This window comes from Macaca fascicularis, chromosome 16, assembly GCF_037993035.2.
Source record: "Macaca fascicularis isolate 582-1 chromosome 16, T2T-MFA8v1.1".
Taxonomy (NCBI): domain Eukaryota; kingdom Metazoa; phylum Chordata; class Mammalia; order Primates; family Cercopithecidae; genus Macaca; species Macaca fascicularis.
In genome coordinates this window covers 80,629,515-80,690,462 of record NC_088390.1, presented here as the reverse complement: position 1 = coordinate 80,690,462, position 60,948 = coordinate 80,629,515, and the positions used below count along the sequence as shown (strand labels likewise).

At 50.5% G+C, this 60,948-nt stretch overlaps 1 protein-coding gene across 5 annotated transcripts; it reads right to left on the bottom strand.

The window, feature by feature from the left end:
- Positions 1-7,546: 7,546 nt before the first annotated feature.
- Positions 7,547-51,088, bottom strand: DNAI2 (dynein axonemal intermediate chain 2). Of its 5 annotated transcripts, none has more exons than XR_012426092.1 (14): positions 51,009-51,088; positions 43,407-43,600; positions 39,905-40,066; positions 37,333-37,454; positions 34,074-34,216; positions 32,679-32,792; positions 24,115-24,254; positions 22,482-22,604; positions 18,512-18,735; positions 13,380-13,515; positions 12,603-12,749; positions 10,527-10,754; positions 8,153-8,303; positions 7,547-7,837 (listed from the first exon to the last, which is right to left on the bottom strand). XR_012426092.1 is itself a non-coding variant. In XM_074020309.1 (13 exons), exons 2-13 carry the CDS (start codon positions 43,587-43,589, stop codon positions 8,208-8,210), a joined length of 1,818 nt encoding a protein of 605 aa, XP_073876410.1. In that variant the 5' UTR covers positions 43,590-43,600; positions 51,009-51,088; the 3' UTR covers positions 7,547-8,207. The 5 variants fall into 5 exon arrangements, 1 of the variants encoding a protein (XP_073876410.1); XR_012426093.1 differs by having other exon boundaries at positions 43,407-43,597; XR_012426094.1 differs by lacking the exon at positions 51,009-51,088 and adding an exon at positions 44,790-45,003 and having other exon boundaries at positions 43,407-43,597.
- Positions 51,089-60,948: the final 9,860 nt, after the last annotated feature.

Below are 60,948 nucleotides of genomic sequence, written 5' to 3'. Positions count from 1 at the left end.
CTTTTGAAAGGGGAAGAGATCTGACAGGCAGAGACCTTTGAAAGGGGAGAGATCTGACAGGCAGAGACCTTCTATGTTCTCTAACACAGAAGTAAAGGCAGACACCTTACTCTCCACAACCTTCTTTTCAGCCTCCTGCCCGGCTTCATTTAAACTCGTTCTGCTCTGTGGGCTTGGCCTTCCACTCACCTTCACTTCTTGTTTATTCCCAAATGTATACTAGAACCAGGCCCTACACCGGGGCCTTTGCTCATGCCAGTCCTCCAACCTGGTATACTCTTTCCAGCTTATTTCTGTCAAATTTCTCTTCATCCTCTGTATCAGACCCCTCCTCTCCTGGTCCATGGAACTCTCGTTATGCCCTTACAGAGCCGGAATCAAAGTAAGCCTTGCACGGGCAGAGACCCAGGCACTTGGTGTATGCTCAGTCCGTGTGCTCTGCATCCTGGTCCTGCCCTGGAACCCGTTCCTGTCCCTCCTCTCCACTCCCATCACTGCTGCCTGCAGCCTGGGACTTCACAGTTTCTCAACTGGGTGACCACGTACACTGCCTGGTCCCTTGCCCTGATTTCTTTGCCTCCAGTTTGGCTCCATTCCCTCACTGCTCTAGGACTGATGGGTGTCATGACCTTACCTGAAATCCTGCCATGGTGCCCCATTGCTTTTTGTTTGGGGTTGGCCTTTTAGCCTGTAGTTGCAGCCTTCCCTGCTTCCTCTTGGCTCATCCCCTCCTACCACCCTTGCTCTGGCCATGCTCAACCACGTGTAGTCCTCTGCATGAGCAGCTCTTCTCTCCTCCCTGGGCTTTGTTCCTGCCACTCTGTCCTGGAAGTCTGTTTCCACTTATCTATCTGGCTAACTCCTTCTTCCAAGCTCATCTTACGTGTCACCTCCCCTTTCCTTGGGGGAACTGCCTCTTCTCTAGTCCTTGTCATTCTGGTGGAGCCCATCACAGCATCCTGTTCCACTCCCAGCCATGGCAGAAGGCATGAGAACCAGGCTTGGCCGTAGTCATGATGATTGGTTCAAGGGGATGGGCTATGACCCACATTAGGCCAATCAGAGCCTTTCCCTGGAATTTTGTTATACTGGGAGGGAGGAGCTCTCTCCTGCCTTTGGGATTACTGGCTGAGATGACTAAAATCGGTGGGGGGGGGGGTCATATCTAATTCCTCCCCTTATCCAGTGAAAGCAGCTTCACTAAAGCAGAAGTGCATAAAACTGAGGCAAAGAAAGAAGCTGTGCAGAGAGATACCAAATGACAACATCTGAGCTGCTGGATCCAGCCACACCTGAAGCTGTTAGCCCTGGTCTTCCAAGTTTCCTGAGCCAATAAATATTCTTTCTTGGCTTTAGCTAGCGTGGGTCTCTGAAACATGTGACCAGGAGTCCTGACAAATACAGGGGTGACAGCCTGAATCCCACTGGATTAGGTCTCTCTCTCTCTGTCTCTCTCCCTCTCTCTCCCTCTCTGTCTCCTCTGTCTTGCTTTGTCACTCAGGCTGGAGTGCAGTGGTGTGATCTCAGCTCACTGCAACCTCTGCCTCCTGGGTTCAAGCAATTCTTACGCCTCTGCCACCTGAGGAGCTGGGATTACAGGAAGGCACCACCATGCTGGCTAATTGTTGTATTTTTAGTAGAGATGGGGTTTTGTCATGTTGGCCAGGCTGGTCTCAAACTCCTGGCCTCAAGAGATCCACCCACCTCAGCCTCCCAAAGTGTTGGGATTACAGGCATGAGCCACGGCACTCGGCCCAGGTCCTTTTTCCTATGTACTTCTCTGTAACAGCACTCACCACTGGAGATCAGAACCATCCGTCCATTTGTCTCAGCTGAGGGGCTGGCTCTGTCTCCCAGGCTGGTATGCAGTGGCACTGTCCTGGCTCACTACCACCTCTGCCTCCTGGGTTCAAGTGATTCTCATGTCCCAGCTAATTACAGGCATGCGCCACCATGCCCAGCTAATTTTTTCTATTGTTAGTGGGACAGGGTTTCACTGTGTTGGCCAGGCTGGTCTCAAACTCCTGGACTCAAGTGATCTGCCTACCTCGGCCTCCCAACGTGCTGGGATTACAGACATGAGCCACCCGCCTCCGGCCAAGCTGGCTCTTAACTTGGTATTTCCAGTACAGTGTCTAGTGAGAGTTTAGTCAATGAATGACTGAGAAAATCTACTCAAGCGAACCTGCCCACACACAGCAACAGCATTTGATTTAGACCCACATGCAGACATTTAAGATCCTTGCAGACACCTGACATCTCGTCAAAAAAGGGATTTAAGTCAGATGTGATGGCTCATGCTTATAATCCCAACACTTTGGGAGGCCGAGGCAGAAAGATCTCTTGAGCTCAGAGTTTGAGACTAGCCTGGGCAGCATGGGGAGACCGCCCCTGTTCCCACCACCAAGCTGTCTCTAAAAATAAATAAATAAATAAATAAATAAATAAATAAATAAATAAATAAGCCAGGCATGATGGTGTACACCTCTAGTACCAGCTACTCAGGAGGCTGAGGTGGGAGGATCACTTGAGCTTAGGAGGTTGAGGCTGCAAATCAATTATGATTGTGCTGCTGCACTCCAGCCTGGGCAACAGAGTGAGACTGTGGAAAAAAAAAAAAAAGAAAAAAGATAGAAAGGAAGGAAGGAAGAAAAGGAAGGAAGGAAGGGAAAGAAAGAAGGAAAGAAAGAGAGAGAGAGAAAGGAAGGAAGGAAGGAAGGAAGGAAGGAAGGAAGGAAGGAAGGAAGGAAGGAAGGAAGGAAGGAAGGGAGGAAGGAAGGAAGGAAGACTTACAGCCTCAGCTTCACCTCAGCCCAGGAAACTAAGGTTTAGCATGCACCTGCAATCTGCCGGTCTCACTCCAATGGGCAAAACCTCTCTTGCTTAATAAGAAGGCTGTTGCTGCCAAAGCAAGTGTAGATGGCATTGGTGACCATCTCCAAGTAGCAACAATATTTTCTTTTCTTTTTTTTTTCTTTTTTGAGACGGAGTCTTGCTCTGTCACCCAGGCTGGAGTGCAATGGTGCAATCTCAGCTTACTGCAACCTCCGCCTCCCGGGTTCAAGCGATTCTCCTGCCTCAGCCTCCTGAGTATCTGGGATTAAAGGCATGTGCCATCACGGCCAGCTAATTTTTGTATTTTCAGTATAGACAGGGTTTCACCATATTGGCCAGGTTGGTCTCAAACTCCTGACCTCAGGTGATCCACCCACCTCAGCTTCCCAAAGTGTTAGGATTATAGTTGTGAGCCACTGCGCCCGGCCTGATATTTTCAATCAGAGATATATGACATTCTCCATCTCCCCCCGAACCCACCTGCCGTTGGAAGCCACTGGTTTTGATAAGCCCTGAGCACTTTCTAAAGCCCGTTGGCCCTCTAGAGCTCTGGGGCAGCCTGGGCAAAGTCCCACCTCCTCCTGTTCTGGGCATGGCGACTCACAGGCTTGGCTCCTGGAGCTACGACGCGGGAGGTGAAATGGAAGAGAGTTATTGGGAAAACGAAGCATGGATTGAGGACTTTTCTCTGAAGCCCCAGCATCTTCTTCCAAAGTTGGGGTGCAGATGCTCAAAGGACCCCAATAAACAAATTCACAAGTCATTCTAGTAGCTCCTCGTACTAACCTAGAACTTGCCACCGGCCATGAGGGCTGTCCCAGGTGGTCGTCAGATGCTTCTAAGTGAGGGAGGTGATCGACGTTTATTGAGCACTTCGTTTGAATCCAGTGGCTCATGTGTTATTTCATTTACTCGCCCAAATATTCCTGAAGGTAGATAGCAGAGGTGTAGAGAGGTAAGTAATTCCGTGGCCATCACCCCACTCCAAGCTGCCATCTCTTTTGCCTGACACCACAGTGTGCTCCCAACCAGCCCCCAGGTTCCTCCCTCCAGGCCTTCCTCCACCAGCAAATGCTTCATCAAACCACACCCGTGCTTCTCAGTGATCTTTGGAGCAAGGTTAAAATCCTTGACATCAAGCCCTGCCCCAGCGGACTCTTGCTGTCCCTGGCTGGTTCCAGGCTCTAGCCCTTACTCACTCCAGCCACACTGATGTCTCCCTGTTGGTCAAACAGAGCAGCACCGGCTTCTTTCCTCCTTCCGGAATTGTGTATGCAGCTGCCCTGCCTGGGGTGCCCCTCCACACAGATGTGCACGTCATCACACATGCACACAGATGTGCTTGCATGTGTACACACATCTCTGCCTCATGCTTGTTCTTAAGGTCTCAGCTGCATTGTCGCTTTCTCAGGGAGGCCTCCTGGCCAGCTCCTTCTTCTCTAGAGTCTAGGTTAGTTCTTCCTGTTATCCCTCTCACTGCACCCTGTACTCATTCTTAACATGTACTTTGCACAACTGTCGTTCTGTAGGTATCTGCCTATCTATCAGCTTTCACTGCCTCCCACTGGTATACAGGCTCTGGGAGGCGGGGCCTGAGTCTGGTTTATTCTCCACTCGTGGCCGGTGCCTGGCACAGGGCTGAGTGTAGGCAACGTTACCCGGACGGCAAGCTCCTGAGCTGGGTTCGGACTTCCAGCCTGGAAACGCCATGAAAACACTGCCTCTATCTACACTTCCCATCAGTGCTGCAGGCTCCCCCAGGACCTCAGCACACAGAGAGGCTGCCCGGGGGTCTCTGGATGCTGACCCTGGTAGGCCATCTGTAGTCGCTAGCTACTCGGGAGGCTGAGGCAGGAGAATGGCGGGAACCCGGGAGGCGGAGCTTGCAGTGAGCTGAGATCCGGCCACAGCACTCCAGCCTGGGCGACAGAGCGAGACTCCGTCTCAAAAAAAAAAAACAATTTTAATAGGTGGAGTACGGCGGCTCACGCCTGTAATCCCAGCACTTTGGGAGGCCGAGGCGGGTGGATCACTTGAGGTTAGAAGTTTGAGACCAGCCTGGCCAACATGGTGAAACCCCGTCTCTACTAATAATACAAAATTAGCCAGGCGTGGTGGCGGGCACCTGCAGTCCCAGCTACTTGAGAGGCTGAGGCAGGAGAATTGCTTGAACCTGGGAGGAGGAGGTTGCAGTGAGCTGAGATCGCGCCATTGCACTCCAGCCTGAGCAACAAGAGGGAAACTGTCGCAAAATATATATATATGTATAAAATAATTTTTATATAATAATATATATGTATAATATGTATAATAATAATATACATATATATCATAAAGATGAGGTCTCCTTAGTTTGCCCAGGCTGGTCTTGAACTCCTGGGCTAAAGTGATCCTCCTTCCTTGGACTCCCAAAGTACTGAGATTACATGTGTGAGCCACTGCGTCAGGCCAGCAGTCACCTTTGCCTCCTACAGATTCCCGGTGAGGCCAGCATGGGAGGTCAGTGAAGGTGATCGTGCGGGTTGGCAGCGTTGACACCGCACCCACTGAGCTCGTGCTGCCCTTTGCCGGGTGCCATCTGCGGGGCTCTCCTCTCCACTTCCACAGCCGCTCCTCAAATGCCTCTTCAAATGCTGTGCTTGCCCGGTGGCATTCTCTGCACCCACGAGGGACCTGCCGACTCCAGTAGGCGGCCTCCTTTTGCAGGCATGAGCCAAAGGCCAAAATTCCAGTTCAGCGAAAGAAGGTCCTCCTGCGTTCGAGCTCACGGTGCCAGTCTCTTACCAGGGCCTTCAGTGTGCTCAGGTTAGCGTGTGCAGAGCCCGTACTTTCTCTTGGGACACTCCACTTGGGTAGATTTTTCTCTAAATTGGTCCTCTCCACCGTGACTGCGCTGTCCAAAATGCAGGATGCTGAGCAGGGTCCCTGTCTCTACCCACTCAATGCCAGGAGCACTCCCCTCACCGGTTGTCCCCAGACACTGACAGATGTCCTGCTGGGGGCAAAATCTTCCCCAGTAGAGAATCGCTGCTCTAAGTAGGGCACTCCCGAGGACAGCACTGGGTCTCTGTGTGTACCCGCACAATGAGGGGCCTGCTGGCCTCTCACGGCCCCCTCTGTCTGATGCTGGAATGACAGGGAGCGGAAATGGCCCAGCCCACTACTCTTACCAGGGTCCCGGGAGTGCAGTGTGCATGGTGTAAGCTGTAGGGCTGGGACTCTGGGCTGAAGTCTCAGCTCTGCCACCCACTCCCATTAGACTCAGCAAGTTACCCCCTCTCTCTGTCTTACCTGCCACATCCATAATGTGCGGATTGAAGATAGTGAGATCACTCCTGGGGTGCTTGTGAAGAACAAGCACTCAGTATAACCTGAGATTGTTTTTATCAAGGTTAACCACAGTCGACAACTCAATTTTTCTCGTTGGGTATGAGAGGCAGCTGGCCCTGGGTCCCCCGTCAAGGAGATTATTTTATTTTATTTATTTATTTTTGAGATGGAGTTTCGTTCTTATCGCCCAGGCTGGAGTGCAATGGCATGACCTCAGCTCACTGCAGCCTCTGCCTCCCAGGTTCAAGCGATCCTCTGCCTCAGCCTCCCGAGTAGCTGGGACTACAGGCATGCGCCATTAAGCCCAGCTAATTTTTTTGTATTTTTAGTAGAGATGGGGTTTCATCATTTTGGCCAGGCTAGTCTTGAACTTCTGACCTCAGGATCCACTCGTCTCAGCCTCCCAAAGTCCTGGGATTACAGGCGTGAGCCACCACGCCCGGCCATTTTATTTTATTTTCAAGACAGGGCCTTGCTCTGTTGCCCAGGCTGGAGAGCAGTGGTGCAATCGTGGCTCACTGTAGTCTCGAGCTCCTGGGCTCAAGTGATATTCCCACCTCAGCCTCCTGAGTAGCTGAAATTACAGGGGTGCACCACCACACCAGGCTAATGTTTGTATTTTTTATAGAGAGGAGGTTTCCCCATGTTGCCCACGCTGGTTTCGAACTCCTGGGCTTAAGTGATCCTCCCACTCTGGCCTCCCAAAGTACTGGGATTACATGTGTGAGCCACTGCACCCAGCCAAGGAGATTCTTAACGTGGGCATTTTTCTTTCTTTTTCTAAATTAGAGATGGGGGTCTCACTATGCTGTCCAAGCTGGTCTCAAGTGATCCTCCTTGACTCCTGGGCTCAAGTGATCCTCCTGTCTTGGCCTCCCAAAGTGCTCAGGTTACAGGCGTGAGCCACGACACCCAACCAACACAGGCATTTTTCAAGGGCACTTTGGGTCCCTGCCAAGGTCACCTGCCATCCACAGGATGATGATGGTCAGGGCATTGTTCCTCATGCAAGGCTGGCACTGAGGTGCCCTCTTGACCTCCTGATGTCTCTGGTAATGGTCACTGACTGCTCTGTTGAGCTGTGGTTTCAGGGCACCCCCAGGGCAGCCCACTTCCCACCCTGGAGTCCCCGAGAGGCCTGCGCAGCCTCTGGCCCACAGTTGATGACTGTGGGCAGGGTCAGGAATGAGCTGCCTGGGCTCCCGTTCCCGCTGTGCCCAGTCACAAGTTCTGAGACTTGGGCATGTCCCTGTACCTCTCCTGGAACCTCCTGTGTAGTGTAAAAATGATAGGAGCACACAGTTCCAGGGATGTCGTGAATGAATTACACGAGTTAATGTCAAAGGCTCTGGGTGCGGGATGCATCACACATACTAACTCATGGCATTGTTATGATTCATTTAATTTTACAAGAATTCGGATAACAGAAAGCATTCAGTTGCAGCAGAACAGCCAAGCTCGTCCCGCCCGTCCCCTCCCACACACTTGGAGGCTCCTGTCGTGGCAATGTGTCCAGATGGTCAGGGAACTGCCTGGAAAGGCATTTTCAAAGTGGACAGACTTCCCTGATTTGTAGGTGGACGAGGAGGGTCGATCATGGAGGAGAAACCCTTCCCCGCTCCCGAAGGTCTTCCTGAGGCCCTGCCATGGCCATGCAAGTCTGGTTGAGGGTCTGTAAGATTACAAACAAAAATGATTGCTGGGGAGCCTGTGAGAAGCTGAATCCCAGGCAACATCCAGGGCCAGGACTAAGGTGGCCTCGGCCTTGGGGTGGGCTCAGGACGGCTGAGACAAGGGGGCAGCCAGCTCCGGGACAAGCCCTGCCCCTTCCCTCCCTCCAAGGGGTGGCTCAGGACTCAGTGCCCAGTGAGTCAGTGGGGGCTAGTGATTTGTAGGGGTGGGAGTCAGGGCCCGATGCTCCCCACCCACCACCCAGTACTGCTTTAAGGGGGAGCCCAGCCCCCCACTTGTGAGAGCAGGGCAATACCAAGAGGTGGGAAAGGAAGGCACACAGGGACAGCGCCGCAGTCGAAGGCTGACTTCTAGGCTAAATCTTCTTCCACTTCTTCACTCTTTCCTTCCCCCGCTGCTTCCTCTCCCTCCTCCACTGCCTGGTCTTCCTCTGGACTTGGTTGCTGCTGCAGGGGAAAGACAGCACAGAAGTGTTGGTGTTGGTGGGGGGCAGGCCTTCCCCACTCCCCTGGGATGTGAACCCCACGAGGCCCAAAGCAGCCAAATGGCTGAAGCCTGGGTCGTTGAGCACTCTGGAACCTGTGGTGCCAGCTCTGTGGCTGGCGAGGGTCCAGCCAGTACAGAAGATGGGCAGAACTGGGGGAATCTGGCAGACTTGTGTACATGCCTGGCTTCTGCCATGTGCAGACTGGGAGGTCTCGGGCTAGCTCCTCCGAGTCTCCTTGGCTCCCTCACCCATAGAGAGGACGCGACACCTTGCAGGACTGTGGCCAGGATTAGAAATAGTGGGCATAAGGACCCAGCCTATGTAAAATGGCTTCAGGCCGGGCACGGTGGCTCAAGCCTGTAATCCCAGCACTTTGGGGGCCGAGACAGGCGGATCACGAGGTCAGGAGATCGAGACTATCCTGGCTAACACGGTGAAACCCCGTCTCTACTAAAAAATACAAAAAAATTAGCCAGGCGCGGTGGTGGGCGCCTGTAGTCCCAGCTACTCGGGAGGCTGAGGCAGGAGAATGGCGTAAACCCGGGAGGCAGAGCTTGCAGTGAGCTAAGATCCGGCCACTGCACTCCAGTCTGGGCGACAGAGCAAGACTCTGTCTCAAAAAAACCAAAAAAAACAAAAACAACAACAAAAAAACGGCTTCAGTACCACACGGTACTTTATGACCACCAGTGTTTTGGGCCAACTGCAGACTAAGAGAGAGACAGGAAGTGTGTGGCAGGCAGGAAGAGGAAGGGGCCAAGTTCTGTGAACCTGAACCCCTTCCAAGGCTCAACTTCTTCATGTAGAATGTTCAAGCCATGGTGAGAAGCACCTTTTGGGACTTATGTCACAAAGCATGGTGCCTGCCAGCCACCATTGCATTGTAAAAGGTGGCCAGTGTCATCTTTGCTTTCCACAGGGCTGGATAGGCCAGGAGTGGTGAGTGGGAGGAGCCCTGGACAAGGCATCAGAATCCAGGATTCTAGTTTTGCCTCCACCAGAAGTGGAGGGAGCTCTCTGCCCCACCTGTATTACCCAGTGTGAGAAGAAAACATCTCATAACCAAGTACCCTCAAATGCAAAATGCACCTGTGGAAATCACAACTTTAGACCAAGGGGGAGGGAGGCAGAAGAGGAAAGAAGTCACAAGGTGGAACCAATTATCTTCTCTGTGTGCTCATGTGCCATCCTTCGCTCTGTCCACTCTATCAGGGGCCAAGAACTTGCCATACAGCTCTTCTTGCAAGCAGGCGTCATGGGTGGGTGCTCTGTGCAAATACACTGGACCCTATCTCAGTAGGGCCCACACTTGGTTTAATGCTCTAGTGTCACCATTTTAAAATTCTTAGTACTTTTTAAATGAGGGCCCTCACATTTTCATTTTGCAGTGCCCCCAATCCCCAAGTCTGCAGCCAGTCTTGCCTATAAGGGTAAATCCTGGCATATACCCACTGTTTCTTTTCCTTTCCATGCTGCTCTTTGGTTCTTTCATACCTTGGCATCTTATCTGTGGTGCCTAAAGGAGGTGACCCAGACAGACAATGTCTTTTCTTCCTCTCTCTGCTGGTACAAAAGAGGGCCTGGAAGGTGACTAGACACCATCTTTATAGCAACATCTCCTCATTTTGCAGATGGAAATGAAGGAAGCAAGAAGTGAAGTGACCAGCTCACGTGATACAGCTAGAAAGTGCTTTAGAGCTGGGGCCATGGGCAGATGAGCTGACCACAGGTCACACTCCTGACACCAAATCTGGGTAAGCCAGCATGATGTGCACACCGCTAATGTCACAGCCCTTCCCTCCAGGGGTCTCAAGGTCCATTCCTCTCTGACAGCTCACTTACCTCTAGGACCCTTGTTCAGTCACTCAACACACATGTTCCCTCGTTCAGTCACTCAACACGCATGTTCAAGATGTGCCCTCTCTGGGAGGAAGGGAGGGAGGATACCAGGAGGCATGGAGTATGGTTCCTGCCTGTTGGGAGCCTGAAGTCTGTTTGGAGACTTAAGATTCTTTGGAAGGAAAGGAATGATTCTTCCCATTCGCCAGGTGAATAAATTAAGGTCCAGCAGGTAAGGCTACTTGCTCGAGGTCACCCAGGAAGTCAGCAAGCAGAAGCAGAACCCAAGTGCCATGTCTCCCACCCAGTCCCCAACCCACCCAACCCCTGTCCAGGCCCCTACAGGCATTGGCGTCAGCTTTATGGCGTCTGCCTCCTTCTTCTTCAGCTCTGCGAAGATGATGTCGAAGAACTCCTCTTCAGCCCTGCTGACCAGCACCTCCAGGTCTATGTCCAGATCCTCGTCCGTCTGCTCCTCGTCCCTGCCCTCCGCCTTGCCCTTCTCCTTCAGCCGCATCTCCCGGTGCCTGGCCTCCAGGATCTTCTCTCGCCGGGTCTCACGCTCAAACATCTGCATACATAGGGACAGAGAGAGCCGGGTCGGGAGAGGGCGGGACGGCAAGCGACTCCAGTGCAGGGGCCAGGTGGGGCTTCTGCTGAGCCTCCTCGCTCTCCATACAGTCCCTGTACTGTAGAGGTCTGTACCCAGGGCTGGTGTCAAGGAAGGAGGGCTGAATATTGGGGTTGGAAGGCTGCAGCAGGGACGCTGAGTTACTCAATGCCAAGGAGCGTGGAGTTGCAGGACCACAGACGGAAGAGCACCCTTTGGGGCTATGAAATATGGCAGACTTGGCCCAACAAGGACCAGCTCAATAGTGAGATCCCAGTCTCAGGCACAGCCAGGCACAGGGGTTTTCCTTTTTTGTTTTGTTTTGCTTTGTTTTTGGGAGGGAGTTTCACTCTTGTTGCCCATGCTGGAGTGCAATGGCGTGATCTCGGCTCACTGCAACCTCCGCCTCCTGGGTTCAAGCAATTCTTCTGCATCAGCCTCCAGAGTAGCTGGGATTACAGGCATGCGCCACCACACCCAGCTAATTTTGTATTTTCAGTAGAGACGAGGTTTCTCCATGTTGGTCAGGCTGGTCTCGAACTCCCGACCTCAGGTGATCCGCCCACCTCGGCCTCCCAAAGTGCCGGGATTACAGGCATGAGCCACTGTACCTGGCCCCAGCACTAGGGGTTTTCAATTCCACAGTGTTCCCCATGGTTCTGGGGAGTTGCCTACAGGGCTGCTCACTGGGGAAAGGATGTAGGAATGGATCTCAGTCCCCTTCTTCAAGCCCCCTTCCATCTGGCTTCTCTATTGGCATTCTACTAAGCCTTCAGGCCAGGCGCAGTGGCTCACACCTGTAATCCCAGCAGTTTGGGAGGCTGAGGTGGGAAAATTGCTTGAGCCCTGGAGTTTGAGAATAGCCCGGGCAACATAGGGAGACCCTGTCTCTACAAAAATTAAAAAATGAGCCAGGCATGGTGTACATGCCTGTGGTCCCAGCTACTAGGTAGGCTGAGGCGGGAGGACCAATTCAGCCTGGGGGGTGGAGGCTTGAGTGGGCCATGATTGTGCCACTGCACTCCAGCCTGGGCAACAAAGCAAGACCCTGTCTCAAAATAAAATAAAATAAATAGATACAATAAAAGTAAAATAAAATAAAATAATTAGGTCAGCCACGGTGGCTAATGCCTGTAATCCCAGCAAAATTTTGGAGGCCAAGGTGGTCAGATCATCTTGAGGCCAGGAGTTCAAGAACAGCCTGGCCAACATGGTGAGACCCTGTCTCTACTAAAAACACAAAAATTAGCTGGGAGTGGTGGTGTGCACCTGTGATCCCAGCTACTCAGGAGGCAGAGGCAGAGGAATCCCTTGAACCTGAGAAGCAGAGATTGCAGTGAGCCGAGATCTCACCATTGCACTACAGCCTGGGCAACAGAGCATGACTTCGTCTCAAAAATAAATAAATAAAAATAATTAAATTAAATTAAAATACAATATAATACAATAAAATACTAAGCCTTCATTTGAAAGGTTCTGTCAAAAAAAAAAAAAAAAGGGTTATTTGAAACTAGACAAACTGACCAAGTCAAACCTCTTTGATTTACAGGTAAAAAAAACTGAATCCTGGAGAGTGAAGTGACTAACTGAAGCCCACTTAGCTGCCCAGCAGTTGAGCAAGGGCAAATGGACATGCCAACACCTATTTATGGAGCCCATGTCAGCATATTGCACTGCCTCCCCAGAAATGTGCACCCATGTCCTAGGGGGTGGGAGGGAGGGGCCATCTATTTTTCTGACCAGCCTGCTTTGTGGTGGGGCCAGGTCAGGACGTGCTGGAGGGGTTCTCCCCAGGCATGCGGTGCTTACAGAAGAGGCTATGTTCTTCTCATTCCTCTGGAGGGTAGAGAGCCCAGGCGAGACCTCCAGCAGGGTGGTTGTCCCCAGCTGGGATCCACAGGCGATGAAACACCCATTGTCCTGCACCCGGAGGCAGAAGAGGGCCTCGTCACACACCTGTTGAAGGGGCCGGGCAGACCCAGGTAGAGGAGAGAGAAGCAAAGTTACATGTGTCTGATTAATTGGCCCCTGGGGAGGCTCAGCCACTTGGCTCTGTTCAAACACCCTCAGGGACGCTTCTGCCCCACAGGATGAAGTTCAAACTCGGAGACTGGCTGTCAAGGTCCCTGGCTTCCCTGCCTCATCTCCCGCCCCACCCCTTCACTTCTGCCTTACGGTCACCCTGTGGTTCCCTAACGCCCCCACCCTTTCATGGCCCCAGCCAGCAGGGCTCCGCTCTGGCCGCCCTGACATGAAGGGGAAGGTCCAGCAGCCAACCACCAGGGGCTCTGAAGGAATCAGCCTGTGGGCAGGAGATGCCAGGTACCTGCTTTTGTTTCTTTTTAAATTTCCCCCAGGTGGTTTTGTTGTGCCACCGGGGTGCCAAGTCCCCCAGGCCCCTTAACCTTTGTAGGAGCACGCACTCCAAAGCAATCTCTGCAGTCAGCCTGCACACGGCTCCTCCACAGAGGCCCAGACGCACCTGGCCACACACTGCACACGTGCTCACAGTACCCCACACTCACACCCACGCCGGAGCCTGGCTCCCTGAGGACCGGGATGCACGGGGAGGGATATGCGCGTGACCTTCAGGCTGAGGGCGGGGTCGCACTGCTTGAACACAAAGTCCCAGATGTCCAGGGTTCCGTCCATCTTGGTGGTAAAGAAAACGGCCGGCCTTATGGGGCTCCAGGCGGCATCAGTGAGGTAAGCCATGTGGTACCTGTGGGAGGTAGCCAACATCACGGTTGGAGGGACAGAGGCTTCTGAGCCACAGCTCGGCTCATTTGGTCCCTTCTGGGCTCCAGGGTATCAGAGTCTTGCTAGGCGGGAAGTTCTTCCTTGTGTCTGACTTCTAGCTGTGCTGACCTCACTCACCCACAGCTCACAGGTTGCCTTTTTTTTTTTTTTTGAGACAGAGTCTTGCTCTGTTGCTCAGGCTGGAGGGCAGTGGTGCGATCTCGGCTCACTGCAACCTCCGCCTCCTGGGTTCAAGCCATTCTCCCGTCTCAGCCTCCTGAGTAACTGGGATTACAGGTGCCCGTCACCACACCCAGCTAATTTTTTTATTTTTACGAGAGATGGGGGTTTCACCATGTTGGCCACGCTGGTCTCAAACTCCTGACCTCAGGTGTCTGACAGGCTGCTCTTTAAAGCGTTCTGGGCTGGTCATGTGCAGTGGCTCATGCCTGTAATCCCAGCACTTTGGGAGGCCAAGGCAGGAAGATCGCTTGAAGACAGGATTTTGAGACCAGCCTGGGCAACATGGTAAGACCCTGTCTCTACAAAAAATAAAAAAATTAGCCGGGTGTGGTGGCAAGCACCTGTGGTCCCAGCTCCTCGGGAGGCTGAAATGGGAGAATCGCTTGAGCCCAGGAAGTCGCGGCTGCAGTGAGCCATGTTTCTGCTGCTGTACTCCAGCCTGGGCAACAAAGTGAGACCCCATCTCAAATAAAATAAATAAAGGGCTCTGAGCACAGTCCTTCCTGTGGGCTGGCCACTGGCATTTCTCTGCTGCTAACTCCAGGCTGCAGGCACGTGTCGCTGTACCTGGTCCCAGCCCTGGGACTCATGGATAGGAGTCAGAGGAAGGACATACCCAGAAAAGCTGTTACTACTGAGATGAGGAGAGTGGCATTTCCTACTTTGTTTCATGTGGATTTTCAAGAATTTCTTCAGTGAAAATTGAACATTTTTTTAAAAAGAGACACACACACGTGCACACACAGTGGAGCCTTCAGATTTTCACCCAGACCTCTTCTCCCTTCCTGCATTGCAATATAGTTGTAGCTGGGCCCCTGGTGGGCAAGGCAGAGACTACATTTCCCAGTCACCTTTGCAGCTGAGTGTGTTGACCGGTAGGCCACAGTGGGAGAAATGATCAAGACGAAAGAAAGGATCTGGGCTGGGCGTGGTGGCTCATGCCTGTAATCCCAGCACTTTGGAAGGTTGAGGACAGTGGATCACCTGAGGTCAGGAGTTCGAGATCAGCCTGGCCAACATGGTGGAACCCCACTTCTACTGAAAATACAAAAATTATCCAGGGGTGGTGGTGGGGGCCTGTGATCCCAGACACTCAGGAGGCTGAGGCAGGAGAATTGCTTGAACCCAGGAGGTGAAGGCTGCAGTGAGCCAAGATCGTGCCACTGCTCTCCAGCCTGGGCAACAAAGATACTTCACTTAAAAAAAACAACAAAAAAAAACACTGGAGATTTTTGGACAAACAATGAATAAGTTTTAGTATAAGTATATACCAAATATTGCATGGGACATACTTATACTAAAAAAAAAAAAATTAGTTTTTTTTTTTTTAATTCAGATTTAACTGACAACTATTCTGTTTTTTTTTGTTTTTTTTTTTTGAGATGGAGTCTCACTCTGTCACCCAAGCTGGAGTGCAGTGGTGTGATCTCGGCTGGTCTTGAACTCTTGACCTCAGGTGATCCACCCGCCTCGGCCTCCCAAAGTGCTGGGATTACAGGCATGAGCCATCCTTCCCAGCCCTCTTTTTTTTTTTTTTTTTTTTTTTTTTTAAAGACTGAGTCTCACTCTGTCCCCCAGGCTGGAGTGCAGTGGCATGATCTCAGTTCACTGCAACCTCCAATTCCTAGGTTCAAGCGATTCTCCTGCCTCAGCCTCCTAAGTATCTGGGATTACAGGCATGCACCACCAAGCCCGGCTAAATTTTTGTATTTTTATTAGAAACGGGGTTTCGCCATATTGGCCAGGCTCATCTTGAACTCCTGACCTCAAGTGATCCTCCTGCTTCAGCCTCCCAAAGTGCTGGGATTACAGGCATGAACCCACCGCACCCGGCCCAATGCCAAATATTCTTATTTGTCTAACCCTATGCAGGAGGAGGACAAGGGAGACCCAGGTTCTAGGACACAGGTCCATCAAGTCCCTCTAGGAACCAGCCCTGTGAAAGGCCTAAGGGTGCTGTGTTTGACACCCTGCCCTCCCTGTTCCTTTCACACAGCCCTGGCAGCCTGCAGGACCTGATGACATTGGCAAGGCTCCTATAGCCTGTGAAGGGCTTCATGTCTACTGGGAACCCCCTACTTGCTATGAGGCCTGGAACTGTGGGGAAAAGAAAGAGAGATCAGACTGTTACTGTGTCTATGTAGAAAGAAGTAGACATAAGAGACTCCATTCTGTTCTGTATTTGAGATGCTGTTAATCTCTGACCCTACCCCCAACTTTGTCCTTGCAAGAGACATGTGCTGTGGTGACTCAAGGTTTAAAGGATTTTGGGCTGTGCAGGGTGTGCTTTGTTAAACAAGTGCCTGAAGGCAGTATGCTTGTGAAAAGTCATCACCGTTCTCTTAATCTCAAGTACTCAGGGACACATACACTGCCAAAGGTCGCAGGGACCTCTGCCTAGGAAAGCTAGGTGTTGTCCAAGGTTTCTCCCCATGTGATAGTCTGAAATATGGCCTCATGGGAAGGGAAAGACCTAATCGTCCCCCAGCCTGACACCCATGAAGGATCTGTGCTGAGGAGGACTAGTATAAGAAGAAAGAAGGCCTCTTGGCAGTTGAGATAGAGAAAAGCATCTGTCTCCTGCCCATCCCTGGGCAATGGAACATCTCCGCGTAAAACCCGATTTTATGTTCTATTTACTGAGATGGGAGAAAACCGCCTTAGGGCGAAAGGTGGGACTTGCTAGCAATGCTGCTCTTTATGCACTAAAAAGGTTTATGGAGATGTTTGCATATGCATATCAAGGCACAGCACTTTTCCTTAAACTTATGTCACAGAAATCTTTATTCATATGTCTTACTGCTGACCTTCTCCCTACGATGATCCTATCATCCTGCCACTTCCCTTTTTCTAAGACGGTAAAGATAACGACCAATAAATACTGAGGGAACTCAGAGACCGGTGCCGGAGTGGGTCCTCTGTATGCTGAGCGCTGGTCCCCTAGGCCCACTTTTTCTTTCTCTATACTTTGTCTCTGTGTCTCATTTCTTTTCTCAAGTCTCTCGTTCCACCTGACGAGAAACGCCCACAGGTGTGGAGGGGCAGGCCACCCCTTCAGGAACAATGGGCTGCCCTTCTCAGCCAGAGTTCCTACCCCTGTAGAATGACATCGAACCAGGTTTCTGCTCCCAAAGCAAGGACTGGCTGAGTCACAAGCCCCAGGGAGCTCCTTAACAAGCCCATTCCTAGGCTAAGCCTAAGATTCTGTTAGTACCCCCAGGGTTGGGGCTGGGAATCTGGATTTTAAAAAAATCACTCCTCAGCCAGGCACGGTGGCTCATGCCTGTAATCCCAGCACTTTGGGAGGCCGAGGCAGGTGGATCACCTGAGGTCAGGAGTTTGAGACCAGCCTGGCCAACATGGTGAAACTCTGTCTCTACTAAAAATACAAAAATTAGCTGGGCGTGCTGGCGTGCACCTGTAGTCCCAGCTACAGGGGAAGATGAGGCAGGAGAATGGCTTGAACTCGGGAGGCGGAGGTTGCAGTGAGCCATGATCGTGCCATTGCACTCCAGCCTGGGGGACACAGCAAGACTCCGTCTCAAAAACAAACAAACAAACAAAAACTCCTCCCAGGAGATTCTGATGCAAACAGATGTGGGAAGCAGAGGAATCAAAGATGCTCATTAGGGTTGATGGTGGCACTGACATTACAGGAGTCTGTGGCTCTGTGGGCAGGAAAGGAGCCCCAGGATTTTTTTTTTTTTTAGCAAGAGAAAAAAGGAATTTATTTATACATCAATGCACAATACCCACGGGAGCGCCCAGCAGTGAGTGACTCAAGGGGGTGGTTAGAATTCGGGCTTATTACCTAACTTAGGAGATGAAGAGGAGGAGGAGAAAGGGCACTTTTAGGCAAGGTACATGGGCCCTAAGAAAAACGGAGGGGGATGTGATAGTCCAAGCTTCTCTGATCTAACCGTTGTGCTCACAGCTATCACAGGCTCCTTGTCTGTTGCTCCCCTCAGAGGAGTGGGCACTGAGCAAGACAGGCTATGCCGCATTGCTGAATCGTACCAAGGCACCCACATTTCCCAGCCAAGCTTCCTGGGTTCACACCCCAGCTTGGCTCCTCACTAGCTGGGAGAGCAGGAGCGAGTGGCTTGGCCTTTCTGTAGCCCATTTCCCTGACATGAAAAATGAGATGAGGAGAAGAGCAATGTTGCCTCCTCCTAGGCGTATTTTGAGGATTATGAAAATTAAGCCAGCCAGGCGCAGTGGCTTACGCCTGTAATCACAACATTTTGGGAGGCCAAGGTGGGCAGATCACCTGAGGTCAGGAGTTCAAGACCTGCCTGGCCAATGTGGTAAAACCCCATCTCGACTAAAAATACAAAAATTAGCTGGGCATGGTGGCAGGTGCTTGTAGTCTCAGCTACTCGGGAAGCTGAGGCAGGAGGGTCACTTGAACCTGGGAGGTGGAGGTTGCAGTGAGCCGAGATCACGCCACTGCATTCAATCTGGGGAATTAAGTAAGACTATGTCTAAAAAAAAAAAAAAAAAAAAGGAAAGAAAATTAAGCCATGGCCATTATTTTGAGCAGCTGGGTGGTTTGAAGCCTGTCGCTTTGTGGAGTGGCTGGAGCAAGTCACTTGCTAACACGAGTTCGGGTGTTTGTGGAAGGCTTTTTTCTCCATTTTACGTATGGAGGCTCAGGACTCTCCTGGGCCCAGCTGGGCTCCCTCTATCCCCTCCTGTCCTCTGCATCCCCTCCCGTCCCCAGCATTGCCTCTTACTTGGTCCACATGATGGACGATTCCCGGCTGTCTTCAGACCAGATGCGGGCTGTCCAGTCACCAACTGTCAGGAAGTTCTTCGGGTAGAAGGGGTTCCTCTGGAGGGCGTAGACGGGGCCATGATGGCCCGGGAAGGTGCACACAATCTTCTCAGCTGACGTCTTGGCCTTGCGGTTGCAGGAGATGATGATGCCCTGCTCAGTCCCCACCATGAACTTGGTGGGCTGTGGAAGGAGTGACACGGGAGGGGAAGGCTCCATGAACCGTCAACTCGGATTAGCGGGCATGGACAGGAGCCTGCTTGGGGGGTCTGCAGGCCCTAGAAAGGCCCTCAGATCAAGCCTCGGCAAGGGCTGTGGCCCCTCCTGGAGAGCTGTCCCCACTCTTCCCGGGCTCCTCAGACCCCACCTTTCTGGAAGTTGCTCAAGGAGCCTGTGCTGAATGAAGTCCTCCCTGGCTCCTCCAGTCCTGGAGGGTCACCACTAGCCCCTTCTGCAGAGCATCACTGTGTCCTCGAAGCATTTGGCCATCAAGATCCTGAATGTTTGTTTACAGAGGGAGTAAAGCAGACCCAGGGAGGGGAGCCAGGGTGGTCCACCCAGATCACTCACAGGATAGGCAGAGCCTTCCCTGGCAGGACAGTGACATTTGTCATAGCATTGTCCAGGCTGGTGTCCCTGAGAACTCAGAGCGGGTGACCAACCAGCACTCAGGAAGCCACCTGGCAGTCAGTGATGTAATTCGTCCCCCTACTGCTGGTGGGTGAGCTCTTTGAGGGGCGCAAGCTTGTCTGACATGGGTCCATTGCCCACGAACTGAGCTTTAGTAGTTACTCACTTTACTGCGGACTGAATGCACAAAGGCCAGTCTCCTGACTCCTGACCCAGTGCTCCCTCTGCGTCTCTGAGCATGACCCCCTCCGTCATGCAATGCCCTGCCTTGTTGACTGTTCCATGTCTTCACTTCTGGGCTAGACTGGACAACCTCCACCAGCAGGGCCTGAGCCTACAATGGCGCTGTGTCCTCAGCATTCCAAATGGAAAGAACAGCTGAGTTAGGCAGGGGAGGGGCATGCTGAGGGGAGGGACTTTGTCAACGGGCTCAGATGTCCTCTGCCGGTGGTGAACCTGCCCCTGTAGAGCTCCCAGGTTTTAGGAGGAGGTTGCAGTGAGCCAAGATCATGCCACTGCACTCCAGCCTGACCTACAGAGCAAGACTCCACCTCAAAAAAAAAAAAAAAAGAAGAAGAAAGAAAGAAAAAAGAAAAAAATGAAAAAGAACTCCTAGTTTATTTATTTATTAAGACAGGATCTGGCTCCATTGCCCAGGCTGGAGTGCAGTGGTACGATCTCGGCTCACTGCATCCTTGACCTTCTGGGCTCAAGCAATCCTCCCACCTCAGCCTCCCACGTAGCTGGGACCACAAGCACACACCACCAGGGTCAGCTAATTTTTGTATTTTTTGTAGAGACAGAGTCTCCCTATGTTGTCCAGACTGGTCTCAAACTCCTAAGCTCAAGCGATCTGCACACCCTGGCTTCCCAAAGTGCTGGGATTACAGAGCTGAGCCACTGCACCTGGCGTCCCCCCCAGGTTTTTTATTTTTATTTTTTTAAAAATGTATTGTTTTAGTGTGCATTTTCTTCTACCAGAAAATTACTAAAATGATAAACATAAAATCTCTAGAAAATACCCAGAATATGGCCAGGTGTGGTGGCTGAGGCATGAAAATCACTTGAACCCGGGAGGCAGAGGTTGCAGTGAGCCAAGATCATGTCACTGCACTCCAGCCTGGGCAACAGAGTGAGACTCTGTCTCAAAAAAAAAAAAAAGAAGAAAAAAAAAAATTAGACTGGCGTGGTGGCATGCACCTGTGGTCCCAGCTACTCAAGAGGCTGAGGCTTGAGCCCAGAAGGTAGATGTTGCAGTAAGCTGAGATCACACAACTGCACTCCAGCATGGGCAACAGAACGAAACCATGTCTCAAAAAAACAAAACAAAAATCTGGGCTTCAAGTTGGGTGTCAAGGGCAAGTGAAAAGACCAAGCTTGAGAGGTCCAGAGAAGAAAGTATTCAAGCCGACTACGCGCTGCCCATCAGTGAGCCGAGGAGAAAGGCCACCCAGATCCGAGTGGCCCATCGTGCCTCTGGCCTCAGACTTTGTGGCGGGCTGCGGGTGGACACCCTGGGCCTTAGAGTTGGAACCCTGGGTTTGAGTCTCGGCTTTACCAGGTACTAGGACTCACAACGTAATCTCACGAAGACTCATCGTGTGTATCTGGCAAGTATGGATAAAAACTTTACCCCACGAAATGGTTATAGGCGATTGCACGAGCTTATGAAATCAGGCAGCCACAAGTGTTCAGCACACCGTGTGCACCCTGCAAAGGCCAGACATGGAGGAGATGGCCCTAGTTGTGATGTGGTTGTATGTCTAGCACTTGGCCTAGAAAGCCTTGCCTCTGGGACAGAATGTTCTCCTGAGTCCTTGCCACCCCAACCTCCATGCCCAGTGCCTTGTCCTCTGGGGAGGGGTCAGTGGACTTGTCTCCTCATCCCACCAACACTCATCTCTCAGCCTTGAGCTAGGGTTGCCCAGGCAGGTTCGAGGCCAGAGCCTCCCAAAGCCCTAGGAATGATGGCACATGACCCCGAAGCAAACAAGTGACACCTCCAAGGGGGAACCAGGCCTGGGCTGCACTGAGACATAAACCAAGACTCAGCCCAAGCCAAAAACTAACAACAAGGGAAAGGTATCTTCTTACTCTAGTGAGGAAGTCTTCCTTTACTGCTTCTAGAAGCTTCCCTCCTCTAACACATTTGCATTATGCTCAAACTTTGATATTTCCTGTTTTTCTTTTATTTTCTTTGTTTTTTCTGAGATGGAGTTTCACTCTTGTCGCCCAGGCTGGAGTGCAATGACACGATCTTGGCTCACCGCAACCTCCGCCTCCCAGGTTCAAGCGATTCTCCTGCCTCAGCCTCCTGAGTAGCTGGGATTACAGGCATGCACCTCCATGCCCAGCTAATTTTGTATTTTGAGTAGAGATGGGGTTTTTCCATATTGGTCAGACTGGTCTTGAACTCCCAACCTCAGTTGATCCGCCCACCTTGGCCTCTCAAAGTGCCAGGATTACAGGTGTGAGCCACTGTGCCCAGTCCTTTTTTTCTTTTCTTATTTAGGGATAGGGTCTTGCTATGTTGCCCAGGCTGGTCTTGAACTTCTGGGCTCAAGTGATCCTCCCACCTCCCAAAGTGCTGGGATTACAGGTGTGAGCCACTGTGCCTGGCCTCACATTGATACTTTCCTTCCTTTCTTTTTCTTTCTTTCCTTCCTTCCTTCCTTCCTTTTTCTTTCCTTTTTTTCCTCTCTCTCCCTCTCTTTCTTGCTTTCTTTTTTGGTAAAGATTTGGGGGGGTCTTACTGGCCTCCCAAAGTGCTGGGATTACAGACGTGAGCCACCCTGCCCAGCCTGAACTTTGATATTTCTTTGTCATTCTTTCTCAGTTACTGAACACCGAGACCATGCATGTGCTCTGGTTTTCCAAGGAGCCTGGTCTGACCTCATTTCCCCAGAGGAAGGCAGGTGACCAGCCTAGGGCCCCAATGCCAGGCAGAGCCAGGACCTGGGTTGGAGTCTAGGCCTCCCTATGTTGGTCCTGGGCGTGACCTTCCCCAGGAAACAGGGCTTTTCTGGAATTGTCCTGTCAAAAGATTGCCCTCTGTGTTCAGCTGGGCCACGGGCCAAAAGATGGTGCCACGACAACGGTGTCCTTCTTCGAGAAGCTCTGCTGCCCCCTGCTGGAAAGTTGTTGTAAAGGCCACACACGTCTAGGATGGGGGCAGTGAGGTTGGCCTCCCTGGGCTGGTGCTGGGTTCCACAAGCACCTGATATCCTAGCAATGGCCTGTCTTTAGCCCTGGCTGCCCTGGCAATGCAAGTCAGGGAAGGGACAGCAAGGGACACTCACCAAAGTAGATTCGAACTCCAGGGAGATGGCCCCCAAGGCATTTTCCAACTGCTCCTTTTTGGTGATGTCCATGATCACAACCTCAGTGGGCTCACTCATCTTTCGGATGTCCCACCACATGACCTGGCAGGAGGTGGGACAACAGTGAGACTTTGAGGCCCTGTATTTCCCCTGGCTTTTGTCTTTTCCACCCTCACCCCACCTTCCTGGGGTCAGCCCCTGGGCCACAAAAGATGGAGCTCCCAGCAATTCGTGGGAGCAAATACACTTTGAGGATTGCTGCTCTGTCCACAGTTCCCACACCTGGCTGATCATCAGAGTCACCGACAAGCTTCATACAACCCAGATGCTGAGGCCTTGCCCTCGACCTACTGAATCAAAACCTCCAGATGCAAGGCCAAGAATCCGTGTATGCCAACACTCCCCTCAATAAGGCGATATCCAGCAATGTTAAAAATGCATGTGTGCAGCCAGGCGTGGTGGCTCACGCCTGTAATCCCAGCACTTTGGGAGGCCGAAATGGGCGGATCACGAGGTCAGGAGATCAAGACCATCCTGTCTAACATGGTGAAACCCTGTCTCTACTAAAAAAAATAATAATAATACAAAAATTAGCTGGGCGTGGTGGTGGGCGCCTGTAGTCCCAGATACTCGGGAGGCTGAGGCAGGAGAATGGCATGAACCCAGGAGGCGGAGCTTGCAGTGAGCCAAGATGGCGCCACTGTACTTCAGCCTGGGTGACAGAGCAGGACTCCATCTCAAAAAAAAAAAAAAAAAAAAGCATGTATGCTCTGACCTAGAAGTCCCACTGCCAGCAATGTCTGCTGTAGATGTATCCCTGCATGTGTGCAATAATCTGTGTATAAAGATGCTCTTTGCTACATTTTTTTGGGGGTAACAACAAAATATTAGAATCCATATATAAATTATGGTACACCCACAGGATGCAATTATTAACAGGCAGGGGGCGGTAGTGTATGAAACATGAAACTATCTCCAAGGTATACACAATGAAAAACATCAAGTACAGACTAGTATGTAAAGTGTGCAAAAATAAAGAGTGAAGAAGAGAGAGATGTGTTTCCTTGCATGTGCAGAGACTAGCTCCGAAGGCAGACATAGGAGAGGGAGGGAGAGGAGGAAGTGCAGGCAGAGGTGAGAGGAAGGCATTTTCTTTTTTGCACTCTTCAGATTCTATTCCGAGGGCATGTATTATCACTACTCAATTTAAAAATAAAGTGCATGGCCGGGCGCGGTGGCTCATGCCTGTAATCCCAGCACTTTGGGAGGCCGAGGTGGGTGGATCACCTGAGGTCAGAGTTCAAGACCAGCCTGGTCAACATAGTGAGGCACCATTTCTGCTAAAAATAAAAAATTAGCCAGGCATGGTGGCAGGCGTCTGTAGTCCCAGCTACTCGGGAGGCTGAGGCAGGAGAATTGCTTGAACCCAGGAGGCGGAGGTTGCAGTGAACCGAGATCGTGCCATTGCACTCCAGCCTGGGCAACAAGAGTGAAACTCTGTCTCAAAATAAAATGTGTTAAAGGAAATGTCCCCAGGGATTCTGATGGGGAACCAGGGAACAGTTACTGCCTCTCCCTTCCCTCCCCTCCCCAGTGTCTGGCTGGTGGGTACCTGCCCATCCGTGGATGCTGAGAAGCACTCGGTGCCCGTCTTCGACTGCAGCCAGATGGTGCCATACACAGGGTCTCGGTGGCTGAACTCAATGGTGGATAGCTCCGCCACCAGGCTGCCCTTTCGGGTGTCCCAGCAGGCTGGTGAGGAAGGAGATGAAGGAGTGGAGGGGGGCACAGGCTTCCTTCCCTGGGGCAGGGAGCAGGGGAGACAGGGGGACTGCTGTTTCTGGTTTGGCAGATACGTGGTGTTTTAGAATCATGGCTTGGTTCCAATCAGCCTGAGTTTCCTACCACCCCCACAGACTCTCTGGAGAGACTCCCGGAGTGCAAGCTTCATTCAGTTCCTTCAGCCCCTCCCTACCCAACACTCGGCCCTGGGAAAGCCTCTGGGGATGGCATAGGCGTAGTGGCAGGGGAACACATGAGGGTGGTCAGGGAAGGCCTCCTGGAGGAAGTGACAGGTAGCTGAGATGGAAGATAAGCCTCAAGGTGGAGGGAGCCAGGCGGGAGGAAAGCCGAGTCCCTACCGCAGGGAAGAGCACGTGGAAGGGCCCCATGTAGGTGACTCTCTCTGCTGCATTAGCTCTTTCCCTTTTATCCTTTATACCTCTGCTGCCTGTGCTGGAAAGAAACTCACAGAGGAGCTTCAGCCTTTACTGTGATCTGTTATTAGTGCTTCGCCAAGAAAGACGGGAAGGTTATCCGTCCTCTGTCCTGTTAGATTTCATTTCCATTTTCCCATGAATGCACAATGAGGGCTCACCCTGTCACTCAGAGCTGTTTCTAGGAAAGGCCGTTTTGTAAAATAACAAAAGTACTTAGTTCATAAGCTTTGACTTAGTATTTCTCCAAGTCCAAGGCATTTGCCCCTGAACTAAGCTGGCCCAGAAACATGTTTCCTTAGATAAGCCTGCTCAGCCAAGTACAGTGGCTCATGCCTGTAATCCTAGCACATTAGGAGGCTGAGGCAAAAGGATTGCTTGAGCCCAGGAATCCAATACCAGCTTGGGCAACATAGTGAGATCCCGTCTCTACAAAAAATTTAAAAACTAGCTGGGCATGGTGGCACTCGCCTGTAGTTCCCGCTACTCGGGAGGCTGAGGTGGGAGAATTGCTTGAGCCTGGGAGGTTGAGGCTGCAGTGAGCCATGATCGTGCCACTGCACTCCAGCCTGGGTGACAGAGCAAGACCCTGTCTCAAAAAATAAAAATAAGCCAGGTGTGGTGGCTCACACCTGTAATCCCAGCACTTTGGGAGGTTGAGGCAGGTGGATCACTTGACGTCAGGAGTTCAAGACCAGCCTGGCCAACATAGTGAAACCCCATCTCTACTAAAAATACAAAAAAATTAGCTGGGCATGGTGGTGGGCACTTGTAATCCCAGCTTCTCAGGAGGCTGAGGCATGAGAATCGCTCGCGCCTGGGAGGCGGAGGTTGCAGTGAGCTGAGATCACATCACTGCACTCCAGTCTGTGCAACAAAGCAAGACTGTCTCAAAAACAAAACAAAACATAAAAATAAATAAAAATAAAAGATAAGCCTGCTCTGCTTTGGCAAAGCAGTGCTCAAGGGTAGGTCCCACTGGGTCCTACATGGTCCCTAGAGGGGCCCTTGGAGCAGTGGAGCGCCAGAGTCTGGGCTGGTATGAGCCGGCATGAAAAACCACGGAAAGAGGTTATGAATAATGAGTGAGGCAAGGCTCCTGAATTAATCATGGCAAAGTGGCTCCACTTCGGTCTGTTAGAGCTCTGGCACCCAGATAATTTGGCAGGGACGTTTATGGGAGCCCAGGTCTATTCCATAATCTGAAAGCTCCCTTGAGCAGGAGGCAGCAGGTCTGAGAGGGAGATCCGGGCCTCAGGAAGCAGCTGACAACAGAGTTTCGGAGGAGGAGTTTCTCAGCATCCTGGCTCCCACTCCCAAAGAAGAAGCAAAAGTATAAGAACATACAGAGGGCCAGGCGCGGTGGCTCACGTCTGTAATCCCAGCACTTTGGGAGGCCGAGGCGGGCAGATCACGAGGTCAGGAGATGGAGACCACCCTGGCTAACACGGTGAAACCCCATCTCTACTAAAAATACAAAAAATTAGCCGGGCGCAGTGGCGGGCACCTGTAGTCCCAGCTACTGGGGAGGCTGAGGCAGGAGAATGGCGTTAACCCAGGAGGCGGAGCTTGCAGTGAGCCGAGATAGCGCCACTGCACTCTAGCCTGGGTGACAGAGCAAGATTCTGTCTCAAAAAAAAAAAAAAAAAAAAAAAAGAACATACAGAGGGGGAGGGGTGGGGAATGTTTTTCATGCCCAGGGTCAAGACTGGCCTGGGTGTAGTCATGGGTTGGATGTCTGATGACTCCAGGGTCAAGGGAACAGAGCAAGTAGGGACATTCAGAGCCAATCCAGTTAGGTGACTTCTGATCTCACTAGAGATTAAAAAAAGCAGTTTGGGCCAGGTTCAGTGGCTCACGCCTGTAATCCCAGCACTTTGGGAGGTCAAGGTGGGTGGGTCACTTGAGGCCAGGAGTTTGAGACCAGCCTGGCTAACATAGCAAAACTCCATTTCTATTAAAAATACAAAAATTGACCAGGCGTGTCGGCATGCACCAGCCACTGGGGAGGCTGAGGCAGGAGGATCTCTTGAACCCAGGAGGCGGAGGTTGCAGTGAGCTGAGATCGCATCACCGTAGTCTAGCCTGGGTGACAGAGCGAGATTCTGTCTCAAAAAAAAAAAAAAAAAAAAAAAAAGGCTAGGCGCAGCAGTGGCTCATGCCTGTAATCCCAGCACTTTGGGAGGCAGAGGCAGGCAGATCACGAGGTCAGGGGTTTAGACCATACTGGCTAACACAGTGAAACCCCATCTCTACTAAAAAAAAATACCAAAAATTAGCTGGGCGTGGTGGCGGGCACCTGTAGTCCCAGCTATTTGGGAGGCTGAAGTAGGAGAATTGCATGAACTCAGGAGGTGGAGCTTGCGGTGAGCCAAGATCGGGCCACTGCACTCCAGCCTGGGTGACACAGCAAGACTCCATCTCAAGGAAAAAAAAAAAAATCAGTTTTCCAGGTGTGCCATCAGCAAAATCCATGAAGTAAGGACCTCCAAAAATTCTCTCCTCCATAATAGCAGTGAGAAAACTGGCAAAAATGGTCACAATCAACTTTTTCAGAACTCTGGAAATTAGCCAGAGGCTTAGGGCAGTCGGGAGAATGTTTATTCAAGAAAAACAGTAGAATCTTGGTAAAAACAGTGGCATTTTCACTTGCCCTAGTTAAGAATGCACACTCTGCAGTTCCGTGGTAGCCTTGAAAATTCACATCCTGCACTCCAGATGAAAAACAGTAGCCTGGCGCCACAAGAGGGAGCAGAATGGGCTGGAGCTCCTTTCAAGTCTCATGCCCAAAGAACTGTCATTATCTCAGTGTCTGGTGGTTCCCTGATAAGGCTCCTCTTGCAAGGTTGGCTGTAATTGACTTGGTTCAGCCTTTGCCTGGTGTGAAAAGTCTTTTCATCAGGGTGTAATTGCAGGCAACTGACTAGCTTTGCAGCTTCCTGAGGCAGTGGATAACAGTGGGGCAAGGAATAAACCGATGAAAAAGCTTAAAAGGAAAAGCTGGGCCGGGTACAGTGGCTCACGCCTGTACTTTGGAAGGCTGAGGCAGGACTGCTTGAGGCCAGGAGTTCACAACCTACCTGTTCAACATAGCAAGACCCTGTCCCTATTTCTCTCTCTCTCTCTCTCTCTCTCTCTCTCTCTTTCTCTTTCGAGGCAAGATCTCACTAAGCTGCCCAGGCTAGTTTCAAACTCCTGAACTCAGGCGATCCTCTTGCCTCAGCCTCCCAAAGTGTTAGGATTACAGACGTGAGCCACTGTGCTCAGCCTCTATTAAATTTAAACAACAACAGTAGATAAATACAAGGAAAAGCTGAAGCATGATGTGTCCACGGGGCTTTGAAAAGATCTGACGTATTCCTGGGAGTCTAGAAAGTCACAAGCATGGATAGTGCTGGGTGCACGCCCAGAGCTGTGTCATGCTCAGGAAAGCTGATAAAGCCCTAAACTCTCGTCTCTGGGTGACCTCATCTCTGCACAGACACTAAGGCAGAGTTGACAACTGACTGGCTGAGTGTGAAGGCATGCTCACACACGCACACAGAGCCCCTTGGCAGAGAAGGGGAGATTTTTTGGTGACAAATGCTTAAGGAAATCTTTGTCCAATCATTAACTAATCACTAAGCTAAGCAGAGACTATAAGTGGTCACACGTGACAGAGAATACAGACTTTCCAGAACTAGCTAAGAAAATTCATTAATGAAACAAAGAACAACTACAACAAACAGCAACAGCACAAGCTCTGGGAGGTGTGTCAATCTGATTTGTAAAGTTGCCACATTAAATCATACAAAAAGTATAGTTTTTAATAAAAAAAAAGTTATAAGACATGCCAAGAAATACAAATGTGTGGCCCAAACCCAGGAATAAAAAAGCAATAAATAGAGACTGTCCCCAAGGAGCCCAGATGTTGGACTAACTAGACAAAGGCCTCACATCAGCCGTGCTAAACATGTTCAAAGAAGTAAAGGAAGTCACATTGAAAGAACTAAAGAAAAGCCTGAGATGATATGTCACCAAATAAAAATTACAAATAGACAAAAGTTATTATCATTATTATTTTTGAAGACAGAGTTTCGCTTTGTTGCCCAGCCTGGAGTGCAGGGGCACGATCTCAGCTTACTGCAACCTCCGCCTCCTGGGTTCAAGTAATTCTCTTGCCTCAGCCTCCCAAGTAGCTGAGATTGCAGCCACACTCCACCACACCTGGCTCTTTTTTTTTTTTTTTTTTGTATTTTAGTAGAGACAGGGTTTGACCATATTGCCCACGCTGGTCTTGAACTCCTGAGTTCAGGTAATCCTCCCACCTCAGCCTCCCGAAGTGCTAGGATTACAGGCACGAGCCACCACATCCGAACAAGACAGATATTATTTTTGAAAGAAAGAACAAAATAGAAATTCTGGAGTCATTAACCAAAATAAAAATATAGTAGAGAAGCTACAGGATGGCATATTTGAGCAGGCAGAAGAATCACTGAATGTGAAGATGGGCCAATTGAGATTATGTAGTCTGAGGAAGCGAAGCAAAAGAGAACAAAGAAAAACAGAGTCTAAAGACCTATGGGACACCATCAAGCATGCCAACATACACATAATGGAAGTCACAGAAGGAGAGGAGAGACAGAAAGGGTAGGAAAGAATATTTGAATAAATAATGGTTGTAAATATTCCATATTTGATTTTTTTTTTTTTTTTTTTTTTTGAGACAGAGTCTTGCTCTGTCGCCCAGGCTGGAGTGCAGTGGCATGATCTAGGCTCACTGCAAGCTCCACCTCCCGGGTTCATGCCATTCTCCTGCCTCAGCCTCCCAAGTAGCTGGGACTACAGGCGCCCACCACCACACCTAGCTAATTTCTTGTATTTTTAGTAGAGATGGGGTTTCACCATGTTAGCCAGGATGGTCTTGATCTCCTGACCTCATGATCTGCCTGCCTCAGCCTCCCAAAGTGCCGGGATTACAGGCATGAGCCACCGTGCCCGGCCCATATTTGATTTGTTTAAAAAAAAATCTACACATCCAAGAAACTCAATGAATTCCAAGTGGCATAAACTCAAAGATATCCATACCTAGAAACATCATAATCAAAGCTGAAGCCAGAGACTCTTGAAAGCAGCAAGAGAAAAATGACTCATAATATACACGGGATCACCAATAAGATCAACAGCTGAAGTTGGGTGCAGTGGCTCATGCCTGAAATCCCAGCACCTTGGGAGGCCAAGGTGGGAGAATTGCTTGAAGCCAGGAGTTCGAGACCAGCCTGGGCAACATAGCAAGACCCCATCTCTACAAAAATTAAAAAATAAAAAAGTAGTTGGGTGTGGTGACATGCACCTGTCGTCCCAGCTACTCAGGAGGCTGAGGTGGGAGGATTGCTTGAGCCCAGGGGTTTGAGGCTGCAGTGAGCTATGATCATGGCACTGCACCCCAGCTTGGGTGACAGAGTGAGACCTTGTCTCTAAAAAAAAAAAAAAGAAAGAAAAGAAAAAAAAAGAAATGATAAGGGAATTAAAATGGTACACTAGAAAATATGTAACACAAAAGAAGGCAGTTATGGAGAAAGAACAAAAAGATTTAAGACATATAGAAAAAAAGCAAAATGGCGGATGTAAACTGTATCAGTAATTAAATTAATATAAATAGATTAAACTCTCCACTTAAAACCAGAGATTGACAGAATAGATTAAAAGGAAAAAAACCATGATCCGGGCTGGGCACGGTGGTGCACGCCTGTCATCCCAGCACTTTGGGAGGCCGAGGTGGGCACATCGCTTGAGGCCAGGAGTTTGAGATCAACCTGGCCAACGTGGTAAAACCTTATCTCAAAAATACAAAAATTAGCTGGGTGTGGTGGCCGGCACCTGTAATCCCAGCTACTTGGGAGGCTGAGGCAGGAGAATCACTTGAACCCAGGAGGCAGAGGTTGCAGTGAGCTGAGATCACACCACTGCACTCCAGCCTGGGTGACAGAGTGAGATTCTGTCTCAAAAAACAAACAAACAAACAAAAAATCTATGATTCATCTGTATGCCAGCTACATGTAATCTACAAGATATATACTTTATTTATTTATTTACTTTTTATTTTTTTGGGATGGAGTCTTGCTCTGTCGCCCAGGCTGGAGTTCAGTGGCAGGATCTCGACTCACTGCAATCTCAGCCTCCCAGGTTCAAGCAATTCTCATGCCTTAGCCTCCCAAGTAGCTGGGATTACAGGTGCATGTCACCACACCTGGCTACAAGAGACATACTTTAGATTCGAGGAGGCAAACAGGTTAAAAGTAAAAGGATGGGGAAAGATATACCATGCAAACGGTAACCAAACAGAGCTGGAGTGCCTGTCTCAAAGACAGACAGACTTTGAGATGAAAAATGCTACTAGAGACAAATAAAGACATTACATACTGATAAAAGGGTTAATTCACTAGGAAAACTTAAGAATTATAAACATGTGCATGTACCTAATAACACAGCCTTAACATACAGGAAGCAAAACCTGACAAAATTGAAGGAGAAATAGACAAGTCAACAATAACAATGGCAGATGTCAGTATCCTCCCTTCAATAATAGACATAGCTACTAGGTGAAAGATCAACAAGGAAATAGAAGTCCTGACCAGCACTATAGACAAGACCTCCTGGACATCTATAGAAAACTCCACCGGACAATAAGCAGAATATAGTCTTCTCGAGTGCTCATGGAACATTCTCCAGGATAGACAATATGCTAGGCCATAGAACAAGTCTCAATAAATTTTAAAAGATTGAAATCAGGCCAGGCATGGTGGTTCATCCCAGCACTTTGGGAGGCCAGCCAAGGCAGGTGGATTGCTTGAGCCCAGGAGTTTAAGACCAGCGTGGGCAGCATGATGAAACCTTGTGACTACAAAAACTACAAAAATTAGCCGAGCGTGGTGGCACACGCCTGTAGTCCCAGCTACTCGGGAGGCTGAGGTGGAGGGATGGCTTGGGCCCAGGAGGTCGAGGCTGCAATAAGCCGTGATTGCACCACTGCACTCCATCCTGGGCAACAGAGTAAAACTCCATCTCAAAAAAAAAAAAAAAAAAAGAAAAAAGAAAAAGAAAAGAAAATGATTATAAGGGAATACTGTGAACAATTATATGTCAACAAACTAGACAACTTGATGAAATGGAAAAGTTCCTAGAAAGCCAGAAACTACCAAAACCAATAAAAGAAGAAACAGAAAATGTGAAGAGGATCTATAACAAGTAAAGGGACGGAATTGTAACCTTTAAGCTTCCAATAAAGAAAAGCCAGGGACCAGATGGCTTCACTGATGAGTTCTACCAAACATTTCGAGAATTAATACCAGCCAGGCATGGTGGCGCATGCTGGTAATCCCAGCACTTTGGAAGGCCAAGGAGGGAGGATCACTTGAGGTCAGGAATTCGAGACCAGTCCGGCCAACATGGTGAAACGCTAACTCTACTGAAAAAAGACAAAAATTAGCCAGGCGTGGTGACATGAGACTAATCCCAGCTACTTGGGAGGCTGAGGCAGGGGAATCACTTGAATCCGAGAGGTGGAGGCTGCAGTAAGCCGAGATCGCGCCCCTGCACTCCAGTCTGGGTGAGGCAGCAGGATTGGCTCTGACTAAGAGCCTGGGTCCCGACCAGGCGCAGTGGCTCACACCTGTAATCCCAGCGCTATGGGAGGCCCAGGTGGGTGAATCAACTGAGGTCAGGAGTGCGAGACCAGCCTGGCCAACATGGTGAAACCCCGTCTCTACTAAAAATAACAAAAAAATTAGTCAGGCGTGGTGGTGGGCACCTGTAATCTCAGTGACTCAGGAGGTTGAGGCAGGAGAATCGCTTGAACCCAGGAGGCGGAGGTTGCAGTGAGCCGAAATTGCACCACTGCACTCCAGCCTGGGCAACAGGAGTGAAATTCCATCTTAAAAACAAAAAACAAAAGACAAAAAAAGCCTGGGTCCCTCCTTACCTATCTGTCCATTGTAGCAGCCACCCAGGAGCACGTGGGAATCTTTGGGGTTGAACTCCAAGGTAACAAGTGGAGATGATGGCTTCAGAGCAAGTTCAGGCTTATTGGGGTTTTCTATAAAGCAGAAAAAAAAATATCCCATCAGGCCTGGAAAGAAAAGGACAGGATCAACAAGTTTCACCCCTTCTGCAGGTGGGTAGTGGGGACATGGTGGCAGGGGGGGAAGCCTGGGAGCCCCTCCAGTCTTTCTCCAGGCTGCACCCCCTGGTCCACCTTGGCCGGAATCTGGCATTCTTGACCTAGGGGCTTTGCTGATGGTTTTTATTTTCAGTGAACGGATTGGGGTGTGCCTATGTGTGTGATAATTATATTTCTAGTCCAATTCCCGGGTTTGGTGTCAAACGAGGTTTTGATACTAAGGTTTTTATGTAAAGTCAGCTCTCTGCCAGTTTCTTCAAACCAGGTCTGTGGACTGCAGATAACGACGGAGTCCACCCCATGGGGCTGCTGCCAGAACTCACTGAGCTGCTGGGGTGTCGGGCGTTAGCTCTGTGCCTGGCACCTACACGTTTATTTTAATAATGCTGCCAACGAAGGGAAGCTGGAGAGCATGAAGCCACCACCACCCTCTCCCTGCCTGTGTCTTGCCAGCCCTTCTGTAGACAATGGTTTGTGCTAATAAAGGGACACGCTGCTCCTGCAGGCCATGAATTAAAGGCAAGTGTCAGGACAGACGGGACAAAGGCCCAAGTTCCATTCCACTGCCCCTGAGTCCCTTCTCAGTCTGCTGGGCACTCTTTCCATATACTCTTTTTTGTTGTTGTTGTTGAGACAGAGTCTCACTCTGTCTGTCACCCAGGATGGAGTGCAGCGGCACGATCTCGGCTCACTGCAACCTCTGACTCCTGGGTTCAAGCGATTATCCTGCCTCAGTCTCCCAAGTAGCTGGGATTACAGGCACCCACCACCAAGCACAGCTAATTTTTGTAATTTTAGTAGAGACGGGGTTTCATCATGTTAGCCAGGCTGGTCTTGAACTCCTGACCTCAGGTGATCCGCCCGCCTTGGCCTCCCAAAGTGCTGGGATTACAGGCATGGGCCACCGTGCCCGGCCTAATATGCTCTTTAGGAGCTAAGAATTGAGATCCCATGGGGTCAGGTCTTCATGCCTCGAACTAAGAATCTGGAATTGGAGGGGGTTTCCTGCTTCTGATTTCAGGCTCTGCCTGAAACCAGACAAGGGAGGAAGGAGAAGAGTGGCTTCCTCCTCGACTGTGGGCCCCTCCCTTGAGGTACCAACCCCGTGAGTGTCCTTGACCTCCTCCCCCTCCCTCCCACTCCTCGGCTTGTTCTGGTCCCAGCCCTCAGTCCTCCCAGGACCCTGCTGCTTCTCACCCAGGTCCCAGATGTATGAATCGCTGCTCATGCCCACAGGCGCCCGCTGAAAATCCAAGCAGGAGTATGCCACTGCCAACTTCCTGTTGCCATCAGGGTGCCAGGAGAGGTGTGTGGCAGCCCTCTTTATTTCCTGGGGGTCCCTGCAGGGGAGAGGGAAGAGAGCAAAAGGCGGAATGTGAGGATCCCCAATTTCTCCTTTTTTTTTTTTTTTGTCAGATGGAGTCTTGCTCTGTCCCCCAGGCAGTGGCATAATCTCGGCTCCCGCAACCTCTGCCTCCTGGGTTCAAGCGATTTTCCTGCCTCAGCCTCCCGAGTAGCTGGGATTACAGGCGCCTCCCACTACACACAGCTAATTTTTGTATTTTTAGTAGAGACGGGGTTTTTTTTGAGACGGAGTCTTGCTCTGTCACCCAGGCTGGAGTGCAGTGGCCGGATCTCAGCTCACTGCAAGCTCCTCCTCTTGGGTTAACGCCATTCTCCTGCCTCAGCCTCCCGAGTAGCTGGGACTACAGGCACCCGCCACTTCGCCCGGCTAGTTTTTTGTATTTTTTAGTAGAGACAGGGTTTCACCGTATTAGCCAGGACGGTCTCGATCTCCTGACCTCATGATCCGCCCGTCTCGGCCTCCCAAAGTGCTGGGATTACAGGCTTGAGCCACCGCGCCCGGCGGGACGGGGTTTTACCGTGTTTCCTAGGCTGGTCTCAAACTCCTGACCTCAGATGATCCACCCACTTCGGCCTCCCAAAGTGCTAAGATTATAGGCATGAGCCACCACGTCCGGCCCCTTGAATGATTTCTAATGCATCATCCTGCTCTGTTGGTCCATATATGAGGTCAGAGCCCAGCAGGGCTGGAGGGCAACAGGAAGGGCAGCCTCTGTCCCACTGTGCCCTCTCCTGCACACCCCTTGCTGACAGCCATTGGCCCTGCTTGCACACCATGAGTCAGCCCTGCCTCAGAAGAATTCTTTCTTGCTGTGCTGGGACTGGGCTAGGTCCTTCCCAGGCCCCTCAGTCAGCCGTGGTAGTGAAATTCCCCAGAGTTGGGATCTGAGGCAAGTCATTTCCAAAACACCTTTCACTCCTCTAGCCCTGCATCACCCAGACCCAAGGTCTGACCCCTGCCCCAGGTCCAGAGGCTTCCCCTCCACATTCCCCCGGCACCTCCCACTGCCCTATTCCAGCCTCCTGCTCATCTCCACTCATCTGAGAGGACAGCCTTGCTTTTTTCTTCATGGTCAAAACTGAGGCCACAGAGCACGGTCCTTCCCACTTCCACCCACTTTCCGCAACTCCTTCCACCAGTCTTCAAGGCCGAGGAGTCCCTCTTCCCCAGTCCTCTCCCCATCCCTGTCCCCAAGCTCTCCTTCCTATCAGCTTCTTTTTTTTCTTTTTTTTTTTTGGAGACAGAGTCTCGCTCTGCCGCCCAGGCTGGAGTGCAGTGGCGTGATCTTGGCTCACTGCAAGCTCCGCCTCCCGGGTTCATGCCATTCTCCTGCCTCAGCCTCCCGAGTAGCTGGGACTACAGGCGCCCACCACCTCGTCCGGCTAGTTTTTTTGTATTTTTTAGTAGAGACGGGGTTTCACCGTGTCAGCCAGGATGGTCTCGATCTCCTGACCTCGTGATCCGCCCGTCTCGGCCTCCCAAAGTGCTGGGATTACAGGCTTGAGCCACCGCGCCCGGCCTATCAGCTTCTTTTGGACACCCTACAAAGGTGCTCTGGGATGGGGTATTCAATTCCCGGGGCTGCTGCAATGAGGTCCCACAAACTGGGTGGCTTCAAATAACAGAAACTGATTCTCTCACAGTTCCGGACACCAGAAGTCCAAAATCACAGATATTCTCCTCACATCAAGCATGTAAACATACATATACATATATATATATATATATATACACACATACACATATGCATATATTTATACACATATGCAGATGCTCCTTGACTAATGATGTTGGCTACATCTGATAAATCCATAGTACGTTGGAAATATCAGGAGCTGAAAATGCATTGAATACATCTAACCGACCCAGCATCACATCTTAGTTGAGCCTACATGCTCAGAACACTTATATTAGCCTAGAGCTGGGCAAAATCACCTAACACAAAGCTTATTTTATAATAAAAAGGTGAACAGCTCATGTAATTTTCTGAATACTGTACTGATGGCAAAAACCAGAATGGTTGTACGGGTACCTGAAGTACGGTTTCTACTGGATTTCTATTGCTTTTGCACCCTTGCAAAGTCAAAAAATGGTTTAAGCTGGGGACTGCCACAAAAAGTGGCACTCTGCACACCCTGTTCTGCACCAGCTTTGTTTCCATACTGAATCCTGGAAATGACTCCATATCAGCACATAAGAACTTGCACTGCTCTTTTTTTTTTTTTTTTTTTTTTTTTTTTTTTTTTGAGGGAGAGTCTCGCTCCATTGCCCAGGCTGGAGTGCAGTGGTGCGATCTCGGCTCACTGCAACCTCTGCCTCCCGGGTTCAAGTGATTCTCCTGCCTCAGCATCCTGAGTAGCTGGGATTACAGGCATGTGCCACCACACCCAGTTAATTTTTGTATTTTTAGTAGAGACGGGGTTTCGCCATATTGGCCAGGCTGGTCTCAAACTGACCTCAGGTGATGCGCCCCCAAAGTGCTGAGATTACAAGCGTGAGCCACCACGCCCAGACTGCCCCGCTCATTTTCCCAGCTGCATGGCATTCCGTCATGTGAGTGTACCAGAACTGCTAGAACCAGTCACCTATAAATGGACTTAGCTTGTTCTAGTCTTTGGCTGGCACACATCCTCTGCAGTGAATATCCACACCTGCAGTGATTTCACACACACATACACATGCACACCCGTGGGATGAATCCCTCGTGTCAAACTGCTATCCTCTAGGGTTATTCATGGATATACTGGCATGAGTGCAGGCCATAGCGGGGGCCTGTTCGCCCACAGTGCTGCTAGCTGCTCACGCTTTGTACTTGCACTTACTCTACACTGCAGGAACACGCTCCACTTGTACACAGATTGGCAATTTCACTTTCTCTGGAGTCTGTACTCCCTTTCCATCAGCCAGACCCGCCCCCAGAGCCGGGCCACTTCTCTGCTGGGCACCTTATCACCGTGTGGCTTATCAAGCCCAGAGCACAGAGAGTGCTGCACCCAGGGCATGCAGCAACTGGCAAGGAGTTGCCTTTGGGGGCGCCCCTGCATGGGGGTGACCGAGGGTGGCCAGACACCTGCCTGGCTATGGTGCTACCTGAAAACATTGATGGTTTTAGCTGAAGGGGCCTCCTCCATCACTTCCACGGCCTCCTCGTCATTGAAATACTCTTCATAGATGTCAATGGCATTGTTCTGCTTGATGCAGTGCTCCATGATCTAGAGGGGACACATCGGAAGTTCTCAGTGGTAAGGGGAGGTCCTTTCAGATTGCCCAGGCCTGCAATGGAGTCTGGGAGGGACAGGTCATAGCCAGGGGCCTTTTCCCATCCACTTAACCATGTGCTTTCAATGGGGGAATTTTCAATTGGTTCTTGGGGGTAAAATAATATTACTTTTTATGTACAAAGCATAGAAGTACAAGCAGCGCATGAACATGCGCTATGGCATTAACATTTGATGGGCCGGGCCGGGCGCGGTGGCTCAAGCCTGTAATCCCAGCACTTTGGGAGGCCGAGACGGGCGGATCACGAGGTCAGGAGATCGAGACCATCCTGGCTAACCCGGTGAAACCCCGTCTCTAGTAAAAAAATACAAAAAAATAGCCGGGCGAGGTGGCGAGCATCTGTAGTCCCAGCTACTCGGGAGGCTGAGGCAGGAGAATGGCGTAAACCTGGGAGGCGGAGCTTGCAGTGAGCCGAGATCTGGCCACTGCACTCCAGGCTGGGCGACAGAGCGAGACTCCGTCTCAAAAAAAAAAAAAAAAAAAAAAAAAAAAAAAAAAAACATTTGATGGGCCGGGTGCGGTGGCTCACGCCTGTAATCCCAGCACTTTGGGAGGCTGAAGCGGGCGGATCACTTGAGGCCAGGAGTTTGAGACCAGCCTGGCCAACATGGTGAAACCCCACCTCTACCAAAAATACAAAAGCAAATTAGCCAGGCATAGTGGCGGGCGCCTGTAATCCCAGCTACTTGGGAGGCTGTGGCAGGAGAATTGCTTGAGCCCGGGAGGTGGAGATTGCAGTGAGCCAAGATCACGCCACTGCACTCCAGCCTGGGTGACAGAATGAGACTCTGTCTCAATAACAACAACAGCAACAAACATTTTATGGAGGTAGGAGGCCATTAGAAAAAACACGAGGGGCAATAATGAAAAAAAGGTTGAAGAACACCATGCTAGCCAAACAAAATTATTATTATTATTATTATTTTGAGACAGAGTCTTGCTCTGCCACCCAGGTTAGAGTGCAGGGGTGCGATCTGGGCTCACTGCAGCTTCTGTCTCTCAGGTTCAAGCAGTTCTCCTGCCTCGGCCTCCCGAGTAGCTGGGACTACAGGCATGCGCCACCACACTTGGCTAATCTTTGCATTTTTTTTTTTTTTTTTTTTTGAGACGGAGTCTCGCTCTGTCGCCCGGGCTGGAGTGCAGTGGCCGGATCTCAGCTCACTGCAAGCTCCGCCTCCCGGGTTTAGGCCATTCTCCTGCCTCAGCCTCCCGAGTAGCTGGGACTACAGGCGCCCGCCAACTCACCCGGCTAGTTTTTTGTATTTTTTTTAGTAGAGACGGGGTTTCACCGTGTTAGCCAGGATGGTCTCGATCTCCTGACCTCGTGATCCACCCATCTCAGCCTCCCAAAGTGCTGGGATTACAGGCTTGAGCCACTGCACCCGGCCTAATCTTTGCATTTTTAGTAGAGATGGGGTTTTGCTATGTTGGCTCAAACTCCTGAGTTCGAGTGATCTGCCTGCCTCGGCCTCCCAAAGTGCTGGGATTACAGGTGTGAGCCACCAAGCCCAGCCCAAACAAAATTATTAATCACTCACCATATATATGTATATATATAAAAGTGTGTGTGTATACATAAAATAATATATATATTTAATCACTCACCATATATATGTGTGTGTGTATATATATGTGTGTATATATATATGGCACTCATCTCCTTCTTCCTGTCCTTGCAGACAGCTGGTTCCTCCACCCAGAATGCCCTCCCCTTTATCCCTTTATCGCAAATGTCCACCAAAGGACAACCAAGCCCTGCCACTTCTTCCTGATCCCTTCAGCAGGAGATTGACCCTGCCTCCTCATGGAGTAAAAGGACAAGTCACCCTTCTCTTTCCGCATTTCTTTCTTTTTGTGTTATCTGGTGATGTCTCTGTATTTGTCTTCGACCTCCAGTGGACTGCAAACTCTTTGGGACAGGATGTATAAGAGATTCTTTTTCTTTTAATTTAAATTTAAAATTTGTTTTTCCTTAAAACAATTTTTTTTTTTGCACTGGCAATTATGTAGAACAATTATGTGAGATTCATTTTGCAACCTCTACTGTGCCTGGCAGAGGCTTGAAGCTCAGTCCGAATTTGTCAAATGAATGAATGATCCCTATTGGCTGCTGGGTGGGGCACCTTGGGGGTCACCTTTGCCCAAGGTCAAACTCCTCCTAATGCCTGGTCAGCCCTTGTACCTGCCTGCCTTCCCTGTTGGTCTGCGATTAGGACCTCTGCCTGCTCCCAGACAGAAGGCTCCTTGAGACAGCAGCTGGTCCCCTTCCCCCAGCATCCACACGAGCCTCACAGGGAGGGCCAGGCACAGCTGGGCACTGCCCCCCTCGGGGAGCTGCAGTGCTGGATGGGGCTTTCGCAGCTGGGGCGGGAGGAAGCCTTACAGAGCCGAGCTGCATGATGGCGTTCACGTAGTTCTCATCTTTCTCCACCTTCTTCCGGAAACGGATGGTCTGCTCCAGCTCCAGGGGGTTCACGTCCTTGGGCCAGCCCCCCTCGACATGGTTAACTCCCCGGGTCTCCATCTCAAACCGCTCTGTGTTGGCCTAAACAGAGAGCCGCAGGAGGGAAGATGTCACCCTGGTATACTCCCAAACCCTCGGCCGCTTCTGCAATCCAGGTCCCATGCGGGCTCCCAGGGCTGGATGCTGAGGCGCCCTGGCCAAAGCCACAGTATTTTCAGATGCAGGCAAGGAAATTCCTGGTGCTCAGGTGGGCACAGGTAGCTGCAACAGCGCAACCCTGTGGAGCTAAGCAGCTTTGCAACTGGTAGCTGTGGTCATGAAAATCCAGTTTTGACCTTATCTGAATTCTAATGGACCAGAGAAGCCTGTCCATCTGCTCTGTGAGAATCCAAAGAAAAGGCGAATAATTGGCCAGGCACAGTGGCTCACTCCTGTAATCCCAATCCCAGCACTTTGGGAGGCCGAGGCAAGCAGATCACGAGGTCAGGAGATCAAGACCATTCTGGCTAACATGGTGAAACCCTGTCTCTACTAAAAATACAAAACATTAACCAGGCATGGTTGTGGGCACCTGTAGTCTAGCTACTCGGGAGGCTGAGGCAGGAGAATCGCTTGAACCTGGGAGGCAGAGGTTGCAGTGAGCCGAGATCATACCACTGTACTCCAGCCTGGGCGACAGAGTGAGACTCTGTCTCAAAAAAAAAAAAAAGAAAGAAAGAAAGAAAAGAAAAAGTGAATAGTGAATAGTCTTTCTTCACTCTATCATTAACAATGCCACCCTATCATTGACAATGTCAGTGTCACAGAAATTGAACGTTAAAACTCCGAGTTTGGATTTGCTTTGCCTGTCCTTTGTAGCAGGGAGGACAGTTTTACACGTGGGTCTCGCCACTTTCCCTTCTTTCCTTTCTTCTTCTTCTTTTTTTTTTTTTGAGACGGAGTCTCGCTCTGTTGCCCAGGCTGGAGTGCAGTGGCATGATCTCGACTCACTACAGCTTTTTTTTGTTGTTGTTGTTGCCCAGGCTGGCATGCAATGGCGCAATCTCGGCTCACTGCAACCTTCGCCTCCCAGATTCAAGTGACTCTCCTGCTTCAGCCTCCTCAGTAGCTGGGATTACAGGTGCTCGCCATCATAGCCAGCTAATTTTTGTATTTTTAGTGGAGACGGGGTTTCACCATGTTGGCCAGGCTGGTCTCGAACTCCTGACCTCAGGTGATCCACTGGCTTCAGCCTCTGGAAGTGCTGGGATTACAGGCATGAGCCACTGCACCTGGCCAGTACAGCTTTGACTTCTCAGGCTGAAGGGATCCTCCTGCCTCAGCCTCCCAAGTAGCTGGGACTACAGGCGTGTACCACCACATGTGACTAATTTTTGTTTTTGTTTTTCTTCTGTAGAGACGGTGTTTCACCATGTTGCCCAGGCTGGTCTCAAACTCCTGAGCTGAAGTGATCCTCCCGCCTCTGCCTTCTTTTCACTTTATTTTAAAAAATTATTTATTTATTTATTTATTTTTAGAGACAGGGTCTTGCTCTGTTGCCCAAGCTGGAGTGCTGTGGTGCGATCACAACTCACTGCTGCTGTGAACTCCAGGGCTTAAGCAATCCTCCTGCCTCCACCTCCCAAGTAACTGGGACCACAGGTGTGAGCCACCACAACTGGCTAATTAAAAAAAAAAAAAAGTGTAGAAATGAAGTCTCACTATGTTGCCCAGGTTGGTCTCAAACTCGTGGCCTCAAGCGTCCTTTCACCTTGGTCTCCCAAAGTACTGGGATTACAGGCCTGAGCCAGCACGCCCAGCCCTTCCTATTTTTAAGAAATTGTGGCAAAATACACGTAACATAAAATGTACCACGTAACCATTTTAAAGCGTACACTGCAGCAGTGTTATCATACACAGGGCTGTGCAACCATCAACCCCGCCTCGTTCCAAAACTCTCACATCACCCAGAATGGAAACCCCATCCTCGTGAAGTCACTCCCATCTCCTTTCCTTTTTTTTTTTTTGAGACGGAGTCTCGCTCTGTCGCCCAGGCTGGAGTACAGTGGCCGGATCTCAGCTCACTGCAAGCTCCGCCTCCCGGGTTCACGCCATTCTCCTGCCTCAGCCTTCCAAGTAGCTGGGACTACAGGCGCCCGCCACCTCGTCCGGCTAGTTTTTTGTATTTTTTTAGTAGAGACGGGGTTTCACTGTGTTAGCCAGGATGGTCTTGATCTCCCGACCTCGTGATCCGCCCGTCTTGGCCTCCCAAAGTGCTAGGATTACAGGCTTGAGCCACCGCGCCCAGCCTCCTTTCCATTTTTAAGCCAGCTCTCACAAAAGGTAAAAGTCTGGATCAGCACCATAGGAAAGGTTAAAAAAAAAAAAAAGTCTGGAAAAGGCAGAGCTGCTGGAAACGACAGGAGGGCCCCCCAGGGTGTGGCCCACATGGCGGCCATTCTGCTTATTGGCTACACCACGGCCACAGGCCTTCTCATCCCCGGGACAGCAGCTGGTCCTGGGAGAGAAGCACCTACTTCATCTGAACTCTGAGTCACTGAAACCACCCACACCCACCTGACTGTTGGACGTGTTTTGGCCAAATCAAGTGATTTGGTTACCGTTTTATCTCAGCAGTTGTCGACCTAATTAGGGTGAATCACTTAGTCCATAGAAACAGGGAACTCTCTGGCTTCTGAACACATGACCACGACCCTCCAGGTAAGTTCTCTTATCATGGAGGCCCCTCTGGCCGGAACTTTCTGTGGGACACTTCCCTTTTCTCAAGCTGGGTAGTTGCCTGTAGATATGAACCTCTGCTCCCTCAGAATATCTCTCCCAGGCTGGGCACAGTGGCTCATGCCTGTATTCCCAGCACTTTGGGAGGCCAAGGCGGGAGGACTACTTGGGCCCAGGAGCTTGAGACCAGCCTGGGCAACATGGCAAAACCTCGTCTCTACAAGAATTACAAAAATTAGCCGGGCACGGTGGTGCACACCTGTAGTCCCAGTTTCCAGGGAGGCTGAGGTGGGAGGATCTATTGAATTCGGGAGGCGGAGGTTGCAGTGAGTCGAGATTGTGCCACTGCACTCCTGGAAGACAGAGTGAGACCCTGTTTAAAAATATACATATCTCCCAGCTACACCAAATATCCAAAACAACTCTGGTAAGTGTCTTCGAGGTGAAACAAGAGCTCTTGGGAGAGGGAACATTGTGATTTTCCCTCCCCTGGCTTGAGGAAGGCTGGTGCTGGGTCTTCTTCTGATCCTGGGCACTGCGTGGAACTCAGGAGGAGCCTCTAGCCTCACTTCCAGCTTCTCTACTTGGTCCACTCTAACTGGCTTTCAGGTGGACAAGGACCCCCGGAACCACTCACCTGCCCTAGCTGGCCGCCCTGCCTGGCCACACCTCACAGGCCGGGGCCCTTGGGGCAGGGACCCACCTCATGTTCCGACATGCTGACCGAACACTGGATGCCTGTGTCCACTGGGTTCCGCTCCACGAACTGCTCGGCCAGCTCAGGGTTGGGCATGATGTCGATGTTCAGCTCGGCCTGGCGGTCAGAGAAATTGCACTGCTTCCCGAACTCGCTGCGCTTCTTGACGTACACGTACACAATCTCCATGGTGCCGGCTGCTGGGGGGAAGAGGGAGGGTGTGGGTGAGGGACCCCACCGGCCCCTTTCCCATCTCCACAGGTCCCGCCGGGACAGCTCCAGGTTCTCAATCTGGTTGGGGCAGGAAGCAAGGGGTGCTAGGGAGATCCTAGGAATTTGTCCAGAAGCTGCATCTGCATTTTTAAAAATCCCGAGTGCCGACTATATGCTAAGCAGTACCCTATTTAGCTCGTGCAATTGTTCTCTGAGGAAGGCAATAAAAATCATCATTTCGGCCAAGCAAGGTGGCTCACAACTATAATCCCAGAACGTTGGGAGGCCAAGGCAGGTGGATCACCCGAGGTCAGGATTTCAAGACCAGCCTGGCCAACATGGTGAAACCCCATCTCTACAAAAATACAAAAATTAGCCGGGCATGGTGGCTCACACCTGTAATTCCAGCTACTCAGGAAGCTGAGGTGGGAGAATCACTTGAACCTGGGAGGAGAAGGTTGCAGTGAGCTGAGATTATGCCATTGCACTCCAGCCTGGGTGACAGAGCAAGACTCCATCTCAAAAAAAAAAAAAAAAAAAAAAAAATCACCATATTATTTGAGGGCGTTTGATGCTTAGATGCCCTCAGTGACTTGCCCAGGGCCCTATAGCTAATACATGCTGCAGCTGGCCTGAGCCGATTCCAAAACTCTTACCCACCAAATGATACAGTTTTTGTCTTTTGTTTTTAGGTTTTTTTCTTTCTTTTTTTTTTTTTTTTTTAAGACAAAGGCTCGTTCTGTCACCCAGGCTGGAGGGCAGTGGTGTGCTCACAGCTCACTGCAGCCTCAACCCCTGGGCTCAAGTGATCTCCCACCTCAGCCTCCCAAGTAGCTGGGACCACAGGTGTGCAGCACCATACCTGGCTAAGTTTTGTATTGTTTTGTAGAGATGGGGTCTCGCCATTTTGCCCAGACTGGTCTTGAACTTCTGGGCTCAAGTGATCCATCTGCCTCAGCCTCCCAAAGTGCTGGGATTATAGGTATGAGCCACTGCACCCAGCACAATACGGTTTTCACTGAATCAGTGTTTACTGACAGGCAGGAGGAAATATTGATGGTGATGACGTTGGACTAAACTCCCTGACATGCTGGGCATGAAACCCACAGGACAGATTTGAGACCCCTGGGCCCCTTCTTGAACCCTTCCTCCCCAACCCAATGGCCCAACTCTCACCCAATTGTCCAAAAGGCTCATTGGTTGCCAGACTCTGGCCTCTACCACTCTCTGGGCGCCACCCTGGAAATCTCTTCCCTCCAACCAGGACAGAGCTGAGAGTTGACCTCAGACAGAGAGAAAGTCAGGGGCTTCCCCAACAGGCGGGACACGGAGGCCTTTGGGAAAGCCTCTGACATGTGCTGCTGGCCATGGGGCACAGCAGGGAATTGGGAAGTGGGCTGGGCTGTGCCCTGCCTTCAAGTTCCGGGCCTGCCGTCACCAGCTGCGTGACCTGGGCGGGGCCACTTAGTCCGTCCGAGACCTGACACATCCACAGAATGCTGAGAAGTGAAATGAAAGTGCTCCAGTGGCGTCAGAGGTGGGGTTCACAGGCCATGCGAGGAAGGGTTTCTTACTGATGCTGATTAGAAATTGTAAAAATGCAATGGGCTGGGCCATTCCCACGTATTACCCTTGACCTTTCTGACTCCTCCATGACATCACTAGACCCCACTGGGTCTGAAGGCTTGCTCAGTGAGTTCAATGGCTGGCCCTTTGACCTGTGTGCCTGTCACATCACACCATGGAGTTAGCCAGAGATGTCCATCTGCTGGCCACCTGGGCTTTCAGAAATTGTGCCTTTGATAGCAAGTTCCCAGGGGCTCAGATTGTGGGTCTGTGCAAGGCTCCTGGGGTTGCACAGAGCCCTAGGACGAAAGATGTGGATGAGTGGCTGGTGCTGGTGTAGGGAAGATAAACTGAAGAAGAGCTTGCCTTGGTAGATTTACAACCAAAGGCCTTTCAACGCCCAAGAGATTAGGTGAGCAGGCCAGGCATTTTGGCTCATGCCTATAATCCCAGAAATTTGGGCGGCCGAGGCCAGTGGATCCCTTGAGGTCAGGAGTTCAAGAACAACCTGGCCAACATGGCAAAAACTTATCTCTACTGAAAATACAAAAATTAGCCAGGCGTGGTGGCGTGTGCCTGTAATCCCAGCTACTCAGGAGGCTGACGTAGGGGAATCGCTTAAACCCGGGAGGTGGATGTTGCAGCGAGCCGAGATTATGCCACTGCACTCCAGCCTGGATGACAGAGTGAGACTCCATCTCAAAAAAAAGATTAGGTGAGCAGGTTTTGCTATTTTTTTTTAAGTTTTAATTTTTAATTTTTATGGTTACATAGTAGGTGTATATATTTATGTGACACATGAGAGGTTTTGCTATAAGCATGCAATATACAATATACAATCATGGGAAAAGGGGTATCCAGGCACGCCTGCAAGCATTTATCCTTTGTGTTACAAACAATCCAATTATACTCTTTCAGTTATTTTTAAATGTATAATTAAATTATTTTAACTATAGTCACCGTGTTGTGCTATCAAATACTAGATATTAGTAGTCACATCGTGGAGAACGGGGTATCCATCCCCTCAAGAATTTATCCTTTGTTAGTTTTTTCTTCTTTTTCTTTTTTCTTTTTTGAGATGGAGTCTCGCTCTGTCTCCCAGGCTGGAGTGCAGTGGTGCAATCTCAGCTCACTGCAAGCTCCACCTCCCGGATTCATGCCATTCTCCTGCCTCAGCCTCCCGAGTAGCTAGACTACAGGTCCCCACAACCATGCCTGGCTAATGTTTTGTATTTTTAGTAGAGACAGGGTTTCACCGTGTTAGCCAGGATGGTCTCAATCTCCTGACCTCGTGATCCGCTCGCCTTGGCCTCCCAAAGTGTTGGGATTACAGTCGTGAGCCACCGCGACCGGCCTATTAGTTATTTTTAAATGTACAATTAAATTATTACTGACTGTAGTCACCTTTTTGTCCTATCAAATAGCAGGTCTTATTTATTCTTTCTTTTCTTTCTTTTTTTGAGACGGAATCTCATTTTGTTACCCAGGCTGGAGTGCAGTGGTGCAATCTCTGCTCACCACAATCTCTGCCTCCTGGGTTCAAGCGGGTCTCCTGCTTCAGCCTCCCGAGTAGCTGGGATTACAGGTGTGCGCCACCACGCCCGGCCAACAATGTTAACAAAAACAGAAGCCACAGACTTGGAGAAAATATTTGCAAATTATTTATCTGATAAAGAACTTGCATCCAGAATATGGAAAGACTGACCAGGTTCCCAGCACTATGAACAACAGTTTCCAGCACCACTCCTAAAACAGTGATCACAATTCTTATTAAAATTTCCTTTTATGAGACAGTGTCTTGCTCTGTCACCCAGGGTGGAGTACAGTGGCATGAACACGGCTTGCTGCAGCTTCCACCTCCCAGGTTCGAGCAATCCTCCCACCTCAGCCTTCTGAGAAAGTGGGACCACAGGCAGACACTAGCACATTGGACTAATTTTTTTTTTTTTTTTTTGGTATTGCCCAGGCTTTTCTCAAACTCCTGGGCTCAAGTGATCCTCCTGCCTCAGCCTCCCAAAGTGCTGGGATTACAGGCACGAGCCCATTTTCAAGATGAAGAAACTGAGGCCTGGAGAGATGAAGTATTAATACAGCGTCTAAGGTCACAGTTCTTCAGTTCAGGCAGAACCACCAGGCATGTCTGGCTCTAAAGCAGTGATCGTTAGTCCTGACTGCACATTTAGAAACACCTGGAGGGCTTTATGAAATCACAATGCTGAGTTTGAACCCCAGAAAAATTACATCAGAATCTCTCATCAGTATTTTTTTTTTCTTTTTAATTCTCCAGGCAATTCCATGTGTAGCCAAGTTTGAGGACCACTGATTTAAAGTGAGGGACCTTAATCTCTCAACCAGCATTTCTCAAACCTGGGATCTTCCTTAAAAATATACAGACTCCCAGGCCTCTCTCTTGCAAATGCTGAACTAGTTGCCTGGGGCAGGGTCTAGCATCGTGTTTTTCACAGTCACCCTAGATGAACATGATTACCAGACCTGTGTCTAACCTACCTTCTCCCGCCTCCAGGGCTACAAAGAACCAGACCAGTGGGCCCTGGCCACTGGCCCCTGAGAGGCAGGGCAGGAGCTGTGTTCCCCTAGAAGCATGTGCCAGGGGAAACTTGGACCCTGGAGGAGTGGGGCAGTAGGTGGGGAGAAGGAGGGTAGGAAGGTTAACCATTTGCATCCATATACATTGTTCCTTGAAGACAGTACCATCCCCATCCCACTCCTAGCCCCGGAGCAACTCAACCTCAACCAGACTGTTGCAGAAAGTGGTTTTTGGTTTTTTGTTTGTTTTTGAGATGGAGTCTCGCTCTGTTGTCCAGACTGAAGTGCAGTGGCCTGATCTAGGCTCACGGCAAACTCCGTCTCCCGGGTTCAAGCGATTCTCCTGCCTCAGCCTCCCATAGTTGGAATTATAGGTGCATGCCACCATTCCCGGCTGATTTTTGTATTTGTAGTAGAGACAGGGTTTCACCATGTTGGCCAGGCTGGTTTCAAACTCCTGACCTCAAGTGGTCCACCCACCTCGGCCTCACAAAGTGCTGGGATTGCAGGCGTGAGCCACCGCGCCCAGCCTTGTTTTCTTCCCTTTCTTGTAGTTTGGAAATTCTCTTTCCTGGGTGGAAGCAATGGCTTAGAGGGCACAGGGTGGGATGAGAAGCCCAGATTGTATCAGGGGTGCCGCAATGTGTTTATCCCACGTGGACAAAGCTAGGGCCTTGTGAAAAAGCATGGGAATCCCGTGGCATCCTCTCCTTTGCCAAGGCAGTGTGAAGCCCCTGTGCCTCCCACATGGGGCTGCAGGACTCAGGCAGTTAGGGCTGCCTGTCTCTGTCTTTTCAAAGACAATTGCTGCAAGCCAGCTGGCTCCTAGGGGACACAAGGAGGCTGAAGAGAATGAGGAAACTCCAGGAAGACAGAAATAGCCTCTTTAGCCCAGATCAGACTTTTAACAGCTTTGCTTTCCTTCTTGGTGCTTCCCAAGGCCAAGTCCCGAGCGAGAACAGAAGCATTGTCTTGTGTCTGGAGGCAGACAGAGGGGACATTTAAAGACTGGCCCGGTGACGGGAAGACAACCCATTCAAGGACCCAGAGCAAGCTCTTTCTCATAAGCTGGCAGGGTACGCAGATGAATAGCGAGGTCAGCAGAGGGCGTCTCAGGAGGTCTCCCGCAACCTCTTGTGAGACAAGTGCTAGAGGGTGGGCTTCCCCAAGCAAGGCCTGAGTAGGGGTGTCTGCATGGGGGGGACAGAGCGGGGACGGGAGCAGTGTCACTGCCCTCTGGGAGTTTTGGGGGAAGATCCTCCCCCCATGGGAACCTAGAGTCCCAGAGGTGTGCAGGACACCACCGTGAGTCTCAAACACAGGAACACGCAGAATCAGGGACACTGTGGTCCCGACATCAAAGATTCAGGCGTCTCCCACATCCCCAGGGAGGCAGTCAAATGGGAACCTTCGCTGACTATAAAGACAAAACTTGTCTTGTGCAGTGCGAATGAGCAAAGTAATTCCTGGAGAGAACCTCCGGTGGCTTAAGGGAAAGTGTGTTTTCCAGGCCGGGAGGGAGGCCAAGGGAGCGATGGGGAGGAGGAGTGTCAGCGTGGGAGACTGGGAAGGAGGCAAGCTGGAAGGTCAGCCCTCCGCATTGAACTCCCTAGTGGAATAAGGAGATGAGAACATTTTCCTCTTCTTCTTGGTCCCTGACGCAGCCCCTACTGGGTTCCCGCGACTGGTAGGCCTGCATGGCACCTGGCAGGAGAGGGCTTCCTTCCCTCTTTCTTTGTTGTTGTTGTTTTTGAGACAGTCTTGCTCTGTCACCCAGGCTGGAGTGCAATGGTGTGATCTTGGCTCACTCCAACCTCTGCCTCCCAAGTTCAAGTGATTCTTGTGCCTCAGTCTCCCGAGTAGCTGAGATTACTGGTGCGTGCCATCACACCCGGCTAATTTTTTTTTTTTTTTTTTTTTTTTTTTGAGACGGAGTCTCACTCTGTCACCCAGGCTGGAGTGCAGTGGCCTGATCTCAGCTCACTGCAACCTCCGCCTCCCAGGTTGAAGCAATTCTCCTGCCTCCACCTGCCACGTAGCTGGGACTATAGGCGTAAACCACTGCACCTGGCCAGAATTTTTGTATTTTTAGTAGAGATGGTGTTTCACCATGTTGGTCAGGCTGGTCTCAAACTCCTGACCTCAAGTGATCCATCTGCCTGGGCCTCTCAAAGCACTGGGATTACAGGCGTGAAAACCGCACCCGGCTTTCCCTCCCTTTCTTATGGCCTTGTGCACTTTGTGGAATTCCAGGGTCCTGAGGGACTCACGGTACCCTCAAAAGAGGCAGACCTCCCTAGAAAGCCCCCATTTGTTTTCTCCCAGGGTAACACTAAGCATGGCTGAGCACCCCAAGGAAGGTGAAGGCTGAGGGCAGGACGAGGTGGGAAGAGGTCCTCAGAATTGGAGAGCGATGGGAGTCAGTGTCTACCCGCCCTCACCACTACCTTGTGGTCTCCTTGACGGAAAGACTGTGGTCTTTTATTCACTCCAGTCCCCAGGGCCTGGCACACAGAAGGGGCCCAAGACTCCTGTCACCTTCTGCGTTAGTGACTGCGGTAACAGCGCCTACCAGGCTTCTCTCTACAGCTCTCTCCCCTGTTCCTTCTCTGCTGACCGTGACAAACAAGCAAAGAGGATTCGAGAGGAAAACACGTAGGGTCTGAAAGCTGGGAGAAGACACACTTCTGTGGTTCAAGAGAATGTGGTAAACCTTGATCTTGAACAGAAAGGAGGAACCGCACACGCTCTGGAGGAACTCGCGGACTGACCTCGATCACACGAGAACGCCAGCTCCAAGGTTGAGGAAGAAATGAAAGAAAGCACTTAAAACACCTGCCACCTAGCAGGTGTGCGATATTGTTAATTTACGTCCCTCTATCCTGAGCAGAAAGCTCTCCTCTTAAAGGGCCCATCTTCCCATCACCCTAGCCCAAGGCTGTTTTTTTCCATCCATTCAGCTGTAAATCCTTCAGAGGTCTCCAGTCCACTCCAGGACACGGACTGTATCAGGACCTGGGCGGGTAGGAAGGTATGAGGCAGGGTGTTCAGAGGCTGCAGGGTCCTGCGACTTGGGGCGGATCCAGGGCAGCGAGGATTAAGGGGACAGAGAGCACTAGGAGCGCTAGTCCTGACAGCCACCATCCGGCAGAGCTATCCCAGAAGGAAGCCCCCCAAGAGGAATTTTTGGCCCTCTTGGTGATTATTACCCTAGAAGTCTCTCCCTGTCACTCTCCACTCTAGTCTTTAGCCTCCGACGTCCTCCTGGCGCCCGCCCCTTACCCTGGGTCCGCTCCTCCTGCTTCTGGGTCTCTGGGAAAGCGCCCAATCCACGGTCCCGGCTCCAGTGCTTCTCAAACGGCGGCGTTTACCGGTTGCTTGGCAACCCGGCCTGGCTCCGGACGCGCGGGGCAACGCGGAAGGACCCCGGACCACGTGACTCCCGTTCTGCCACGTCGGAAGCGCAGCTCGTCCGTCTTCTTTTTGGAGGCCTCCGGAGTTAGGAGAAGAATTAACCAATAAGTTGGTAACATACCAGTAATGATCATGAACATTTGTAGGAGCGTTGCCAAAGCGCTTATCCAAACCTACGTTTGTATGCATTTGCATCGAGCAAGGTACCCAGAAAATGCAAGTAAGAATAGTCAGTGCTTGGGAAGCCCTGGTCCCTGGGTGGTTATGGCGGGCTCTGCTTACGATCTTGGCCGAGTGTGTTGTTATGCCTTCCTTCAGTTTCCGCATCCATTCAGTGGGAAGTATAACCGCCCCCCCGCCCCCCGCTACCATCCTTCCTGCACTTTATGTAACAAACACACCTTCCTGCACCACCAGAATGGAAACTCCTTGGGAGTAGAAGCTGGGGATTTTTACAGCTTAGCTGGGTGGTTGGCACGAAATGTACTAGGTTCATTGAATGAATGGATGGATGAATGAATGAATGAAACGAGTCATGTTTCTCAGGGAGTTAAGGCAATTGAGATCATGTAAATTAAAATAAGGGAATTTGGGGCTAGAAAAAAATGAATTTGAATCCCAGTTTGGCTACCTACTAATCTCATGACCCCAGACAAATTCCTTTCCTTTTCTAAGACTCAGCTATCCTCATCGGCAAAGTGGCAGGACAGTGGCAGTGCTTATTAGATAATGGGGAGGATTAAGTGAGAGACAACACAGGGGCGTGTCCAGCCCTGTCCAGAGCTACTGGTGCCTGAATGAAGGCAGCTCGGGGAATGAGGTTATCCGGAGTTCAGACGCTGACATTGGAAATTTGGATTGGGACAGAAGAGGAGTGCGTCATCCAAGAAGTGGGATTGGGGTTGGAACTGGGCCTTGAAAAATGGTTATGAGTTGCAGGGAAGAAGAGTGGGGAGGGCGTTCCAGATTGGGGGAGGGCATGGCTTGAGCAAGGAAGGAAGGGGCAGCCGTCATGGAAGAAAGGCATTTTGCGAGGATGGTGGGTGGATCAGTCTGGCTGGGGTCGAGAGTCCCTGCAGGGGAAAAATGAGAGAGGAATTTGCAAAGGTCAGCCGGGGCCAGTGTGGGGGGGGTCCCAAGAGAGGCAGGCTGAGGGGCCCAGACAGCTTTCCATGGGAAGCCCTCAGCGGGTTTGGGATCTGTGAAAGAACAGGCAGGAAGCAAACATTTCTCTCCCACTTCCGAACTTCTCCATAAATGTGTGGTCACCACTACCCACCTGCCTTTAGTGGGGCAGGTACAAGGAAATTCCCAGTGAGACAGCACCTTGCGAGGCCACACTAACAAAAGACAAGCCGCTAAATGACTGCTGCCACCAACCTCTCCTGATCCGTTCTGGCTCCCAGCAGTTTCTCGGGACAAAGAACTCTTAGGGGTGGGTGCTGAGGGTCCTGACGGGGGCTGGGTGGAGGAGCTCCTAAAAGCCCCACTGAAATGACTTTGTGTGGTCAGAGGTGAATCGGACCCAAAGTCTCCAAGAGTAGGAAATGATCCACTCCATGATGAGGCAGTGGCTGGCTGGGGTTGCAATCATAATGCAACCCTTTCCACTCCACCTCCAGCCCTGGGGAGCCGAGGGCTTTCTGAAGACCCATTATTTTGTGGGTGGGAAAATGGGTTAGAAGGGGAAACAGGAAAAGTTGAACGGAAACTGCAGCCACCTTTACCATATTATCCAACAATTTAGCATAGGCTCCCCACCCCCACCCTCACCCAGAAGGCTGCAGGCCGCCGACTACAGAGGGCAGCTCTGTTCACTGGCCAAACAGTCACCCCTTGGCAGGCCTGCCTCAGCATGAGGTCATATAATTAGGAGTATTCACAAGGACCTAGTTTGAAAACAATTGCGGTGCCTCTCAGATCTTCACCGAATCACAGCATAACTGGCAACAGAAATTCTTTGCTGAGAGCCACCCCTGGCCCTGGGCATCCCCAGGCACTGCCACAACCCATTGCACTGCTGTGTCCCCTTTAGTCCCACCAATCTCTCCTGATCCATTCTGGCTCCCACCAGTTTCTTGGTGTGTGTGGTGAACTACACATAAAATTTTGTGTGTGTGGTGAACTACGCATAAAATTTACCATCTTAACCATTTTTTAGTGTATAGTTCAGTGGTATTAAGTTGATTCACATTGCTTTTGGTCTCGCTCTGTCACCCAGGCTGGGGTACAGTGGTATAATCATGGCTCACTGCAGCCTCGACCTCCAGGACTCAAGAGAGCCTCCCTCCTCAGCCTCCCACGTAGCTGGCAACACAGCTGCACATACCCATGTTCGGCTAATTTTTTTCATTTTTTGTAGCCACAGTGAAGAGGCAGGACTTGATTCTGGAGGCAGAGCTCAGACACCAGACCAGACTGAGGACTAGCTAAAACAGGAAACAGGCAGAAGCAGCTCTCCGTAAGACACATACACCAGTTTGCCATGTCAGTTTACCATTGCCATGGCAACACCCGGAAGTTATCCGTTCCTTCCATGGCAATGACCCAATGACCTGAAAGTTACCACCCTTTTTCTAGAAATGTCTGCATGATCCACCTCTTAATTTGCATATAATTAAAAATGGGCATAAATATGACTGCCAAACTGCTTCTGAGCTGCTAGTCTCTGCACACTGCCTACGGGTAGCCCTGCTCTGCAGAAGCAGCCATGAGCTGTAGCACTGTCACCTCAGTCAAGCAGTTTTCCTCTACCACCGGCTCACCCTTGAATTCTTTCCTGGGCAAAGCCAAGAACCCTCCTGGGTCAAGCCTCAATTTGGGCCTTGCCTGCCCTGCATCATCCCTATGTTGCCCAAGCTGGTCTCCAACTCCTAGGCTCAAGTGATCCTCCTGCCCTGGCCTCCCAAAGTGCTGGGATTACAGGTGTGAGCCACTGCACCCAGCCTGTGTTTTACCTTTCTTTTCTTTTCTTTTCTTTTTTTTTTTTTTTTGAGACACGGTCTCCCTCTGTCACCCAGGCTAGAGTGCAGTGGTTCTCTCTCACCTCACTGCAACTTCCACCCCACCCCAGCTCAAGCGATCCTTCCGCCTCAACCCCCTGAGTACACCAGGTGTACACCACTATACCTGGCTATTTTTTTGTACTTTTTGTAGAAACAGGGTCTTGCCATGTTGCTCAGGCTGGTCTCAAACTCCTGAGCTCAAGCAATTCGCCCACCTTGGCCTCCCAAAGTGCTGGTATTACAGGTGTGAGCCACCACACCCAGGCCTATGCTACCTTCTTGAAGGCAGAGTATCTACATAAATTATTTGGAATCCTGCGTGAGAGATTCGTTAGTCACTTTTTTAGACTTAACTTTGCTTGGCTCATAATGTGCAATACAATAACATTTGGTAGAAACCATCTGCTCTTCCCACCAATGCTGAAAACAAGCTGCGCGTGGTTTGCCGGAGTGAGGTGCAGGCAGCTCGTTGTGCCGGCTGGCTGCTGTGGCACCCCTTCCCAAAGCGTCTGCCTGCCTCACCAGCTTCCTTCCAGGACTGCGAGTGCCTAGAAAGTGGAGACCTCATTCTATTCATCTTCATAGTCAAGTTCTTGTGGGGGGGCCTGGTTTGTAAAAGCTTCCCAGGATGGAATTCATCACATCAGTGGCAAGCCCACCAAGCCCTCGTGTTGCTAGCAGTTAAGTAACACTAGTTGCACTTTTGCTAACGCAGACCAGATCTCTGCTGTTTCGCCCAGGCTGGGGAGTGCAGTGGCATGAACTTGGCTCACTGCAACCTCCGCCTCCCTGGTTCAAGTGATTGTCCTGCCTCAGCCTCCCGAGTAGCTGGGATTACAGGCATGTGCCACCATGCCTGGCTAATTTTTGTACTTTTCGTAGAGATGGGGTTTCACCATGTTGGCCAGGCTGGTATTGAACTCCTGACCTCAGGTGATCCACCCACCTTGGCCTCCCAAAGTGCTGGATTACAGGCGTGAGCCACCGTGCCCAGACTCCCTTGCATTCTTTCTGGAACTGTAGTCCTAGGGTCAGTCCTGCTGAGCCCTCCTCAAGGCCCCTTGCCCTCTCTTTTTCTAAAACTCTGAGCAATATTTGACTAACCAGAGGCAGCTGTACTTGCCAAGGGACATGCTCCACTCATGCAGGTGTGACTTTTCTTGGGAAATAGGGGGCACCAGAATGAAAAAAAGTCATTCATAATCCATGTCCAAAGAAAGCAAAATAGGAGAGTGGAAGACAGAGCAGGAGCCATATCCGAGTGCATTTCTGGGGTCAACTGGAAAAGGAGACTTTGGAAAGATTGAAACTCTTTTATTTTTGAGACAGAGTCTTGCTCTGTCTCCCAGGTTGGAGTACAGTGGTGCGACCTTGGCTTCCTACAACCTCCATCTCCAAGGTTCAAGCAATTCTCATGCCTCAGCCTCCTACAGAGCTGGAACTACAGATGCCCGCCATCATGCTCAGCTTATTTTTGTATTTTTAGTAAAGAAGGGGTTTCACCATGTTGGCCAGGCTGGTCTCGAACTTCTGGCCTCCAGTGATTCACCTGCCTCGGCCTCCCAAAGTGCTGGGATTACAGGTTTGAGCCACCACACCCGACCTCCCGCCTTTTTTTTAAAATTTTAAATATTTTATTTATTTTTTGAGACAGAGTCTCACTCTGTCCCTCAGGCTGGAGTGCAGTGGTACAGTCACTGCAGCCTCGACCGCCTAGCTCAATTGATCTTCCCACCTCAGCCTCCTGAGTAGCCAGGACCACAGGTGCATGCCACCATGCTCAGCTAATTTTTGTATCTTTAGTAGAGACAGGGTTTCACCATCTTTTCCGGGCTGGTCCCAAATTCCTGGGTTCAAGTGATCCTCCTCTGGCCCCCCAAAATGCTAGGATTACAGGCGTGAGCCACCGCGCCTGGCCAGAAGCTCTTTTAAGGCATTTTGGGAAGACCCCACATCCTTATAAGCCCTGGGGGACTAGCACCTTCTGCTTCTGACAAGGCACCTCTATCCTGCCTGAAAAGCCCCCACTGCACAGCACATGTGCTGGGAACGGTAGAGATGGGAATGCTGGAGAGCGATGGGGCAATCGCAGGGGAGGTGGAATCAGATTGCTCTCCTCCCACTCTGGCTGAGACCCGGGAGACTGTGGAGTCAGGGTGTGGGGCTCTGGGTCACCACAGGGCATCCAGAGTTAGAGGGAGTCCTGGAAGAGGCTGTGCCAGGCTGTCAACCACAAACTTCAAACATTTCTCCCTGGTCAGCTTTTCTTTCCCTCCTCCACAGGAGGACAGACCTCTCCCTTGAGAGCCAGGCAAAGGCTAAGACCTCTTGCCCAGTCGCTTGGGCTCTCTAGCCCTTGTTCTACCTGGGGTGGTTTGTTGGTGTGGACCACCCCATGCCCCTCTGTGAGGCCTCCCCTCATCACTTCCTCTGTGCCAGCTCTCTGGTTTCCCTCCTGCTTCTTTGTTCTTTCTCAGCTCTTTCTTCTGCCTGCTCCTTATTTATTTATTTTATTTTTTTGAGATGGCGTCTGGCTCTGTTGCCCAGGCTGGAGTGCAGTGGTGTGATCTTGGCTCACTGCAACCTCAACCTCCCGGGTTCAAGTGATTCTCATGCCTCAGCCTGCTAAGTAGCTGGGACTACAGGCATGTGCCACCACAGCTGGCTAATTTTTGTATTTTTTTTTTTGTAGAGATGGGGTTTTGCCACGTTGGCCCAGCTGGTCTTGTCTCAAATTTCACCACGTTGGCCCAGCTGGCCTCAGCCTCCTAAAGTGCTGGGATTATAGGCTCAGCCACCACACCCGGCCTGCTCCTCAATTGTTGGGGTCCCAAACTGGACTCTGCCCACTCTTTCTGGGCTCCTCCACTCTCTCCTTAGCATTAGTGACTGTATCTATGTGTTGTCTCCCAGCTCCAGGCCTCATCAGTCCAGACTTTGAGTTGCCTGCCTGATGTTGCCCTCTGATGTTACAAAACCCTCTCAAACCTATCAGCAATGAGGCCCTCTTCTCCCCATTAGCTCCTCCCCGGTGTTTGATGGGTTACTAGCACCCGTTTGTCTACCTGATCACCTAGGACTTAACAGCTCTTGATGGGTTCCTATGAAACAGGGTGATAGATGTGTGTACAACTACCATGACCATGGGCACTGACTTGCATTCACCTGTTCAAAGACAAACATGAGTACTGCTTCGTGCGCATGAGCCTCAGGAAGGCATTTGCATTGTGCTTTCAGAAAGTACCCATCAAATCGACAAATCGTTGGCAGGTGGGAAGAGTTTTTCTCTCTCTTTTTTTTTTTTTTTGAGATGGAGTCTTACTCAGTCGCCCAGGTTGGAGTGCAGTGGTGTACCTTTGTGGTGAGTGTTACAGCTCTTAATTATGGCACGGACCCAAAGAGTGAGCAGCAGCAAGATTTATTGTGCAGAGAGAAAGAACAAAGCTTCCACGGTGTGGAAGGGGATCCGAGTGAGTTGCCGCTGTTGGGTGACCAGCTTTTATTCCCTTATTTGTCCCCTCCCATGTTCCATTTTTGTCCTATCAGAGTGCCTGTTTTTCAGTCCTCCTTGCGATTGGCTACTTTTAGATTTCTGCTGATTAGTGCGTTTTACAGAGTGCTGATTGGTGCATTTTTACAGAGCACCAATTGGTGCATTTTACAATCCCCTTGCTAGCTACAGAACACTGATTGGTACGTTTTATAATCCTAGCTACAGAGTGCTAAATGGTGCATTTTACAATCCTCTTGTAAGACAGGAAAGTTCTCCAAGTCCCCACTCGAGCCAGGAAGTCCAGCTGGCTTCACCTCTCACTGCCACCATGCCCAGCTAATTTTTGTATTTTTAGTAGAGATGGGGTTTCACCATGTTGGCCAGGGTGGTGTTGAACTCTTGACCTCAGGTGATCTGCCCGCCTCAGCCTCCCAAAGTGCTGGGGTTACAGACATGAGCCACCGCGCCCAGCCAGAGTGTTTTTCTCAATGGGATTCTGGTGCTGACACAGTCTCCGCTCTTCTCTGTACTCCTGCATTGGTGGTTGAAAGTGGAACACATTTTTGTTGTTGTTCTGTCAGACCAGCTGCTTTTGGGTGATGGGTATGTGGGGAAACCATTGGCTTCCAGGGGCATGAGCCCATTGCTTTACTTCTTTTATTTTTATTTTTTGAGACATGGCCCTTGCTCTGTCACCAGGCTGGAGTGCAGTGGCACGACCACAGCTCACTGTAGACCTGCCAGGGCTCAGGCGATCCTCTCACCTCAGCCTCCCACGTAGCTGGGACCACACACAGGTGCACACCACTACGCCTGGGTAATTTTTGTATTTTTTTTTTTTTTGTAGAGACGGGGTCTCACTATGTTGCCCAGGCTGGTCTCGGCTTCCCAAAGTGCTGGGATTATAGATATGAGCCACTGTGCCTGGCCCAAAAGTGGAGCGAAGTTTTAAAGAGTGACAAGAAGATGTCCAAGATAAAGCATGACGTAGAAAAAGCAGTTGCAGAACAATATGTATAGTGTGACTATATTTCTGCACACACAATTAGGACAAAACATGGAGAATGTGAACCAAACTGGTCCCGGTATTTTGCTCTGGGTTGATGGATTATAGGGGATTTTCACTTTCTCACACATTTTTGTAAAGTTTGAAATGTTTGCACCACACACATTCTTTTGTAATCAGGAAAGACGATGACGGGCTGGGTACGGTGGCTCATGCCTGTAATCTGAGCATTTTGGGAGGCTGAGGCAGACAGATTGCTTGAGTCCAGGAATTCAAGACCCAGCCTGGGCAACATGGTGAAACTGCATCTCTACAAAAAAAAAAAAAAAATACAAAAATTAGCCGGGCATGGTGGTGTGCCTGTAGTCCTGGCTACTGGGGAGGCTGAGATGGGAGTATGGCTTGAGCCCAGAAAGTGGAGGCTGCAGTGAGCCGAGATCGCACCACTGCACTCCAGTCTGGGCGACAGAGCAAGACCCTGTGAAGAAAGAAAAGAAAAAAGAAAAAAAGGAGAGAAGAGGAGGGAAAGAAAAGGAAGGAAGGAAGAAGAGCAAGAAAAAAAGAAAGGAAGAAAAATGATGACAATTAAAACAGACAAGCCAAAACAGGAGGCCCAAGATTCCAGGAGTTTAACCAAATGTCCAGATGAGACCCTGAATTTGTATGTAAAGCAAGTCAGTGTTGATAACGTTCCTTGTCTTCCTTGCTAATTTGTAAACTGCATGAAGTCAAGGACCCTGATTGCCTTAGATACTTCTGTAGTCCCGGAATTTAGACAACGTGGTGTTGTGCTTAGCCAGGGGCCAGCAAACTGGAAACTACTGGAAAATAGAATACATATTTTAGGTTTTTTGGGCCAAGAGGCGAAATGAAAGATATCACATAAGTACTTACTTTTTAAATGTTTATATTTTTTTAAGACAGGGCCCTGCTATGTTGCCCAGGATGGTCTTGAACTCCAGGACTCAAGCAATCCTCCTGCCTCAGCCTCCCAAAGTGTTGGGAATACAGATGTAAGTCACCATACCTGTCATAGGTACCTATATGACAAGAAAGGAAACCAGTTTCCACAGATTGATTGATTGATTGATTGATTTTGAGATGGAGTCTTGCTCTGTTGCTCATGCTGGAGTGCAGTGGTGTGGTCTCAGCTCACTGCAACCTCTGCCTCCTGGGTTGAAGCGATTGTCCTGCCTCAGTTTCCCGAATAGCTGGGATTACAGGCACCCATTACCATGCCTGGATAATTTTTAAATTTTTAGTAGAGACAGGGTTTCACCATGTTGGCCAGGCTGGTCTTGAACTCCTGACCTCAACTGATCCATCTGCCTCAGTCTCCCAAAGTGCTGGGATTACAGGTGTGAGCCACAGCACCCGCCCAATTTCCACAGTTTTTTAATTGATGAAAGAAAAATGTTATAATAATTAAGTATAATTTTTTGGTAATACAGGTCTATTAATGAGAAGAACGGAATCTTTGGGGAGGGAGATAACATTTTGCCTAATTGAGGTTCACAGTTAGTGTTCTCAACCATCAAAATTAGTTGCAGGCTGGGCTCGGTGGCTCATGCCTGCAATCCCAGCACTTTGGGAGGCCAAGGCAGGTGGATCACTTGAAGTCAGGAGTTTGACACCAGCCTGGACAACATGGTGAAACCCCGTCTCTACTAAAAATATAAAAATTAGCCAGGCGTAGTGGTGCATGCCTGTAATCCCAGCTACTTGGGAGGCTGAGGCATGAGAATTGTTTAAACTCGGGAGATGGAGGTTGCAGTGAGCCAAGATTGTGCCACTACATTCCAGCCTGGGTGACAGAGCAAGTCTCTGTCTCAAGAAAAGCCCTCAGCCAAAGATCCTGAATCAACGTCCCAGAAGAAAAAGGTAGAAAGAAGACAGTAAAGCAGACTGTATTCCGGGCACCAGCACCAGGCATAGGGATTTCCTAGCCAGGCGGTGGCCATCTCCATGCCTCTGACCTCTGCTGACCTCTGCCCACCATGGGTGGGAACTAAACGGTTACCTTCCCTGGCTCTACAGAAGACGACAGCCAACTGCAGGGGTCCCTGTGCTGGCCAAGCCCGTGAGCCTGCGGGGAGGCTGGTCCGAGGAGAAAGTGGACCAGCTCCCATGACCTTACCCCACTCCCCCAACATGGGACACTTCGTATAGATGTGTACAGTATATGTACTTTTTAAAGTGACCTCATCTCCTTTCGCAGACCCCACATGCCCAAAGGCCTTGGGACTTCCCACCACCTTGCTCCACAGACCCAGCTAGGCCTGACCTGTGCCTTATTCCACATGC

Excerpts from the sequence above, each read along its gene's own strand:
- DNAI2 (XM_074020309.1), bottom strand. The coding sequence starts at position 43,589 with ATGGAGATTGTGTACGTGTACGTCAAGAAGCGCAGCGAGTTCGGGAAG. Across the intron at positions 22,605-24,114 it reads CAGCATCCACGGATGGGCAG|GTCATGTGGTGGGACATCCG; the intron begins GTACCCACCAGC and ends ACCTCCTGCCAG. Across the intron at positions 18,736-22,481 it reads TGGAGTTCGAATCTACTTTG|CCCACCAAGTTCATGGTGGG; the intron begins GTGAGTGTCCCT and ends CTCCTTCCACAG.